Below are 72,089 nucleotides of genomic sequence, written 5' to 3' on the forward strand. Positions count from 1 at the left end.
ATCACCCCTCACTGCCCTCCTCTGCAGGCCTGATGGCTCTTAACTGCCCTCCCTTGCAGGCCTGGTCCCTCCCAAATACTTTCCCCTGTTGGCCATCTTGTGGCAGTTGCCTTGTGTCTACATAGGGGCAGCATCTTTGACCACATGGGGGCAGCTATCTTGTTTGTTGGAGTGATGGTCAATTTGCATGTTACTCTTTTATTAGATAGGATAGAGGCCTGAAGCATGGGTTGGGGCCAGCTGGTTTGCCCTGAAGGATGTCCCAGATCAGGCTAGGGGTTCCTTTGGGGTGTGGGGTGGCCTGGGCGAAGGACCTGTGTGGTTTGCAGGCCAACCATGCTCCCTGGTGACCCAAGCGGAGGCCCTGGTATCTGAGATTTATTTCTCTTCTATAATTGAAACTTTGTAGCCTTGAGTGGAGTCAACTCTCCTGCTTGCTCAGTGGTGGCATCCTTTTCTGTTGGGATTTATTTATCTTCCATAAATAAACTGAAACATTGTAGCCTTAGTGGAAGCCTGGGCTGGCCAGGGTGTGTGGGATGCTTGGTTTCCTCCATTGCTGGGGAAACCTAGGTCTCCCTCCTGTAGCCACAACCATCTTGGTTTGGTTAATTTGCATACTCATTCCTGATTGGCTGATGGGCATGGCTTGTGAGTTTAGCAGATGTATGGTCAATTTGCATATTGCTCTTTTATTAGATAGGATTTATGAGACTTCTTTGGCTGTACTTTATTTTTTCTCTTTGTTTTTGTTATGTTCCCCTCCACCCCCAGGTGATTTCTACTTTTGCACAGTTATATGAAGGTTATTCTTTTTTGGATGCTGGTAAGTAAAGGTAATGCTGTATTTCCTGCTGTTTTACAACTCCCATGAAAAAATGGTGTACCTTCAAAGCACTGTTTCCAGAGTATATAGTTCTTACTTTTTGAGGAAATAAATTTCTTTAGTGTCTGATCTGTTTTTTTTGTTTTGTTTTGTTTTTATCTTGTATCTTTGAAACTAAGATATTGTTAATTAGGCTTTACCTTATTTATAAAACCTCCAATAAAGTGGGGGATTTTCACATGCTCAGTATTGCAATATAATAAAATGATGAAATTATGCTTACATATGGTAAAAATACTATTTACTAAAGCAGTAAGTATTCTATTGTGACAATATATCTCCCAAATGCTCATTTTAATTATTTTATTTTTTATAATTTTCTGGCTATTTATTAACGAGATAGACTAAGTGTTTCAGAATCTTATTTTTCCTTTTCCCAAGTCTAACCTAGACTGTTCATTCCAATGCAATATTTACTTTTAAGTATTATAATTATGCCTATAAATCTATAAATATATTGGTATTTTCCCTCCATATCATATATTTGAAATCCTGGTTATAATAAAGAAAACGGGGTAATATAAATTTAAAATCCTCATTACTCTATTACCAGTTCTCTTAGACTTCCAAGGTTTCTTTCAGTCCCTTTTTTAAAAAATATATTTTATTAATTTTTTACAGAGAGGAAGGGAGAGAGCTAGAGAGCTAGAAACGTCGATGAGAGGGAAACATTGACCAGCTGCCTCTTGCACACCCCCTACCAGGGATGTGCCCGCAACCAACGTACATGCTCCTGACTGGAATCGAACCCGGGACCTTTCAGTCTGCAGACCGACGCTCTACCACTGAGCCAAACCGGTTTCGGCTCTTTCAGACTCTTTTTGCTTTCAAGTTCATATTTTCCATAACGGAATGTCTCCATACTATAGAAACTATAAACAATAATCTCTAATTTACCAAAAATTTCTTGTTGTTTATATTATGTGTGATATCTTTGGCAGTCAATTTTAATGGGCAGTTATTAACTTTCAGTGGTGGATTGCATATAATGACAGTGATGAAGAGTATTGCAACAGAATGTTCCTGAATTAATCTCCCAGTTTGACCCAGTAATTGACACGCATACTAAAACACTGATGTGATTTGAAAATAAAACAACTACACTTGACAGACATAATAGTTTAAGTGATTTCAAATTAACTACATCCCACTGACCATAGTGATGAATGTGTGCTTTCTTCTGCAATGAACCGTGTTGTGGGTCTCTTTATACAGAGTGGAGTAAGTTAATCCAAAGTAGAGTAATTGATACTGTGGAAGAGGGAGTGATAGCTACTTAATGATTCTCAAAGTTATGCATAAAATATCACAAGCACGTAACATGATATTTTCAATTTCTATATTTTGGAACATAATAAACATAAAACTGGATTTTGTAATAATGTTAAAACATGGCATAGCTCTTTAGATAAATTGATGATAACAAAGGAGTAATTAACAAATGCTATTCTACATTAAGTAATATCTAGACTTAAAATAATCACAACCTTGGTTCTCTTTTATTCCTCTAAGAATTTATGTCATAACTATTATCTGAATTGTTAAACCTTTCTTTTTTATATTAAAAGTGTAAACATCTTATTCCATGTATTTGTTTGTTTATGTATTTTTGTTTTAGGGCATTAAAATATAGTTGTTAAAGTATTTTATGAAAAAATTAAATATTTAACTATTTAAAAATTAAACCAGAATAAACTAAATTATTTCCAAAACAAAAATTGGCTATAAAACAATTTCCAAATAAAATCCATGCAGAGGAACATGTGTGTAGTTGAATTAACAAAGCCTTCAGCCTTTCATTTAATCTAATGTGAATATAGTTGGCAACAAAATTTCTATTTAGGGGATGAAGTTAGCAAAGCTATTTGATTTATTCAAATCAGGTAAAATTTCTCAGCAGTTTTGATTTACCACTCATTTCTATTATAAATGATAGTTATTTTTATTGACTGTGAAGGGATGGTTCAACAAAATTCTACTTAATGAACATGGAATTTAAAAGATACTAATATGTAATTTTTATTTGATGTAATCCCCCTTTTGAAATGACTTTTAGGAATTTAGGTACATGGCCAAATGTATCTATTCTCATCATGCCACTGAATCAGCATATGAATAACTATGATTGTTCTGTCCCTCTTTCACTCAATAGGCAGTAATTAGTTCTTAATATTTTCCAGTTAATCTTCTAAATGTTTGGTAAAAAGATATAGCAAAATATTTCCTTAGGTTAAGGAGAAAAATTCTACTCGTGTAAGAGTGAAAAGTAGTATAATAGGGAAATGCTCCCACAGGAGTTAGGAGTCCAGAGAATGACATGTAAGTGAATTAAAAAAAATCAGTTTTTGAAAGAGTTGAAGGATACAAAGAATAATCTATGAAAAGAGGGCATGTGGGGAATTCTAGAGAGGAGGTCTGGGATATGGAAAGGCACAGAGGTAGAAGGGAATATGATCCGTGGAAAACTATACGACACTATTGGGCTGTGTAGAGGTTATAAGCCAGAAGGAGAGGCAAGGTGAAGGAAATAAAGACACTTTTTTTTCTTAAGGTTTTTGCAAAGAAATTTTTAATGTGTATAGTCATTCATTCATATTTCAACTTATATCTATATGCCATGCATTGTTCCTGACACTGGAGGAGAATGAAAAAAAATATATAGGTATTTTCAGTTTATTATTTATAGGAGATGCAGATAACATATGTATTTGTGCAGGGAAATTATAGGGTATAATAGAATTACATGGTATAGGACCTCCATATGACTTAGGAAAATTATAGCAAATTTTCATAGAAACTCTCTCTATATAAAGCCTAATGGGCTAAGTGTCCGAGCAATCAGTCAACCGACTGCTTGACCAGTCACTATGACTTGCACTGACCACTGGTGGCAGATGCTACGACTGGTAGGTTAGCCTGCTGCTGGGTTCTGGCTGATCAGGACAGGGCCAGGTGGGCCAGACATGCCATGGAGACCTCCTGTGGTCCCTTCCTGGCCAGCCGGCCCTGATCGACCCCAATGGGGACTGGGAGAGATGGCCGTAATCTGCACCCATCAGGACTGAACAAGATGGGCGGGACATGCCCTGGAGCCAACCTCCCACGGTCCCTTCCCAGCCTCTAAAATATTTCTTCTAATTAATTTTCTTTGAGTGTGCATGAATTTGTGAAACCAGGCCTCTAATTAATATATAATGAGAGATGTGAAATCTACATGAGGATTAGCCTGATGAATAGGGATGAATAATGAGGAGAGTTTTCTAGAAAGAGGAAACAATACATGAGAAGGCTTGGAGGCAACTCCTCCCAGAGATGCCAATAGCAATCAAGGCTCAACTATAAAACTGTGCACACCGCCCACACAGGGATGCATCTAGAGTGCCCAGCTCAGGTGACTAGGGAGATTGAACCAGTGGGAAATAATGACAGAAAACTTCCCCTACCTGGTGAAAGAAATTGTCTTACAAGTCCAGGAAGCACAGAGTCCCAAACAAGAGGAACCCAAAGAGGCCCACACCAAGACACATCATAATTAAAATGCCAAGGGCTAAAGACAAAGAGAGAATCTTAAAAGTAGAAGATAAAGCAGTTAGTTACCTATAAGGGAACACCCATACGACCATCAGCTGACTTCTCAACAGAAACTTTGCAGGCCAGAAGGAAGTAGCAAGAAATCATAGTACATGATCAGGGAACTAAAAGAAGTTCAGTATGACTGATGCTTAAAAGATTTGTGGAAGAGACAAATGTGAGAAATAAACCTGAAACAACAATAAGCAGGGATTAGGCTATACAAGTTTTATTAATTTATGGAAACTCTTTGAGGTAGCATTACGTATTGAAAGGGCCACAGGAGGCTGAAATAGCAGTAGTTACTTAAATTAACATTATTTATTAGGAGGTGATAATAACTTTGATGAAAGGAATAATGATGGAGATGAAGAGAAATAAACAGAATTGTTATAAAATAAAGAAGTCATGGGAATGTAATATACAGCATGGTCACTGTAGTTAAGAAGATTGTATTTGAAAGTTGCTAAAAGTTCTTATAAGAAAAAACTAGTTATTTTTAAAATATATTTTTATTAAATTTTTATAGAGAGGAAGAGAGAGGGATAGAGAGTGAGAAACATCGATGAGGGAGAAACATTGATCAACTGCTTCTTGCAAACCCCCCACTGGGGATGTGCCCGCAACCAAGGTACATGCCCTTGACCGCAATCGAACCTGGGACCTTTCAGTTTTCAGGCCGATGCTCTATCCACTGAGCCAAACCAGTTTTGGCAAAACTGTAGTTACACGTAGTGAAGAATGTCAACTAGACATACAGGTTTGGGCAAAGTAGATTTACATTTGCTCATATGGAAAATAACACAATAATTAATAAATAATAGTACAAGAATAAACTGTTTCACATGTAACTGTAAACCTACTTTTGCCCCACCCTGTATTTTGTTGATCATTTTACAATATAGACATATATCAGGTTACTGTGTTGTAAACAGTTACTAATAATGTTACATATCTCAATTTAAAAAAAATGCCATCTCTCCATTTCCCCTTTGAGAAAACTCTAGGAAACCCATAGATTCCTAGTTCATTCTCACATCCAACTGAGAAATGGCTAAGCTAGGGCTTTGACAATTGACACTTTAATTTGAAATATCTGCAAATTTCCCACTAACTATGAGATTGTGGTATGCAGAATTCTAAAATGTCCCGCAAGATTGCTTTCCATGGTGTTTAGAGTCTGTAAAATCCTCAAGACTATGAATCTGAGAAAATATTACTGCTGTGATTAGTTTATGCTATATGCTTTAGGCCAGCGTTTTTCAACCGCTGTTCCGCGGCACATTGTTGCCTGGTGTGCTGTAGGTGCAGACAAGACAAGAATTTTATAATTTTTCACTATTTTGTTTACTTAATATTTCATAATAAAGTAATTATAAAATACTTTCTTTGTGTTTATTTGATTCCTATTCAAGAGAATAGGAATTACTAACATTCCTATTCAAGAGAATAGGAATTACTTTATACAATATATAGTCAATATAGGCACAGAGTTAAATTTTTTAACATTTTCTAATGGTGGTGTGCCTCGTGATTTTTTTCATGAAACAAGTGTGCCTTTGCCCAAAAAAGGTTGAAAAACACTGCTTTAGGCCATACTTGATTTTAAGAAAGGAAGAATGTCTTCAGTGGGTCTCATCTAATGAGGCGATACTAGAAAAAAGACAGGCTTTTCCTGGTGAAAGAAGTTTGAATTTTGAGAATGATTTGACAAGAGATTTTACTTTTGAAAATTTAGTGTCCAGGCAAATGGACTATGCATAGTCCCTAGAAGCTGAGCAGCCCCCAACTGAGAACCAGCATACAAATGGGACGTTGGTCCTACTATAAAAATAATCAAACTGACAACAAACTGAATAAGTTTGGAAACAGATTCTCCCCTGGAACTTATAGACAAGCATTTAGTTTGACTAACACCTTGATTTTAGCCTTGTAAGACTCTCATCAGTAAACCCTATCATGTGGTGCTCACACTTCTGACTTACAGAACTATGAACTAATTAATGATGTTGGTATAAGTCACTAGGTTGTAGTGATTTGTTATTTGGCAATTAAAAGCTACTATAAAGGTCTTTGTTAACTTACACAATCCTTCCATTTTTCTCATTATTAGAAAGAGAGTAATCATAGTATTATTATGCATTTGTTTTGAGGATTAAATAAAATATTGTAGAAATAACACATTTAGTTGAGTGTTTATTAAATGTTAGTAACCTCATTGGGTTGCTTTAAAGTTTCAATGAAATGATACCTAAAAAATTCTCAGCCTAGTGGCTAGTAAAAAGTAACAATGTTATCAATTTTATTATTTTTAGAGATTAAAAAAACACACATTAACATGGACTCTCCTTGGACCTTTTAGCATCTTTATATAGGCATACCTCAGAGATATTGTAGGTTCAGTTCTAGAACACTGCAAAAAGAAAATATCACAATAAAGGGTGTTACACAATGTTTTTGGTTTCCCAGTGCATTATGTTTACACTGTAATGTAATTTATTAAGTGTGTAATAGTATTATGTATTAAAAATAATGTATACAAAATTAAAAATACTTTTTTTCTAAAAGTAATTAAAATATATTATTGTTAAAAATTATGTCATCTGATCCTTCAGTGAATTATCTTTTTATGGTAGTGGATCTTGCTCCATGTTGATGGCTGCAGACTCATCAAGGTGGTGGTTGCTGAAGGTTGGAGTGGCTGTGGGAATTCTTAAAATAGGATAACAATGAAATTTGCCACATTCATTGACTCTTCTTTTCATAAACCATTCCTATGTAGCATGTGATGTTGTTTGACAGCATTTTACCCACAGTAAACCTTCTTTAAAAACTAGAGTCAATCTTTTAAACTCTGTCACTGCTTTACCAACCAAGTTTATGCAATCCTATCTAATAAAAGAGTAATATGCAAATTAACCATAACTCTGCAACAAAGATGGTGGCACCTTCAGCCAATAAGGAGACAATATGCAAATTCACACACATACCAGCTAGAGACACAGAGCCAGCTGGAGAGTGGGAGGGATGGTTTTGCATCCTGGGTTGCTGGGGCGATCCAGAATGCCAAACATGACTAGAAAGCAGAGTGGGAGAGCAGGCAGCTTGAGGAGCTTGTCAGAGCAGGAGAGCAGACTGAAAGCAGGTGGCTTGGAGGGTGTGGCAGACTGGGAGAGTGGATGGAGAGGGGGTGGCTTGGGGGGCTTGGCAGAGTGGAAGAATGTATGGAGAGTGGGCAGCTTGGGAGGCTTGACTCTTTCAGTTACCCCAGCTTCCTCATCACCTGCATGAAGGCTGACAGCAGAGAAGAGGAAGTCCCACTCCCAAAGAAACAGCCAAAATCAGCCATGGTCAGACAGGTCTCAGCGGCCTATCATCCAGGACTTTCATTCATCTGCATCCCAGACCCTGACAGCAGGGAGGTGGGACTATATATAAAGAACAACTGTTGATGCAATGTAGCTCTGCAGCCGAAAGATGCTGCCATTATCAACAGAAAATGTCTGAAGAGCAACATGCATCTGATCTTGAAAGAAGGCAACGCCTGCAACAGCATGTATCTGAAGAGCATCTGTTGGAAAAACATCTCTCTGGAGTTGAAAAAAGCTGGCATCATTGACAGAAAATGCCTTTGAAGTTGAAAGAAGGTGGTGGTGATGACATAATATGTCTAGAGCACAGTCATCAACAAGTACTACCAATACTGGTGGGAGCTGCCTCTCAGTGAAAAGAGGATGCAATTCCCAAACATAGTTGTGGTGGAATGACTGTTAGATGTGAATTTTGACTATCATGAAATTTCTCTGATAAGAACAAACAAACAAACAAACAAACAAAAAACAACATCTGATGGGAAATTTGCTTGATGTTGTAACAAAGGTAAAGTCTGTCCAAATGATATACATTTTCCAGAATACCTGGCATATTAAAAAGATTAATGAGAAACAAAGATTCTGACAGTAAAATTTCATAGAAAATATTTGTTCCATAAATAGTTCTTTTGCTTTTGCTTCCATGGGGGCAAATATTGCATCATCATTAGGATATGGGCCATACTGTTTTAGAATACACAGACAAGTTTATCACCATACTGGAATTTTACATCCTTCAGATGGTATTTCTTGGGAATTTGCTCAACTCTCTATTTTGGATACAGCCAAAGTAACAAGTATAAGATTAGCAATGCCAGAAAATCATGGCTGCTCAAAAAGACTCATGATCAACATCAACAACCTCATGCATGAAATTAATGAATTAAGAAAATAGTACAAGATGCTACATGAGGTAGAAAAAGAAGCCCAATCTAAAGCAACAGCAAAAGGTATTGCTCCCACGGAAGTAACAATGTTGATTAAATATGATAGTAGCAGTGACCCAGGTAGATATATAATTCTCCCCATGTAACCAAGGTTGTTGTAATATTCAGAAACAAAGATGGGGAACCTCTTTCTGAAAGGGACTTGCTCATACATTGTACACCAAATCCCAATAATTTGAATGCCACTAAAATGAAACAAATCAGTATTCTGTTTCCTACATTAGGTGCAATGACATATCCTATTTTTTTTCTACATGGTGAAAAAGGCTGAGAAATGTATATTGCATTAATACTCAGAGACAACAGTGTAACCAACAATAATACTAAATGAAATGTAAGGACCCAAGTTATCAAATGCAGTATTATGGATTTCATCTCTTTGTGAAGGATACGTTCAATCCTATTTTAAATGCAGAAAAATTAACTCAAGTTTTTTGTGGCTTCATATTTAAAAATGGAGGCCAATCAGATAAATGTCATTAAAACAAATCAATCTAAGTTGAGAATTGAAAAATATAATGGTTTGATGGATTATCTCACACCTAGATCTAAAAATAACAATGTGCTGATTGGTAAAATGATAATATTTCCATTATCTTTTGAGAGTAGTCCCAGAAACATGCAGCAGCGATATCAGGATGCTATGGAAATTTTAACAAAGTATGGCAAGCCTGATTTATTCATAACCATGACATGCAACCCCAAATGGGAAGATATTACAAACAATTTACAGTGCTGACAAAAAGTTGAAAACAGACCTGACTTGGTAGTCAGAATTTTTAATATTAAGCTGAATGCTCTTTTAAATGATATATGTAAATTATATTTATTTAGCAAAATAATAGCTAAGATTCATGTCACTGAATTTCAGAAATGTGGACTTCCTCATGCCCACATATTATTGATATTAGAAAGTGAATCCAAATTATGAACAGAAGACGACATTGATTGTACAGTCAAGGCAGAAATTCCAAGTGAAGACCAGTATCCTCAACTTTTTCAAATTGCAAAATCAAGTATGGTACATGAGCATATGGAATACAAAATCAAAATAATCCATGTATGTAAAATGAAAAGTGTTCAAAGAGATATCCAAAAGAATTACAAAATGTGACCATTGAAAATATTTATGGATATCCCAAATACAAACGAAGATCTGTTAGTACCATGTCTATTGAAAATAAAATTGTTGTTGATAACACTTGGATTGTCCCTTATAACCCATATTTGTGCCTTAAATATAACTCTCATATAAACGTTGAAGTCTGTGCAGCAAATAAACGTCTCAAATATTTATTTAAATACATCTATATTGTGCAAATATTCAAATTTCTGGTAAAAAAAGTTATCAATCATGAAGAAGAAGACTTCATTGACTCCAGGTATGTGAGAGATCCTGAGGCTTCTTTGGAGACTCTGTGCAATGCGTATGCATGACCAACCTCATGCAATCATAAGATTAGCTATTCATTTTGCAAATGAACAAAATTTTTATTTTCATACTGATGATTTTGCTGAAGTTTTAAATAGGACTAAAAGACATAACTCAACTTTGGTTATTATTAAATAGAAAAGATTCTGACACACATAGTTATTAATATTGGGAGATTCCACAGCATTATGTGTTTAATAATTCTTTGTGGACAAAACACCGAAAGGGCAGGAATAAAGTATTAGGTAGAGTGTTTACTGTGTGCTTTAGAGAACCAAAACAATATTACCTTAGACCTTTGCTTCTGCATGTAAAAGGTGCGATAAGTGTTGATGATCTACAAACTATAGGAGGTATAACTTATGACACATTTTGTGCTGCTAAATACTGAGGATTATTACTTGATGACACTATCTGGAAAGAAAAGATTGATGATGCAATCATACTTAATTTGCCCAAACAACTATGGTAACTTTTTGCATACATATGTGTGGTTTGATGTCCTTCTTCTACAGACAAATTATGTAATGAGTATAAATCTCATTTTATTGAAAATTTCTTTTGGAAATTACACCAAGGAGAAGGTGCCTATGTAAACTGAAATGCATATACTTTATGAATTTATGAAATTCAGGAGGTATTCACATTGCATGGAATGAAATGTTCACATTTCAAACATTCTGATTATCCTTTATTAATGAATGCAAATATATCTGATGAATCGTACCAGCAACAACAGGCAGAGGTTTTGATAAATTCTCTGAATGATGAACAGTTGGTAGCTTTTCAGACTATAACTTCAGCCACCGAATATCAAACTGTATATCCCAAATGCTTTTTCTTGGATGGTCCAGGTGGTAGTGGAAAAACATATCTGTATAAAGTTTTAATACATTATATTAGAGGTCATTGTGGTACTGTTTTACCCATAGCATCAACAGGAATTGCTGCAAATTTACTTCTTAGTGGAAGAACCTTTCATTCCCAATATAAATTACCAATTCCATTAAATGAAACTTCCAACTTCTAGACCCGATATAAACAGTGAAGTTGCTAAAACTATTAAAAAGGCCCAACTTCTTATTATAGATGAATGCACCATGGCATTCAGTCATGCTATAAATACCATAGACAGATTACTAGAGAAATTATGAATTTGAATGTTGCATTTTGTGGGAAAGTTCTCCTTCTTGGAGAGGATTTTCAACAATGTCTCAGTATTGTACAGGCTGCTATGTGATCAGCCATGGTACAAACAAGTTTAAAGTACTGTGATGTTTGGGGATGTTTCTTAAAGCAAATATGAGATCAAAGGATTCTGCTTATAGTGAATGGTTAATAAAACTTGGAGATTAAAAACTTGATAGGAGTTTTTATTTAGGAATGGATATATTGAAATCACCCATAAAATGATTTGTAACAGATCTATTATTGAAGCTACCTTTGGAAACAGTGTATCTATAGATGATATTAAAAATATATCTAGGAGGTTGAGGGAGAAAGACGGCGGCTGGCAGGATGGAGCTGAGTGAGAGGAAGTGATTGAGAGTAGGAAAGGAGTCTGTATGGACAGGTGTGGGGTGCATGTGAGTGAGTGAGGGAAAGTTAAATCACACAGGAGCAGCAGGATTTGGCAGAAGGCATCTCCTTGACAAGGAGAGACTAACACCGCTGCAGGCTCTCCAGGGCAGTGGAATGCCAGCACGGAACCCCGCCATCTTGAAGGGAAGAAGGGCCATTTTTTAAAAACTCAGCAACACCACCACAAGCTGCAGACTCCTGGACCTCCACATCCAAAGGTACTCTGATCACCGCAGCTGTAAGTGCACTCCCCTTCCCCAACCACAAAACCCTGTTTGCCCATCTGCCCCTCCCTACCCATTCGCGGCCCCCCACCCCCACCTTGCCTCTACTTGTGCCACATAACAAAATCCTGGATTGCCTGGCATTCCCAGATTTGCTCCTGAGCCAGACCCTGGTTAGCTTGTGCCTCTGTGAGCTCGCCCCTGCCCCCCTTTTAACCCCCTCGCCTCCGCTTGTGCCTGGATTCGCATGTCCCTGTTCGCCGCCCCTCACCCGCATTCCCGAGTTCGCCGCTCCCCCCCCGGGCTCCCCCCCCCCCCCCCCCCCCCCCCCGGATTCCCGTGTTCACAACCCCTCACCCGGATTCCCTGTTCGCTGCACCTCACTGGGATTCCCACCTTCGCACCCAGATTCATGCCCAGCAGGAAGATCCAGGTTCCCTTGAGACAGTGAGCATGTGCCTGCCCTTCCCTTTCATCCCCACCTCCCCTTGCCTCCGCTCATGCCCAGATTCGTGGATTCGTGACTAATTTGCCCATTCGTACCCCCACGTGTCTGCTCCCACCGGACAACAAAACCTTGGATTCACTCCTTAGCAGGCTTGCACAGGCTAAGACTAGCAAGAACACCCCAACTTAAGGTTGCACGCCTATCCTGGGGCACTCGTTACTTCAACCCCACAGACAATAGGACATCCCAATCCGGACTTGCATGACTGTCTTGGGGTGGTGCAATGGAGACACCAAGAACACCCAAGAGTGGATTCTGTACAGACAAGGGCTCGAGGCCCTGCAGTGAAAATTCTGAACGCCCCCTTCCTGGAGGTTAGCCCAACTGCTCAACTGAGTGCTAGCTGTACATAGAGGCTCAGAGCCCTGAGAGTGCGTATCCGCGGATATGCCACTGCAGAAGTGAGGTTCCAGCAGACCTCTGTAAGCCACTAGTGGGAGCCACAGTGAGCTTGCCCTGGATGTGATCTTGAACAAGCAGGAGGCGCACACTTATCCAGAAGTAGAATTCACTTTGCCTAGATTCTGACACACAGGCACCTCAACTGCACAACTACACTGCTAGGGCCCTTCAGAGTCATTTAGTGCACCTCACTGGCAATCTATCTTGGGTTTTCCAGTGAACCACCACTGGAAGTAAGCACCTACTCACCACAAGTGAAACAACAAAAGCTGGGCCCGCCCATCCCATGACTGCATATCTCTGGGCACCTTAGCCACACCTTTCCAATAGCAAGTCCCCTGAACCACAACACCCCAACAGATGGTTCCTGGGGACCACTGCAAGTCCCTTCAGGGTATGCATGATTACAATTAAGGATACAAGACAGCAAAAATTAAGAAACTCCCCTCCACATCAGCTGACTTGTAGACACCACAGTTGTACATCCCAAGTTTACAGATCTACATCAAGAGAACCCAAATAGCTTGAGAAGGGAGCTACACTAGATTAACAAGCCCAGGGGAACTGAGAAATTATACCAGTAGCTCTATCCCCAAAGGAACCTGGGAAGTAAGGCAATTGGACCTACAATTAAAATGCTACAGGAAAACATGGGAAGACAAAAAAGCAAATCAACAAAGGAAAGGGAAAGAGGAATCACCAGAAAGGGAGTTAATTGAATTCGAAGTTAGCAGTCTATCAGAGACAGAATTCAGAGTAATGGTTATAAAGATGTTTAAATGGCTAGAGGATAAACGCACAAAACTCAGTGACTATTACACACAACTCAATGAGAATTACAAGGAGCTGAATGAGAATGTCACCAACATGAAAAAATACCAAGAGGAGATGAAGAACGACATAGCTGCAATAAAAAGCACAGTGGAAGGCTTAAAAAGTAGGATAGAAGAGGCCGAGGACGGCATCAGTGAAGTAGAAGACAAGGTAGAAAAAAACACACATATGCAGCAGCAACTGGAAAGAAGACTTAAAAAGCAAGAGGAGAGCCTAAGGGAGCTATGGAACAACTCAAAATGAAACAACATTAGAATAATAGGGATACAAGAAGGAGAAGAAGAAGAAGAGCAAGAAAACCTCCTGGAAGAAATAATGACAGAAAACTTCCCTGATATTGGCAAGGAAAAAACTATCCAAGTCCAAGAGGTACAGAGAGTCCCAAACAAATTGAACCCCAAAAGACCTAGAACCCCAAGACTCATCATAATTAATTAAATTGACGAAAACCAATGACAAAGCAAGAATCTTAAAGGCTGCAAGAGAGAGACAGAAAGTTACATACAAGGGATCTTCTATTAGAATAGCAACTGATTTCTCAACAGAAACACACCAGGCCAGGAGGGAATGGAATGAAATATACAAAGTGATGAAAAACAAGGGACTGAATCCAAGAATACTATACCCAGCAAGGCTATCATTCAAAATTGATTGTGGGATCAGAAGCTTCACAGACAAAAACAAAAAAACAAAAAACAAACAAACAAACAAATAAACAAAACACTAAGAGAACACTAAGAGAATTCATCACTACCAAGCCAGCAATGCAAGAAATGCTAAAGGGACTGCTGTAAAAAGAAGAAAGAGAAAGGCAAGGAGAAACACAAGCACTAAGGGTAAATATGACAACAAACAGGTACTTATTAATTATAACATTAAACATAAATGGATTAAATACACCAGTAAAAAACATAGGGTAGCTGATTGGATAAGAAAACATGACCCATGTATCTGCTGTCTTCAAGAAACCCACCTTAGAGCAAAGGATTCACACAGACTGAGATTGAAGGGATGGAAAAACATTTTTCAGGCAACAAATGAGAAAAAAGCTGGGGTTGCAATACTTATATCAGATAAAATAGACCTCAAAGTAAAGGCTGTAACAAGAGATAAGGCAGGCCACTACATAATACTAAAGGGAGCAATTCAGCAAGAAGATATAACTCTGGTAAACATATATGCACCCAATGCAGGAGCACCAAAATACATAAAAAATCTTCGGGAAGATATCAAGGGAGAGATAGACATCAATATAATCATAGTAGGAAATTTTAATACAACACTGACATCAATGAATAAATCCTATGGACACAAAATCAGCAAAGAAACAGCAATCCTAAATGACACACTAGACCAGATGGACCTAATTGACATCTTCAGAGAATTTCACCCCAAAGCCAAGGAATATACGTTCTTCTCAAGTGCTCATGGAACATTCTCAAAAATCGATCACATATTGGGTAACAAGCGAAGTCTCCCCAAATTCAAAAAGATTGAAATCATATCAAGCATTTACTCAGATCACAATGGCATAATATTAGAAATAAACTACAATAAAAACATTCCAAAAAATTTAAACACCTGGAAGCTGAATAGCATGCAACTAAACAATGATTGGGTTATCAATGAGGTCAAAGAAGAAATTAAAAACATCCTGGAGACTAATGACAATAAAAACACAACACTGCAAATCCTATGGGACACAATGAAAGCAGTCCTAAGAGGGAAGTGTATAGCTCTACAGGCCTACCTCAAAAAACTACAAAAAAGGTTAATAAATAATCTAACTCAACAACTCAAAGAATTAGAAAGAGAGCAACAAGAAAATCCCACAGTGAGCAGAAGGAAAGAAATAATAAAGATCAGAGCAGAAATGAATGACATAGAGACCAATGAAACAATACAAAAGATCAATAAAACCAAGAGCTGGTTCTTTGAAAGAATAAATAAGATTGATTAACCTCTAGCCAGGCTCACCAAAAAGCAAAGAGAGAGGACCCCCTAAACAAAATCAGAAATGAAAGAGGTGAAATAACAACAGACCCCACAGAAATACAAAGGATTGTTACAAAATACTATGAACAACTCTATTCTAATAAACTAGACAACCTGGAGGAAATGGACACATTCCTAGAAAAATACAACATTCCAAAACTTAATCAAGAAGATACTAAAAATCTCAATAGGCAGATAACTATGGATGAAATTGAAGCAGTCATAAAAAAGCTTCTAGCAAACAAAACCCAGGACCAGATGGCTTCACAGGGGTGTTTAACCAAACATTCAAGGAAGAATTATACCTATCTTCCTCTGACTATTCCAGAAAATTCAAGAGGAAGAAACACTTCCAAATTCCCTCTATGTAGCCAGCATCACCCTAATACCAAAACCAGATAAAGACAACTCAATGAAAGAGAATTACAGGCCAATATCCCTCATGAACATAGATGCCAAAATCCTCAATAAAATTCTAGCAAATCGGATCCAGCAGTACATAAGAAAGATCATAAACCATGACCAAGTAGAATTTATCCCTGGGATGCAAGGATGGTACAATATTTGCATATCAATAAATGTCATACATCACATAAACAAATTGAGAGATAAAAATCAGATAGTCATATCAATTGATGCAGAAAAAGCATTTGACAAAATCCAACACCCTTTCTTGATAAAAACCCTCAGCAAGGTAGGAATAGAAGGACCATCCCTCAACATAATAAAAGCCATATATGACAAACCCACAACCAACATCATACTCAATGGGCAAAAACTAAAACCATTCCCTCTAAGAACAGGAGCAAGATAGGGATGCCCAATCACACCACTCCTATTCAATATAGTGCTGGAAGTACTAGCCATCGTGATCAGACAAGAAGAAGAAATAAAAGGCATCCAAATTGGAAAAGAAGAAGTAAAACTGTCTTTATTCGCAGATGACATGATACTGTGCATAGAAAACCCTAAAAACTCCATCAAAAAATTATTAGACTTAATAAATGAATTCGGCAAGGTAGCAGGATACAAAATTAACGCCAAGAAATCTATTGCATTTCTATACACCAATAGTGAACTTATAGAAACAGAGACTAAAAAAGCAATCTCATTTACCATCGCACCAAAAAAATTAAAATACCTGGAATAAACTTAACTAAGGAGGTAAAAGACCTATACGCAGAAAACTACATGACACTGAGAAAAGAGATAGAGGAAGATGTAAACAGATGAAAGAACATACCATGTTCATGGATTGGTAGAATCAACATCATTAAAATGTCCATACTACCCAAAGCAATCTATAGATTTAATGCACTCCCCATTAAAGTATCAACAGCATACTTCACAGACTTAGAAAGAGCACTCCAAAAATTCATCTGGAATAAAAAAAGACCCTGAATAGTAACAGCAATCCTGAGAAAGAAGAATAAAGTAGGAGGGATCTCAATACCAGATTTCAAGCTGTATTACAAAGCCACTGTTCTCAAAACAGCTTGGTACTGACACAAGAACAGACATACAGACCAATGGAATAGAATAGAGAACCCATATATCGACCCAAAACACTATGCTCAATTAATATTTGACAAAGGAGGCATGAACATACAATGGAGTCAAGACAGTCTATTCATCAAGTGGTGCTGGGAAAATTGGATAGATACATGTAAAAAAATGAAACTAGACCTCTAACTTACACCATACACAAAAATAAACTCAAAGTGGATACAGGACTTAAACATAAGATGGGAAACCATAAAAATACTGGAGGAATCCACAGGTAGGAAAATATCAAACACATGCTGAATGAACTTCTTCACTGATACTGCTCCTAGGGCAATGGAAGCTAAAAAGGAAATAAACAAATGGGACTACATTAAAATAAAAAGCTTTTCACAGCAAAGGAAACCATCAATAAAACAACAAGAAACCCCACTACATGGGAGATCATATTTGCCAATGATATGAATGATAAGGGTTTAATCTAAAAAATTTACAGAGAACTCATACACTCAACAAAAAAAAAAAAAAAAAAAAAGATTAACAACCCAATTAAAAAATGGGCAACTGAGCTAGACACTTTTCGAAAGAAGACAAAAGGAAGACAAAGAAACATATGAAAACATGCTCAAAGTCATTAATCATCAGAGAGATGCAAATCAAAACAACAATGTGGTACCATCTTACACCAGTCAGAATGGCTATCATAAAAAAATCAGCAAATGACAAGTGTGGGCAAGGATGCAGAGAAAAAGGAACTCTTTTACACTGCTGGTGGGAATGTAGACTGGTGCAGCCACTGTGGAGAACAGTATGGAGTTTCCTTAAAAAACTAAAAATGGAACCCCCATTTGACTCAATGATCCAACTTATAGGAATATATCACAAGAAACTAGAAACACAAATTAGAAAGGATGTATGCACCCCTATGTTCATAGAAACTCAATTTACCATAGCTAAAATTTGGAAACAGCTTAAATGCCCATCAGCAGATGAATGGATTAAAAAACTGTGGTACATCTACTCAATGGAATACTATGCTGCGGTATGAGTTCCAACCCTTTGCAGCAACATGGATGGAGATGGAGATCATTATGCTAAGTGAAATAAGCCAGGCAGAGAAAGATAAACATCACATGAGCTCACTCATTTATGGAATATAGTGAATGGCATAGATTGATGAACAAGAACAGACCCAGAGACTGAGTAACATTGATCAGAACCTCAAACCCCAGGGAAGGAGGGGATTGCTGGGAGTAAGGGGGAGGAATCAACCAAGAAACTTGTGGGCATACATATGAGCCTCATCAATGAACACAGATAAAATGGGGTGGAGTATGAGTGAAGGGTAGAAGATAAGGGGGGGATAAAAATATATAATATTATTATGAGAGAGAGAGAGAGAGAGAGAGAGAGAGAGAGAGAGAGAGAGAGAGAAGTGTGAGGTAACCAGAACCCCAAGAACATCTGAGAATGCCTTTACTGCCATGCTAACAGGCATCAGCTGTACGGTAATATAACCTAGGGCTATTGGGTAAGTATTTCTGGACTTAAACTCTTAATGCTTCACTGCTGGGAGCCCTTACCTGGGCTGATCCTCCTGCCCAAAGTAGTCACTGATGACACCAAACACCTTGGTCATCCAGGAGGACCACAGGTGGGACAAAAAAGTATAATTACATAGGGGTCACCACCCATCTCCCCTTCTGTATGACACAAAATTAAACCACTGTTCCTTTGTGTGTAAAATTAAACAGAGGGTTCTAGCTGGTGAGGACACCAAAGGAAGGGATCATCACTCCTTTCTCCTGGGAGAGATGTAGAAAATGAAACAAAGACCTTGTCTATACAAAAAGAAATTGATGGCCAGTTTAAAATGGAATTTCCATGCCCTAGAGCAAAGAATATCCTTATATGATATTATTCCACAAGGTAACTATAATTTTTCCCACATCTGGGTTATCCCCATTACCTATAATAGTATAATAGTACCTCGCACCATGGGGTATCAATAAAAAATCATTTACTTTATTTTATATATATATATTTGTTGCTGGTGCTTGGAGACAAAGGTGACACAGCTCTAATATTTTAGAATTACAACAGTACATTGTACAATTTTCCCAAACAAACATACAAACAAACCAATCCCTTGAATGTCTGGCAGAAATTTAAAAATTACGTGAAAGGACTTCATATCTTCCACTATCCAGAACCTCTTCTTGTGGTCCAGATGCTCACAATTGTTGCCTGACCTTTCAGTTCATGCCGAGGCTGAAGCACCATGGTGGCTGGTACCACGGATCTCTTGCCCGCCCAGTGTGGGGAGCTGGGCCCTCTCTGGAAAAGCAACATGGGTTCCCAAAAATATGAGATCAGCACCTGGGCCTCACCAGCAGGTGAGGGGTTCCCAAGGCAGGTGCTGGGTGTGGAGCCCATGGGGGCATAGATTACCAAGGAGACAGACCAAATATCACATCACCCTGCTTGGCCCCGGAGGATGGCTGGTTAGCCAGAAACTGGTAAGATTCCTCAGGGAAGGAACAACCTAAGACAGGCACACTCGCAGAGGGGCCATCAGGAGAGAACTTTGGGGTCAACAGTGGCGGGGCACAGACCCTTACCACCCCCCCGCCTGCAACTTGGCAGGCGCCTGAACCTTCTCCCATTCTGACAGAGGTCTCCTGCCCCCATGGCTGCTTAGTTTCCCAAGCACAGCTCAAATTGGGACACAGGTAACAGACAGAGACTTGGCTGACAGCAGCTGCCCTTTTACTGCAATAAGACTTGTTTTAGAGGTCTCATTCATATCCATGGTGTGGGCAAGTGGGTTTTTAATATCCAAGTCCAGCCTAGCAGCAGGAATGCTCAGGCCCTTCTCAAGAAGGGAAATAATCAACTCCACTAATACACACATGGTAAATGAGATTGATGCTAGAGTATTGAGTATGACAGATGAGTGGTAGCCAATTTATCAGAGGAAAGTAATGTGGCTAGTGGAAATAAATGAATATTCTAAAAAAAACAACTGATTGCACTGTTCAAAAAGCTGTTTCTAAAGGGTTAACAAAAATTCTTATTGGCAAAGCGTTCCACAGTAAAATTGCACAACATGTTATGAACCTAAAGTAGTCATAATGTAGCTCAAATAAGTTAAAATGTAAAAGCTATCAAGACTACAGTATAAAATTTCCAAAAGTTTCCTATTATTTAAAGTAAAAAAGGGGGTGACAGTGGAAGAATATCATGTAAGGGAAAATAATTTACATCTAAAAAAATTGTGCTTTAGAAAATTAACCTTCACTTGAAATGCTAATAGCAAGATACCCATGAAAATACACACATGGTCACAAAACAAGCCAGGGAAAAATCATTTGAGGGGGAGGGGAATGGAAAAGAATTCCAAATCAAATTTAAAGAAAATATCCCTTTATTAACTTTTAGTAGAGAATATGTTGTATATTTTCAGAAAACAACTCTGAGACCATCTGGAATCCTGTAACAGAGAGGAATAGACAGAAGTGCTCCAGCCATGAAGAAAGAAGAGACACAATTCAGAGATGGAAGATGCTGACGATGCCTCAGTATACCAGCAGACAGCAGCTGTGGGTTGTTGAAGGATGCCCAGGACCAAACCAGAGATGGGTGGACCTGCATTACCACCATTTGTCCACCAACCAGATCTGAAATATCATGGCTGGCATGTACACATAAGGAACTATCTGGCATTGAAATTGGGAGGCAAAAGAACTGTTGGCCCAGAAAGGAACTCACTACAGACTGATTCATCAGCATAACCATTATGGCTTGTTGCAGGTTAGGTTCTTACAAGGGTATTTCTTGGATCACATGATCTAACACATCTAGAGGAAATAATGAACAACATAAACAGACCCAGAGAAAGAGAACCAGCAATCAGACTCTCAAACCTGAGAGGGAAAGTAAGGGTGGATGGGGGTAAGGGGAAGAGATCAACCAAAGGACTTGTGTGTGTAAATATGGGCCTAGATAGTGGCCATGAACAATGGGGGTTGGAGGGGCATGTCTAGGGAGGGGTTTGGGATGGGAATGGGGGAATAATGACAATTTCGTGAGACCATAATAAATTATATATATGCGATTCTTTTTTTATATATATATTTTATTGATTTTTCACGAGAGGAAGGGAGAGAGATAGAGAGCTAGAAACATTGATGAGAGAGAAACATCGACCAACTGCCTTTCGCACACCCCCTACCAGGGATGTGCCTGCAACCAATGTACATGCCCTTGACTGGAATCGAACCTGGGACTTTTCAGTCCACAGACCGATGCTCTACTGCTGAGCCAAACCGGTTTTGGCTAAACGTGCGATTCTTTGTCCAAAATATGAACATGTTCAAAAATTAAATGAAGAAATTTTGGGTATACTCAATGGAGATTTTCACACATATTTGAGCGATGATTCCATTGACTCAATAGATGGTACTGAAAAGGAAATTTTTCCATCAAATTTCTTAATAGTATTACTCCTTTGGGAATGCCATGTTATAAATTAAAATTGAAAATTGGTGCAATCATCATGCTATTGAGAAATCTTAATAGAAAATGGGGTCTTTGTAATGGTACTAGATGTATTATCAAAATATTACAACCTAACATAATTGAAGCTGATATATTAATAGGATTTGCAGAGGGTGAGGTTGTTCTGATTCCAATAATTGATTTGTCTCATCTGACACTGGCCTCCCATTTAAATTAATTCAACAATAGTTTCTCATGTTGCCAACAAATGCAATGACTATTAATAAATCCCAAGGATATAAGTCTAGACAGAATAGGAATATTCCTACCCATTTTTGCACATGGTCAGTTATATGTTGGTTTCTCTTGAGTTTGCAGAGTTTATGACATTAAAGTTAAAGTTGTAAATACTTCATCTCAAGGGAAGTTAGTCAAGCACTCTGAAAGTGTTTTCACTTTTAGTGTGATATACATGGAGATATTAGAATAAGTATATTCACTTTATCAGTCATTGTTTGCATCAATACTCTTTTTATTGTTTTTTTTTTTTAATATATTTTATTGATTTTTTACAGAGAGGAAGGGAGAAACATAGAGAGTTAGAAACATCAATGAGAGAGAAACATCAATAAGCTGCCTCTTGCACGCCTCCTACTGGAGATGTGCCTGCAACCAAGGTACATGCACCTGACCTGAATCAAACCAGGGATCTTTCAGTCCACAGGCTGATGCTCTATCCACCACGTCAAACCCATTAGGGCATGTTTTTGTTTTTATATCATGTGTTTGCTGTTATATCATTTTGTTATTGTTTATTTATTAATAAAATTATGTATTATTTTCATATACATTTTACTCATTTCCTTTGATCTCTCACACTTCTATTACAGAAAAAGGGCAAATTACAATATTAAAATATTTTCTCTAATCCTTTTCAATGCGCATAAATTTTGTGCACCTGGCCACTAGTATATGTTTCTTATTGTCATTTCAACAATCTTCACCAGGAGCAGATTCCATCTCAAGAAACAAGTTTCTTTGCTAATCCATAAAAATCGACCCCTCAACTGGTCAATGAGATTTCAGCAATCAATTCATATTTTCAGGCACCATTTCTAATTCTAGTTATCTTGTTATTTCCACTGAATCTATCATTACTTCCTCTATGGAAATGTTGAATGCCTCAAAATAATTTATAAGTGTTAGAATCAACTTTTTTCAAATTACTGTTAATGTAGACCTTTTCCAAGAATCACAAGTGTTCTGAATCATATGTAGAATGGTGAATTCTTTTAATTGACTTTGCCCAAATCCATGAGAGGAATCTTTATAGCAGCCATAGCAATATGTATTTCTTAAATAATAAGAATTAAAAGTAAATATTACTCCTCAGTCTATGGGCTTCAGAATAGATGTTGTGTTATCATGCAAAAATAAAGACATCAATATCATTGTCTATCTCCATCATAGCTCGTGGGTGACTAGGTGCATTATAAATGAATAGTAATACCTTGAAATGAGTATTTTCTTGTTCAGTGCGTCTCAACAGTAGGCATAAAATATTCAGTAAACCATGTTATAAACAGATGTGCTGTCATCCAGACTTTGTTGTTCCATTTAGACAGCACAGGTGGAGTAGATTTAGCATAATTCTTAAGGGCTCTAGGACTTGCAGAGTGGTAAATGCATATTAATTTCAATTTAAAGTCACCATGGCCACTAACAAGAAGGTTGGCCTTACTTTGAATCTTTAACCAGGGCATTGACTCCTCTTCTCCAGCTATGAAAGTTTTAAATATATATTCTTCCAACATAAGGCTGGTTCATCACACTTAAAATTTGTTTTTCAGTGTAGCCACCTTCATAAATTATCTTAGCTAGATCTTCTGGATAATTTTTATTAATTCTCTTAGTTAGATTTATATAACTTGTAGCTTCTACATCAGTACTTACTGTTTCACCTGTACTTTTATACTATGAAGATATCTTTCCTTAAACTTTATGAACCAAAGTCTAGCTTCAACCTTTACTTCTGCAGCTTCCTCACCTTTCAGTATTTATAGAATTAAAGAGAGTTAGGACTTGGCTCTGGATTAGGCTTTGGCTGAAGGAAATGTGAGTGGTTTGATCTTCTCTCCAGATCATTACAACTTGTTTCATATCAGTAATAAAACTCTTTCTTTTATTCCTGTTGTCACTGAAGTAGCACCTTTAGTTTCCCTCAAGAACTTTTCCTCTGAATTCAGAATTTGGCTAACTGTAGGCATAAGAAGCTTAGTATCCAGGCTATCTTTGCTTTCAACATGCTTTCTTCACTAAGCTTAATCAGTTTTAGCTTTTGATTTAAAGTAAGAGATGTGTGATTCTTCCCTTCACTTGAACACTTAGAGGACATTATAGTGTTATTAACTGGCCTAATCTCAATATTGTTTGATCTCAAGGGAATAGGTTGAGAGAAATGAGAGAATAGCCAGTTGATGGAGCCCTTAGAACACACAGAAAGTTTATCAGTTAAGTTTGTTGTCTATATGGGTGTGATTTATGGTACCTAAAAAAATTGCAATAATAATATTAAATAACAATCATCATGACAAATCTACACTAATAAAAGAGAAAAATGCTAATTGACTGTACATTTGCTATGCCCACAGCTAGTAAGAGTGAGTATGCAGATTAACCCAACAAAGGTGGTTAATTTGCATATATGGAGGGTGGAAGAGTGAAGACTGAAGACAGCATAGAAAAAAGAGGGAGGAAAAGTGGAAAGCAAAGTGGCTGCTGGAGGGAAAGGGCTGGTAGCACTTGAAGGGCACGGCGGCAGCAGGTGCAGCAGGGGTGGTGGTGGAGTGTGTGGCAGCAGTGGTTGCAGCGGTCACAGAGGTGGCAGCCATGGCCACAGCAACCACAGTGATGGCTGCAGCCACGGTGGGGTGGCTGGGATGGGGGAGAGATGAGGGGGTGGGAGAAGTGGTGGTGGCGGGAGGGAAGCCCACTGGAAGTCTTGCAGAAATATTCCTTCAACAGGCCCCTAGTACATAATAATGAAAACACTTCAAACATTGCAAGATTATCAAAATGTGACAAAGACACACAATGAGCAAATAAATACTGTTAGAAAAATTGTGTTGATAGACTGGTAATTAAGTTACTAATGTCATTTATGTGATGGAGAGAGTTAGAACAACTGAGTAAAATTTATCTTAAATTAAAATTGTCACAAACCGCTGAAGCCGGTTTGGCTCAGTGGTAGAGCATCGGTCTGTGGACTGAAGGGTCCCAGGTTCGATTCCGGTCAAGGGCATGTACATTGGTTGCAGGCACATCCCCAGTGGGAGGTGTGCGGGAGGCGGCTGGTTGATGTTTCTCTCTTCGATATTTCTAGTTCTCTATCCCTCTCCCTTCCTCTCTGTAAAAAAATCAATAAAATATAAAATTGTCACAAACCATCAATTGTAAAAAATGCAGTATACCCAAAGGGCAGTAAAGCAAAAGGCAATACAATGATGTATGCTTGTATTTTTCTTTTTAAGATTTCTAAATTTTTACTGAAAGTCAATAGCCAGGTATAATGGCCTTAAAGTGAGCTTTGTTCTTTTTATAGGTACCAAAGAATGAATTACTAACATCCAACACTTAGGTCTATTGGCAGGGAACTCAGATCTTAGCAACTTTATTCTCCAAGAAAAAGGTTAGTACTGAAACGAGAATGTGTATCATTTATTTTAAGTGGGTTTCATTCATTCCTCATAAAAATGTTTGTAACCATATTCTGGCAAAAACCTCACCTCAAATCTTAGTTTTATTACCTTAACAGAGAGAGTAAAATTGTTCTATTATAAGCCCAAGGAATATAATTTAAGGACTTTTTACATCAACAGTATGTTTCATATTAATTGTTAAATCTCTTATGAAAGATAATAGTATGAATCAGAGAAATATTTATTTGTATCTAATTCAGAGAAAATTGTGTATGCCTTTTACTGGGTTATTATTCCAAAGAATTAAAATGTAACAGCTAAAAGGAAAACACCTGAACAGATTTGGTTTCAAGAGTTAAACAACTATTGCATTAATACTCATTATTGAGTTTACATTTTGTCTCTAAAACAAGTAAACATTTCATGCCACTGTTTGCCACCTTACAATAACAGAAAACATCTGAATAATGGCCTATAACATTAAATGGTGCATTACAATTAGAAATGTGCTGTAGTGGTGGATTGAGGGTTTATTTATGGTCCAAGAAACAAAATATTCTATAAGCTTCTCATGAAAATGTAACAGTTCAAGGGAATAAAGTAAGTATTTCAGTGCAATAATTACATTTTGTTTTATTTTTAAAAATACTTTATTGTTTAAAGTATTACATGAGTATCCCCCCCCCCATGACCTATCCCCCTCTACTCCTTCCCCCTAGCACAACCACTCACTCCCCCTAGTGTCTGTGTCCATTGGTTTTGCTTATATGCATGCATACAAGTCCTTTGGTTGAACCTTTATCCCCTCATCCCACCCCAGCCTTCCCTCATAAGTTGTACAGTCTGTTTGATGCTTATATGTCTCTGGTTCTATTTTTGTTCATCAGTTTATGTTGTTCATTACATTCCAAAAATGAGTGAAATCAGGTGATATTTTTCTCTGACTGGCTTATTTCGCTTAGCATAACACTCTCTAGTTGCATCCATGCTGTTGAAAATAGTAACAATCCATTTTTTACACCAGTATAGTATTCCAATTTGTAGATGTACCACGTTTTTACCCACTCATCTGCTGATGGGCACTTAGGCTGTTTCCAAATCTGAGCTATTGTAAATTGTGCTCCTATGAAATTGGGGTGCATATATCATTTCTGGTTGGTGTTTCTGGTTTTTGTTTTGTTTTGTTTTGTTTTTTTGTATACATTCCTAGAAGTGGGATTACTGGGTCAAATGGAAGTTCAATTTTTAATTTTTTGAGGAAACTACATACTGTTAACAAAATGGTTTAACCAGTTTTCATTCCCACCAGAAGTGTAAAAAGGTTCCTTTTTCCCAGCATCCTCACCAGCACTTGTCATTTGTTGATTTGTTGATGATAGCCATTCTGACAGGTGTGAGATGATATCTCATTGTTGTTTTGATTTTCATCTCTTGGATAATTAGTGACTTTGAGCATGTTTTCATATGTCTCTTGGCCTTCTGTTTGTCCTCTTTGGAAAACTGTCTATTTAGATCCTTTGCCCATTTTTTGTTTGGATTGTTTATTTTCATTTTGTTAAGTTGTGTGAATTCCTTGTAAAATTTGGAGATAAAAGAAAAATCAAAAACAAAAACAAACAAAAAAACTAAACAAAAACCCCACTGCATGGTAGAACACATTTAACAATTACATTTTAAATTGTATTATCACTAGAGAAACTAAGAACAGAAAAAAGTTGGAATGCGTATTAAAAGAAACTCATTACCAGATTGCTGGAAGTTGTCAGTATTGAACAAAGAATGGCAGAGAATTATTAAAACATATAATGCCGAGAGTGACAAAATGGTGGCGGAATAGATGGATGTGTCTGGAGCTTTGTCACAGAGCAAATAGAGTGAGTGGCTGAAACAGATAGAATTCAGCCAGAATTGTGAAGAAGACTCAGCTGGTGAGACAGTTTGCAGCCAGGAAGGGTGGAGGTCCCCTGGAGAAAGGATCTAGGCAGGAGAGTCTGCCAGACCTCTGTGCCCAGAGGATCAGGGGAAAACCGCATGGCACCAAGCTGCATCCCTGGGGACAGGCAAAGCATCTGAGTGTGAAAAAAGAGTCCAAGGGACTAAGGGAGGCAGGGGATTTTGGACTTCATAATTTTGATTTTGGACCTGAGCTCAGAGGTAGCTCTGACGGACTGGCTTGACGGCACGGTGCTGGCAAAAGGGGAGCTTGCAGAGATACAGTCCTTCCCTGCTCTGGGGCATGTGCTTTTCTTCACTGAACCTAGTTTATAGGACCTTTTAGATACAGACACTTACCCGTGGCTGAAGTACAGGAGAAGGTGTGGACTTGTGGAATCTTGGAAGAGGAGGTAGTCCAGGAGAGTCTGGTACTGAGTATACCTGAGCCTGGATCCTGGGCGGCCATTTTTCCCTGAGAGATAGCCCCTCCCTCCAGTCTCCAGGCAACCAATACAGCCACTACCAGATTCCACCCTGAATGATACAAAGGAATCTGAATAGTCTCTGAGAGTCCACAGGGACTGGCCTAAAGAGAAACTTTCAGCCCCAGCAACGGGAAACTGAGAAACAGTACAGTATAGACAACTGGGATCATAAGCCAGCCAAAGAAATGATACTTCACCTTTTTCACTTCTATATACTTTTTTTATTATTTTGTTTTCCCTTTTTTCCTCCCCCCCCGTTTTTGTTTGTTGCTTTCTTTTCTATTTTTCACATTATTTTTCCATCACTATATTTTATTTTATTTTTATTTGCTATTTTTAATTTTTATACCATTTTTGAAATCAATTTTTTGTAAAATTATTCTTATTATTTTTTCTCATTCTCTTTCTTCTTTTTCCCCCATTTTTTAAATTCATTTATTATCTGTGAATTCCCTTTCTACTTCCTCAATACTGAACTGAGGTCCTCCCTATATTCCAATTCTTAATATTATTTTCAATATATAAGCTCAGACTCTACAGATTCTATCCCAACCCTCTTTGATGGATATTTGGTGATTGTATTTTCTTTCTTTCTTTCTTTCTTTTTTTTCCTTTTGGTATCTATTAGTGGTAATCTTACATATATATATATATATATATATATATATATATATATATTTGTTTTTCTCCTTTTTCTTCCTTTTTTATCTCATATTTCTCTCTCTCTTTGATATCATTTGTGCTCTCTTTTATCTCCCTTAATTCTTTTTCTCAGGTGGTCACTTATATTGGGGTTATTGGTGTTATGAGTAAATTTTTGCTTAGTTCCCTTTGTGTTGTGTTTTGTCAAGGTGAGAACAAGCCACATAACCAGACACCTGGAGAGGAAACTTCATAAAAGATGGGTCAATAACACTCCAGACCCAACTATAGAGGCAGGAAGAATGTGGCAGTGAGTGAGTGAGTGAGTGAAAGAGCAAAGGAGGAGTGTGTGATCAGGTGTGTGTGTGTGTGTGTGTGTGTGTGTGTGAGAGAGAGAGAGAGAGAGAGAGAGAGAGAGAGAGTGAGAGAGAGAGAGAGAGAGAGAGAGAGAGGCACAGTTAGATCCCACAGGACCTTCAGGGACAGGCAAATCAGGCTCGCCAAAAGAGGCAGCTTCTGCTACCATTGCAGAGTACTGAGAGACTGGCTCGTTCTCAGAAGCCTAGTCTTTTTGAAACATAGAGCTTCTATAACTGGGTGCCCAGATTCAACTCCACCCAGAGTGTCCTCAGATAACACCTGGGACTCTACAGCCACCACTGCCAGGGACCTGCTACCTAGGCTTTGATCCCATGGTCAACAAGGCTCCAACCATCCTGGGAACAGGCTCCTGTGAATTCTGAAGTGCACTCCCTTCTGATTGGCCCAACACTTTAGCCCAGGGCACTGCAACCACGTGAACAGCAAACATGTGACAGCCCACTCTTATCTAAAGAACAGCAGCCCCATAAGCAACCGACATGGCCTGCCCCTGTCCAAGAAGCAGCAGCTGTGTGAGCAGCCTGTTTCCCCATCTGAGGAGCAGCAACCATGTGAGCAGATCACCCTGTCCAAGTAGCAACAGCCACATGAGCAGCCCACCCACAACTGAGGAGTGGCAGTCCCACCCAGCCAAACCCCATCTGAGGAGCAGCAGCTGTGTTCAGCCTGCACTCTGCACCTTTCTGAAGATCAGCAGTTGTGCAAGGAACCTTCCCCTATCCAAGGAGCAGCAGCTGCATGAGCAGCCATCCCTCTTTCAAGGAGCATCAGCTGTGTGAACATCCCACCCTCATCCAAGGAGAAGCAGCCACACAAGCAGACTGCCCATGTCCAAGGAGCAGCAGCCTTGTCCAGTCCACATGCATCCTGCACCTGTCTGACTAGAAGAAGCTGAGTGAGCAGCCCACCTTCGTCTGAGAAGCAGCAGCTGCATGAGCAGACCACCACCCATCTGAGGAGAAGCAGCTGTGTGAGCAACCCGCACCATATGAGGAGCAGCAGCCTTGCAAGAAACCTTTCCCTGTCCAAGGAGGAGTGGCATCAAGAGCAGCACACCCCATCTGAGGAACAGCATCAGCATGCAGCCAGCCCCCATCTAAAGAGCAGCAACCACATGAACAGTCTGCACCTTTCTGAGGAGCAGCAGCCATGTGAGCAGCCAGCCCCTGTCAAGGAACAGTGGCCACATACAAGCAGTCCCCATCCAAGGAGCAGCAGCCTCATAATCAGCCCACTCCCATCCAATGAACAGCAGCTGTGTGAGCAGCATCCCCCACCAGCCAGAGGAGACACCACTGCTGCAAACAGATCCCACCAGAGGAGCCGCTGTCAACTGAAAAGCAGCTGCTACTATGACTGCCCAAGAAACAACCACAGCCCAAGGAGCCAATGCAACCCAAGGGGCAGCCCCTGAACAACTCAACATCTAGATCAGTTGGTGAGAACAAAAATGGGTAGACAAAGAAACCCCCAAAGGAAAGAAAAGAAGGCATTGCCAGAAAAAGCAACTAAGTTAAACAGAGGCATGTAATATGTCAGAAAAAGAATTCAGACTAAGGGTCATAGAGTTCATAAATCAGATGGAAGAAAAAATCAGCACCTTATGTAAGAATCAAGAAGAAATGGATGAAAAAAATCAACAACTTAGGTAGTAAACAAGAAGAAATGAAAAGTGATATAGCTACAAAAAAAAAAAAAAAAAAGGAAAATTTCAACAGTAGGCTAAGAGAAGCAGAGAACCAAAGTAGAGAATTACAAGGCAGGGAAGCAAAACACAGCCAAACTGAATTGCAATTGGAGGGAAAAAACAACAACAACAACAAAATACAGTAAATACAGTAAGAGAGCCTAAGGGAGCTATGGCATAACATGAAATGAAGCAACATATGAATAATGGGAGTGCCAAAACAATAGGAAGAAGAAAAAGGGTTAGAAAACCTATTTGAAGAAATAATGTCAGAAAACTTCCCTGATGTAGTGAAGAAAAAAGACACAGAAGCACAAAAAGCCCCTAACTGGATGAACCAAAAAAGACCCACACCAAGACACATCATAATTACAATGACAAATATTCAGGACAAAGAGAGAATCTTAAAGGCTATAAGAGAGAGACAGAAAGTTACATACAAGAGATCTCCCATTAGTTTATCAAGTGATTTCTCAACAGAAACACATCAGGCCAGAAAATAATAGAAGAAATTTTACAAAGTGAAGCAAATAAAGGGACTGAATCCAATAATACTATACCCAGCAAGCCTATCATTCAAAATTTAAGGGGAAATAAGCAGCTGCACAGATAAATAAATAAATAAATAAAGCTAAGGGAGTTTATCACTACCAAACTAGCAATGCAAGATGTCCTAAAAGGACTGGTGGAAAAAGAAGAAATCAAAAGGTAAGAAGGAACACAGGCGAAAACAATAAAAATGGTTACAAAAAAGTAACCTACAATAATAACTTTAAACATAAATGAACTAAATGCTCTGATCAAAAGACATCAAGTGGCTGAATGGATAAAAAAAAAAAGAACACGAACATATATATGCTGTCTAAAAGATATCCACCTCAGAAAAAGGAACTCACAGACTGAAAGTTAAGGGAAACGGAAAATTTTTAAAGAGCTCGGGTAGTAGTACTTATATCTGACAAAATAGACCTCAAAGTATAGGCCTTAAAAGAGATAAGTAAAGCTGCTTCATAATAATAAAGGGATTGATACAACAAGTGGGTATAACCCTGGTAAACATATATGCACCCAATGCAGAAGCATCTAAATACATAAAAAAACAAAAACAACAACAAAAGGTAAACAACTCCTGGAAGATATCACAGGAAATATTGACAAAAATAGAATCATAGTAAGGGACTTTAATACACCACTGATGTCACTGAATAAATCCTCTAGACAAAAAATCAGCTAAGAAACAGCAATTATAAGTGACTCACTAGATCAAATGGACCTAATTGACATCTTCAAAGAATTTTACCCCAAAGACACAAAAATATATGATCTTCTCAAGTACATCTGGGATATTTTCAAAAATAGACCACATATTGGGTCACAAGCAAAGTCTCCTCAAATTCAAGAAGATTGAAATCATATCAAGGATTTTATCAGACCACAATGGCATAATAATAAAATAAACTACAATGAACACATTCTAAAAGAAGCCAAACACTTGGAAGCTGAATAGCATGCTTTTAAACAGTGATTGGGTTACCAATGAAATCAAAGAAGAATTGAAAACATCCTGGAGACTAATGGCAATAAATACACAACAATGCAAATGTTATGGGACACAATAAAAGCAGTCATGAGAGGGATACTTAGAGCTCTACAGGCCTATCTCAAAAAAAAAAAAAATGTAATAAAATATCAAACTCTATAACTCAAAGAATTAGAAAGAGAGCAACAAAAAGCCCATAGTGAGCAGAAGGAAGGAAATAATAAAGATCAGAGCAGAAATGAATGACATAGAGACAAAAAAAAAACAAACAAAAAAAAACAAAAAAACACACAAAAGATTAATGAAACCAAAAGCTGACACTTTGAAAGGATAAACAAGAATGATGAACCTCTAGCAAGGCTTACCAGGAAGCAAAGAGAGAGGACCCAAACAAACAAAATTAGAAATAAAAGAGGCGAAGTAACAACAGACACCAGAGAAATACAAAAATTGTTAAAAAAAAAAAATACTATGAACAATTCTATTCTAACAAACTAGACAACCTGGAGAAAATAAACATAATACTAGAAAAATACAATCTACCAAAAAAGTCAATAAGGAATATTCTAAAAATCTCAATAGACTGATAAATATGGAAGAAATTGAAACAGCCATCAAAAAGCTTCCAGCAAACAAAAGCCCAGGGCCAGACCACTTCGCAGGAGAGTTTAACCAACCATTCAAGAAAGAACTATAACTTATCCTCCTCAGACTATTCCAAAAAATTCCAGAGGAATGAACAATTCCAAGATCCTTCTATGAATCCAGCATCACCCTAACACCAAAACCAGATAAAGACAACAATGAGAATAACAGGCCAATATCCCTCATGAACATATATGCCAAAATCCTCAACAAAATTCTAGTAAATCAGATCCAACAGAACATCAAAAAGATCATACACCATGAACCAGTAAGAATTTATCCTGGGGATTCAAGAATGGTAAAATATTCTCAAATCAATAAATGTGATACATCACATAACAAGTTGAGAGATAAAAATCTCATAGTCATATAAATTGATGCAGAAAAAAGCATTTGACAAAATCCAACACTGTTTCTGGATTTAAAAAAAAAACAAAAAACTCTCAGCAAGGTGAGAATAGAAGGATAATACCTCAACATAATAAAAGCCATATATGACAAATACACAGTCAACATCATACTCAATTGGCAAAAACAAAAACAATTTTACCTAAGAACAGGAACAAGACAGGGAGGCCCACTCTCATCAATCTTGTTTGACATAGTGCTAGAAGTACTAGCATTTGTGATCAGACAACAAGAAGAAATAAAAGGCATTCAAATTGGAAATGAAGAAGTAAAACTCTCTTTATCTGCAGATGACATGATACTGTACATAGAAAACCCAAAAGACTTTATTTAAAACAAACAAACAAACCTACTAGAATAGACAAATGAATTTGGCAATGTATCATAGTAAGATACAAAATAACGCCAAGAAATCTATGGCATTTCTGTACACCAATAGTGAACTTACAGAAAGAGAGACTAAAAAAAAGGCCATTTACCATTGCACCAAAAAATTAACATATCTAGGAATAAACTTAATTAAGGAGGTAAAGACCTATATGTGGAAAACTACAGGACACTGAAAAAAGTGATAGAGAAGACATAATGAAATGGAAGAACGTATTGTGCTCATGGATTGGTAGAATCAATGTTATCAAAATGTCCATACTACCCAAAGCAATCTATAAATTCACTGCACTCCCCATTAAAATAACAATGGCATATTTCACAGATCTAGGACAAACTTTCTAAAAATTCATCTGGAATAAAAAAAAAGACCCTGAATAGCTGCAGCAATCCCGAGAAAGAAGAACAAATTAGGTGGGATCTCAATACCAGATATCAAGCTATATTACAAAGACACTGTTCTCAAAACAGTCTGGTACTGGCACAAGAACAGACATATAGATCAATGGAATAGAATAGAGAACCCAGAAATAGACCCAAACCACTATGCTCAATTAATATTTGACAAAGGAGGCATGAACATACAATGGAGTCAAGACAGTCTCTTCAATAAATGGTGTTGGGAAAACTGGACAGATACATGGAAAAAAAAATGAAACTAGACCACTAACTTACACCATACACTAAAATAAACTCAAAATGAATCAAGAACTTAAACATAAGACAAGAAACCATAAAAAATACTATAGGAATCCAGAGGCAGTGAAAACTCAGACACATGCTGAAGGAATTTCTTCACTGATACTGCCCCTAGGGCCATGGAAGCTAAAGAGAAAATAAACAAATGGGACTACATAAAATAAGGCCTTTTTTATAGCAAAGGAAACCATCAACAAAACAACTTGAAAGTCCACTCCTTGGGAGAACATATTTGTGAATGATATCACCGATAAGGGTTTAATCTCCAACATTTACAAAACCTCACTCAACTTAACAAAAGGAAGATAAAGAACCAAATAAAAAAATGGGTAATGGATCTAAATAGATACTTTTTGAAAGAAGATGTAAGGAAGGCCAAGAGACATATGAAAACATGCTCTAATTTACTAATCATCTGAGAAATGCACATCAAAACAATAATGTGGTACCATCTCACACCTGACAGACTGGCTATCATCCACAAATCAACAAATGACAAGTGCTGGTGAGGATTGGAAGAAAAAGGAACTTTTGTGCATTGCTGGTTGGAATGCAAACTGGTGCAGCCACTGTGGAGTTTCCTTAAAATCTAAAAATGGAACTCCCATTTGACCCAGTGATCCCATTTCTAGGAATATATCCCGAAAACTAGAAACATGAATCAAAAAGGATATATGCCACCCCTATGTTCATAGCAGCACAATCCACCATATCTCATTTTGGAAACAGCCTAAGTGCCCATCAGAAGATGAGTGGATTAAAAAACTGTGATACATTTATATACAATGGAATACTATGCTCGGGTAAAAAAGGAGTTCTTACCATTTGCAACAACATGCATGGAGTGGGAGAGCATTATGCTAAGTTAAATAAGCCAGGAAGTGAAAGATAAATATTACATGATCTCATTTATGGAAAATAACGAACAACATAAACTTATGAACAAAAACAGATCCAGAGACAGAGAAACATCGATCAAGACTTTAAACTTAAGGCAAGTTAGTGGAGGATGGGGGTAAAGGAGAGAGATCAACCAAAGTACTTGTATGCATGCATATAAGTCTAACCAATGGACACAGACAACAGGGGAGTAAGGGCATGAATTGGGGGGGGGATGATGGGAGGGTAATGGGGAATAAGGACACATGTATTGATAATAGCTTAATTAATAAATTAAAAATAATAATAAAAATAAAAAACACATAATGACTTCTAGGTTAGCATAATTTTTACAATTGAATAAAACTTATCTTACTTATTCTTAAAATCAAGTTTCTCAATGTTATAGTGACAACAAACAGATTTCAAAACCTTAAATTATTTTAAAGAAGAACAGAAAAATATATTTTGCCATGTTTCCATAAAATCTGGCAAGTTTGTTTAGGAGCAATTCAAAAATGTTTCTCTAAAAGGAGTCATCAAATTTATCCCACAAAAAAATATCACACTGTGAGAGCAAATAATTATAGTTCATGAACACCATGTACTTCATTTACAGATTACAGGTAATTCTATAAACATTTACAGTTGTTTATTTTGCATGTATAATCTCATATTCACAAAGATAATTTAATCATTTGTAGCTTATGTGTAGGGAAAAAATAGTATCTAATCATGCATCCAGATTTATTAAGGGTTTAATTTGCTATGGGAAAAATCAATGTCATACCAGACAAAATGCTCTTATTTAGCTTTCAGAAATATTGAAAACAAAGAAAAAAATGTTCAATGACAATTTTACTTTATATGGTGTCCATATTGATTATAGGAAAATGTAGCAGATTTTATTACATTTGAGTACTTTTCCATGAATTTTATGGTACCCATAGAAGTCTGTTCCACTTAGTCCTAAAGATTAGATTTATGAACGTGATCTATAGTTCCTCTATTTTTCATTTCATTAAGCCGTCAAAATTTGGTGGCATTTTAAGATGGCTGTGGAGTAGCCAGAAGCTCCATCTGTTCATACCCACCTCTGGACTGGACTTTCAGCTAAAGCACAGAACAATCAACTTGAAGGAACACTTGAAGTGTTTCTGATCTGAAATGTTATAAACAGGAGCACAGAGCAAAACAGGAGGAAACATAGAGAGGGTGAGAACCCTTGTGCAGGTGTGGTGGCCTGGAAAAATTCCCAGTGGCTGGAAATTTGTGTCCAGCCTGCTTGGTTTGACAGTGTGTGGGAACTGGGCATTTGACAAGTATGGAATCTGTTTGTAGCGGCGAGTTTCAGCCCTGCCCTGACATGGCTGACCTTGTAGACAGATTGGAGAGCCAAGTAGAGGTGCCAGGGAGGCATGCAGAGCGTTGTTTTCTTTTGTTTTTTTTTTTTGTTTTTTTTTGTTTTTGTTTTTTTGTGATTGTGTCTCTTTGGAAGGCTTTTGTCCAAGAGTCAGATATGTGTATGCTGGCTCTAGGGCTCCATTACAGGGATGCTCCAGGCTCACCAGCAAGTCAGCCTATGTAGCCCAAAGAAAGAAAGAAAGTGACTGCCCCCATGCTATAGTTTACAGTCATAATCCCTAAAAGGAGACTATTTTAATCACCATCACCAAGTTCCAGTTACCCACTCTGAGTTTAATTCTGCGGCAGGGGGTGGGTGGGCGGTGTGAAAAGAACATCTCAGAGTGGGACATTCTAAGTGAAAGAGTCAAGTCAGACCCAACTTCTGGGCTCCAGAGGCTGCGCAACCTGGACTACTAAGAGCTCCACAATGCCTAGCAAACTTTGAACAGGTTGCTGAGGAACAGGTGGGAAAGGCATCTGACATTGACTTGCACCAGAGAACCTCCTAGGAGGCCTGGGATCAGCACATCAAGTTGTCAGCTTCAGAAAAATTGGAGCAGTATCTAACAAGCTTCACAAACAGTATATCTAAAGAGTGATTGCAACAGGCACAAAAATCTGTTGAGGCAAATCCCCCTCCCCCATTTTTTTATTTCATTTTTCTTCTCTTTTTTCATATCTCTTATTTTCCCCTTTCTTTTTTAATCCTATTTTCCTCTAGTCTTTACTTATTTTTTCATGTTTTTCTTTTCCTATTATACTTTTATTTTTACTTTAACTTCTTCTTTTTTCTCTTCCTTCATTCATCTATTTTTCATTTTCTAATTCCCTAGTTCTTTTTTTAATTCTTCATTGTCTGAAGTAGTACATATAATATTACACATGTCTCCTTTATTCCCCACTGACATCTCCATGGCCACTCTCACCTCCCAGCACATGCTCTCACCATCATAGTGTCTATGTCCATTGATTATGCTTATATGCATGCATACAAGTCCTTTGGTTGATCTCTTACCTCTCCCCGATGGCTTCACTCTGAAGTTTGTCAATCTGATTGATGTTTTTCTGAGTCTGGATTTTTTTTGTTCATCAGTTTATGATGTACATTATATCAGCGTTTTTCAACCACTGTTCCGCGGCACGAGATGTTGCCTGGTGTGCCGTAGGTGCAGACAAGACAAGAATTTTATAATTTTTCACTATTTTGTTTACTTAATATTTCATAATAAAGTAATTATAAAATACTTTCTTTGTGTTTATTTGATTCCTATTCAAGAGAATTACTTTATATATAGTCAATATAGGCACAGAGTTAAATTTTTTAACATTTTCTAATGGTGGTGTGCCTCGTGATTTTTTTCATGAAACAAGTGTGCCTTTGCCCAAAAAAGGTTGAAAAACACTGCATTATATTACACAAATGAGAGAGATTGTGTGATATTTATCTTTCTCCAATTGGCTTATTTCACTTAACATAATACTCTCCAGGTCCATCCATGCTGTTGCAAATTTTAATAGTTCTTTCTTTTTTATAGCAGCAGAGCATTCCATTGTAAATGTACCACAGTTTTATTTTTATTTTTTGTATTTTCTTTTTTCTCCATTTTTTATTAAGGTATTATATGTGTACAAATCTTACTATTGCCCTTCCACTTCACTCCAATACATGCCCTCACCACCCAGAGTTTTGTGTCCATTGGTTATGCTTATATGCATGCATACAAGTCCATCGGTTGATCTCTTATCTCCCCCACCTCTCCCTTACCTTCCCACTGTAATTTGCATTCTGTTTGATGCTTTATTATCTCTATATCTATCTTTTTTAAAATTTTATTTTATTGTTTGAAGTATTTCATATAGTAGTACATATATCTCCATTTCCCTATTTACTTTCCCCTAGACTCCCCTACCCCCTGTCACATGCCCTCATCCCCTGCCCCCTCCTCACCAGTGTCTTGTGTCCATTGGTTGTGCTTATATGCATGCATGCAAGTCCTTTGGTTGATCTTTCTCCCCCTCTACCCAACACTCCCCAGCCTTCATGCTGTAATTTGACAGTATGTTTGATGCTTTATTGCCTCTGTACCTATCTTTTTGTTCATCAGGTTATAATGTTCTTTATTTTCCATAAATGAGTGAGAACATGTGATATTTATCTTTCTCTGGGATTTTCTATAAACACTATCATTTCATGTGCGAATAAGGACAGTTTTACTTCTTTATCAATCTTTTGTATTTCTGTGGTATCCATTGTCATATTGTCTCCTACATTTATGATTTTATTTATTTGGGAACTCTCTGTTTCTTGATGAGTCTGGCTAAGGGTACATCAATCTTATTTATTTATTTATTTATTTAATTCTATTTTTTTGTCCTAAATTGTTTATTAGGTAAGAATTTTACAAACATTACTTATATTAGCGGTAACGGTGGAGCTGGAGAGTATTGCACCTTCTCCAAGCTGTGCAGGGAGAACCACCAATAGTGTGATGGAACTTGTGGCCCTTCCCAAGGCCACAGCTCTTGTGGCCTGCAGATGTCAGCCCTCGCATCTCCCTGTGCTTGTGGACTGGTTTGCTGATCCATTGGGTGTCAGGATTTCTTCTGATAGCTTTATGAAATGGATCAATGAGGATAACCTCAAAGAATTTGTAAGTGGAATCTTCACCAACCCAGTAAGAATTCAGGACTCTCAGACCCCCACAGTGGCTTCCAGCTCTCTCTTCGGCAACAGACTGAAGACTTCGAGCAGACTTCAGCTGGTTAACACTGTGATGGATAGGCTTGTCATAAGTCGCACCCTTAGGAACTGGGCGTTTGCGGCCACCAAGGCTCACAGGAATCCGATATATGACGTAACCTTACTTGGCCTTGTAACCCAGCCTGCTCACTTTGTCGGGCCAGGTGGGGCGGGCTGGGGGGGAGGGGGCTGTGGAGAGAGCTGGCTGTACTGCCAGCAGTGCACCCTGAGAAGGAAGCGCATTACATCCGACTGCTTCTTCCTCCATAGCTCCTGGATTTACTTGTAAGCGCCCATCTTGACCTACCTGATGGCTGCGGCTAGACGGAAAGAAAAGTTATTTATTTTTTTTAAAGAACCAGCTCTTAGATTCATTGACCTTTTGTGCTGTCTTTTGTTTGTTTGTTTGTCTGTCTGCTTGTTTTGTGGGTGTACTTTTTTTTTTATTTTTTGTCTCTATGTCATTTATTGCCAATCTAACCTTTATTATCTTCTTCTTTGTACTTCCTTGGGCTTTTCTTGTTGTTCCCTTCCCAATTTGTTTATTTCTTGAGTTAGATAATTCATTAGTATATTTTCTTCTTTCTTGAAGTAGGTCTGTAATGCAATGAACTTCCCTCTCAGGACTGCTTGTACTCTGTCCCATCGCTTTTGAGTGGTTCTGTGTTCATTTTCATTTATTGCCAGAAAGGTTTTCATTTCTTCCTTGATCTCATTGGCAATACATTGTTTAATAGCATGCTATTTAGTATCCATTTTTGTGTTTTTCTTATAGTTAATTTCTAACTTCATGCTGTTGTGATCAGAGAAGATGCTTGGTATGATATGTATCTTCTTTAATTTGTATAAATTTGTTTTGTGTTCTAACTTGTGGTCTATCTTTGAAAATGTTCCATGTGCACTTGAGAATAATTTTTATTTTGTTGCTTTGTGTGAAATGTTGTGTAAATATCAGATAGATCTATCTAATATCTGTGTCATTTAGCTTCCATTTGTTTGCCTATTTATTTATTTATTTATTTACTTATTTATTTTTTCTGGAAGATCTATCCAGTGATGTCAGTGGGCTGTTAAAGTCCCCTACTATTACTTCCATCAACCTCTCCCTTAACGAATTTTAAGATATATATATATATATATATATATATATATATATATATATATATATATTTAGGTGCTTTTATATTAGTTGCATATATGTTTAGAATTGTTATATTGCTGAATAATTCTCTTTAGTAATATTTAGTGTTCTTCCTTTTTTCTTGATATGGCCTTTATTTCTAAGTCTATTTTGTCTGATATGAGTGTTGCTATCTGAGCTCTCTTTCCCCTTTCCATTTGCCTGGAATATTTTTTTCCGTTCTTTTACTTTCATTCTGTGTGTACCTTTTGTTCTAAGATGGGTCTCTTGTAGACTAAATATATTTGGATCACATTTTCTTATCCATTCAGTCACCCTATATCTTTTGTTTGGAGAATTTAATCCATTTATCTTTGAGGTTATTATTAATAGGTATTTATTTATTGACATTTTTATTTACTTTATGACTGTGATCCTCTCTCTCTCCTTTTCTTCTTCTTAAATCAGTCTCTTTAATGTTTCTTGCATTGCTTTTTAGGTGGTAATGTACTTCTTTAACTTTTTTTTTTTTTTTGGTCTGGAAAGATTTTTATTTCACTTCCATTTTAAATAATATCTTTGCTAGATACAATAGTCTGGATTCAGCTCTTTGCTTTTCATTACTTTGAATACTTCATGCCTCTCCTTTCTGGCCTGAATTATTTTTATTGAGAAGTCATGGAAATGGAAACTCTTTTGTAGATAATTTTCTGTATCTCTCTTGCTGCCTTTAAATTTATTTCTTTGTCTTTAACATTTGCCATTTTAATTATGATGTGTCTTGGTTTGGGTCTCGTTGGGTTCCTCTTATTTGGGACTCTTCTTCCAATGCCTCAGCTCTGCCTGGCTTGTTAGCACCTCCTTGTTGCACCTGAATGGGCACATATTTTCAGCCCATGCTGTCCCCCATTGCCTTAGGTGTCTGCAGGTTAGGTAAGATACAGCTGTTTTGCCAGAGGGAAAGAGGGTACTTCCCTGAAATTCACGTGGGCAGGCCTGATCCTTCTTCCTATTCCTACTTACCAGTCCTCTTTCTGCTCACCAGCATGTGTTCCTACAAGAAATAAAGAATTCCCCAGATTCAATGCTGGGTGTTTCCTGATCTTTTCTGTGAGACCCTTTCCACTAATAAGTAGGTGCTTTCTAGGCTACATGATGGTGGGATGATAGTGCTACTCTATCTATGTACTTCAGCCCCAGCCTTCCACATCTGTACCCATTCAAAAGTCTCCACAGCCTGTGCCCTCTGCAGCACCTCTCTGTCCCAGGCACTTCTGTCTCACCTACAGAACTGCAACATCTTCAGTCTCCTCTATTTCTCAGTTATAGTTAGTCCAGAGTAGGAGAGAGTACACCCACCTTCCTGGCCTTTAGCACAGTTCCTTCCCCCAAGCCTTGGTGGTGGAGCAGAGCAGCTGAGCATGAGGGTGGTAGTGGCAGCACAGTGGGGGTGTCCTCACAGTAGTGGTAGTGGTGGTAAGTCCAAAGTAGAAACAAGAGTCCTGTTGGGTCAGTGCAGTCATGAGGGTCCAGATGGTGTCCACTGCAGGCACACAGGGTTCCACTTATGTTCGTGTCAGGTGCTCAGGGTTCTGGTTGGGATGGGTGTGAGTTTGGGCCTTGGCTGTAGCAAGTCCAGGTGGTGCCAAGGTTGGATGCCTTGCTGCTGCTGATCCCTGAAGCCTCCTCCCAAATAGGACATGATTTCCAAGCTGGAGCTGCACCTGGGGAGTGGTTGTGGAAGTAGTAGTGGCTCCTGGGCCAGGAGAGCCTAACCACTCACCTTTCCAGAACTCGTGCATGATATCTGGCTCACACACAGACACACACACACACACACACACACACACACTCACACACTCACACACTCACCCTCTCACTCCAGTTCTGCCAACCCCCAATGGCATAAAAGTACAAACCAAAAACCATAACCATAGAAAGACTTTAAACAGTGTGGGGACATATTAACAAAACCCACACTGGCCAGTGTGGCTCAGTGTTGAAGTCTATTACTCTGCTGGGTCTTTGAGAGAGTGACTGTTCTTTCATCATACATGTGTGGAGCTATTGCTCCTCTGGGTCCTATTTCAGGTTTATCTAGCAGTGGAAGTAGTTGCAGAGGTAATCTTCCTATGGATAATCCTGAGTTCCCTGGATTCAGGGCATTAAAATGATTCAGCTTCTCATTTTCCTTTTATTCCTGTGTCTTGCTTTCATGGAGGGTTTGGAAAGCCAATTTCCTTCTCTGAATCATTAGTTTGTTTCCTTTCCTTGCCAAATCCTTATTTGTAAAGAAACAAATGTCTGGGCATAGAGATTTTGTCCCATTTCCCTGACTGTTGTTAAAACAATTCCAACTGTATGATGGTGCAGTAATTTGGAAAACTGTTTAGGGGCCACTTCCCCAACCAAGTCTAAAGTATACATAGGCCAACAAAGCAATGTTACAATAGGAAACCAAATCCTTCTTTATAGTTGTTGGATCATAATTATATATGGACCAAACTTCTAAAATTTGGACCAGTGAGCTAATTTCAGGAATCAAAACAGAACAACCCCCAATGGCACAAAAGTACAAACCCAAAACCATAACCATAGAAAGTCTCCAGACAGTGAGGGAACAGATTAACAAAACCTAGACCCACCCTGGCCAGTGTGGCTCAGTTGATTGGTGCATCATACCATACACGGAGGGGTGGCATATTTGATTTCTGGTCAGAGTACATTCCAAAATTGTAGGGCAAGTACAGGAAGCAATAATATATGTTTCTCTCATGTTGATGCTTCTCTCTTTCTCCCTCTCTCTCTAAAAAAAAAAAAAATACAGTAAAAAACATATCCTCAGACAAACAAAGATTAAAAAAATAACAACTGAGATCCATAATTCCATTAATCCAAATAAGTGATCACAAGCAAGTTCTGGTGTTTCAGGAATGCCAGCTGAATGCAGTCCTGACCAGATCAAATTGGCATGAAACTCAAGTGGCATGAAGTTCAAATAGCACGAAGCCCAAGTAGCATGTAACACAAGCAGGAAGGATAGCCTGCTAACCAGTACTATAAATGGTCTTAACCAGACAAAAATGGCACAGAGACCAAGTGGCACAAAGATCAAGAAGCAAGGATAGAGGGCCCCTATTGTGCACACCGGTTTGGCTTATCCTGTTTTGGAGTCTGTCTGCACCACAGAGACCCATTTCTTTTCACCAGCCAAGTATTTCAGGCTGGTGAAGTCTTGAAAGGATTACAGAAAAATTTCCTAAGAAAAGTTATTTGCAACTTCTGGGAAGTTCTTATAGTCCCACTTTCAGGATGGATCTGCCATAGGCAGCTGGGACCCCAGTCCAGGCACTCCAAGACCTACTGAGCTCTACACTGTTCCATATGGGTATCCCCAAAACGGTAATAAAATATACATATTTAGCTGCCTGATACAAAGAAAGCCAAACTTGTGAGGCAGTGTTGGCATAAAAGGAAAGAGGTTTTATTAAGATGTCATGAAACCTGGAAAAATGGTGGATTCCTGACTCAAAGACTATCTCCCCTTTCTGCTCAAACCATTGATTCTTATAGGAACAGAAAGTGGAGGTCTTATTTTCTATCCAATTACCTTGCTTACTTTTGGTGTGCTTAGGTTCTGTACACTCATCTTTCTAGCTTTCCACCTTCTGGGGTCTAATCTATTTATATTTTTTAGCTTTTGCATGCTCATTGTAAGAATATTCCCCAGCACCATCTTGGCCAATGAGGGAGAATCCCCAGTGCACCAATTCACTGTCTATGACAGTGGTCAGCAAACTCGTTAGTCAACATAGCCAAATATAAACAGTACAATAATTAAAATTTCTTTTGAGAGCCAAATTTTTAACACTTAAACTTCTTCTAACGCCACTTCTTCAAAATAGACTCGCCCAGGCCATTGTATTTTGTGGAAGAGCCACACTAAAGAGGCCAAAGAGCTGAATGCGGCTCACAAGCCACAGTTTACCAACCATTATGATAACAGTTGCATCTCTATCTCATGATACTTGCTGCTGAACAGTAGTGACACATCTACCTTTTTTTCCCTTCCAACTCAGGAGGCAGTGGCTTCCAGCTGTTGTTAATCCCCAGGATAACTTGCTGTCACTTGTTTGATTTCTCAGGTTCTTTCCTCAAGTATAAAATCATTTATCAGTATTAATTTCCTTTTATTTTAAATATTCAGATTTATTTGTTTTTCTAATTGGAAACTGAGTAAGTCCACTCTATAATACTATAACACAGAACATTTTCTTATAACTTTGGTAAAAGCTATTATTCTTATAGTGAGGACAATATTCTGTGTAAAAGTACAAGTTCTGCTCTGTAGGCTCATTGTCTTTACTGATTTTTTTGGGGGGGTTACTTTAAAATATTATTTGTATTAGTTATACTTTTGTGTTTATAAAATAAATAGTATATACATGTGATATATATTTCAATTAGGTCAAATAGATATGTGGTTAAAAAATATAGCAAAACCTTTCTCCCAAATTTCCAACTTATCTATTCCTCCTCCAGTAGTGTTGTACATTGTCCTCAGTTACTTGAATTTTCTTCTAGAGAATAAACACACACACACACACACACACACACACACACACACACACTGATTTATAATGCACACTCCTTTGTACCTTCTTTTATTTTTATTTCACATTATATCAGAACATTTTTCTTTATCATTGCATTAAAAGCTGCATCATTTTTTCATATATAGTGCTATATTATATTATACTAGATGATCAGTGCACAAAATTCGTACATAGTGGGTGTTCCTCAGCCCAGTCTGCACCCTCTCCAATCTGGGATCCCTCTCACAATTCAGGACTGCTGGCTTCCAACTGCTCGCCTGCCTGCCTTCATGATTGCCCCTAATTGTATCTGCCTACCAGGCTGATCATCCCCTAACCACTCCCCTGCCAGCCCGATTTATGCCTAACTGCTCCTCTGCCAGCCTGTTTGCCCCTCATTAGCCTTCCCTGCAGGCCTGGTCTCCCCCAACTGCTCTCCCATGCAGGCCTGGGTCCCCTAACTTCCCTCCTCTGCCGACTTGGTCACCAAGGGTACAAGGTACAATTTTAGGTAATGGTGGTAACACAAATCTGGGAAAGGCAGAGTGATGGTTAATTTGCATATTACCCTTTTATTAGATAGGATTTTACTTTTACAATAAATGGTGGACATTTAGGTTGTTTTCAGTATTTTGCCACTGCTTACAATGCTGCAGGTAATATTCTTCATTATTAAACAAGTTGCACCATTGGATGAAAAGAGACAATATCTCTGAATTATCACTTGGAAAAGTGCTCTCACCCTAAACTTTCCAAAACTCCTTTCACAATTAAGGATTCAATTGTGACATGAGTGAGAAGTAAACTTTTATTTTTTCTTTAATCTTTATTGCTAAGAGTATTATAATGTTTTCCTTCCTCCCACCCATACTCACCTCCACAGGGTTCCTATCGCCTCCCTGCCAGGCCTTTACCACCTTATTGTCTGTGTCCATGGGTAATTTGTAAATGCATATAAGATTTTTGGTTTCTCTCTTTCCACTCCCCCCCTTTCCTCTAAAATTCATAATTGCGTGCTTCTGGTTCTATTTTATTCATCAGTTCATTGTATTCATTAGATTCCTTCTTCACTTTAATTTTTAGATTCAATTATTGATATATATGTATTTATTACCATTCTATTGTTCATATTTCTTCTCCTCTCTTCCTCTTCCTCCTCTTCCTCACCTTTTTTCTCCTCCTTCCTCTTTAAATATACTCTTTAACATTTCATATAATACTGTTTTTTGTGTCTGATTAATTCCTTTAGCTTTTCTTGTCTGTGAAGCTTTTTATCTGACCTTCAATTCTAAATGAAAGCTTTTCTGGGTAGAGTAATCTTTGTTATAGGTCTTTGTATTCATCATTTTGAATATTTCTTGCTACTCCATCTGGCCTGCAAAGTTTCTGTTGAGAAACCAGCTGATAGTCATTGAGTACTCCTTGGTAGGTAACTAACTGCTTTTCTCTAGTTGCTTTTAAAATTTCCTCTTTGTCTTTACTCCTTGTCATTTTAATTAGGATGTGTCCTCGTGTAGGCCTCTTTGGATTACTCTTATTTGGCATTCTCAGCACTTCCCAAACTTGTAAGTCTATTTCTTTCACAATTAAGGGGAAGTTTTCTGTCATTATTTCTTGAAATAGGTTTTCAATATCTTGCTTTCTCTTCTCTTTCTGACTTTCCCATAATGTGAGTGTTTGTACCCTTGCAGTTGTCCCAGACGCTCCTTACACTATCCTCATATTTCTGGATTATTTCTTTCTTTTTCTCTCTTGATTAGTTGTTTTATTTTGCTTCCTCCTATTCCAACTCATTTATTTGATTCTTGGAATTCTCTACTGTTGAACCACTGTACATTATTCTTTATTTCAGTTATTGTATTCTTAATTTCTGACTGTCGTTTTTCATATCTTTGAAATTCTCACTAAGATAATTGAAAGTCTTACTAAGGCTATTGAAGCTCTCATTAAATCCATTTGAAGCTCCCATTTAGATCCTTGAGTAACTTTGTAACCATTATTTTGAGCTATGTATGCAGTAGTTTGCCTACTCCCATTTCATTTCGTTATTTTCTGGGATTTCTTCTGTTCTTTTATTTGTGACATGTTTCTTGGTTTCCACATTTTTTTCACTGCTTCCCTTTGTGTGTTTCTATGTATTAGTTATGCCTGCTATGTCTCTCAGAATTGACAAAGTGGCATTGGATAGTAGGTATTGTGTAGAACCCAGTCACTCAGCCTCCCCAGTCACCTGGGCTTAGTACTCCAGGTATGCCCCTGTGTGATGTGTGCACAGTCTTTATGTAGTTGAGCCTTGGTTGCTACTGGTATCACTGGGAGGAATTGACCTCCAGGCCAATTGTTTGTAAGGACCAGCTCCCACGTGAAGAGCTGCTATGCAAAAAAACAACAACACTCTTATGAAGCAGGGCTTGCTTTAATGGGGCTTTGGTCATCACTGAGCCTCCCCCTTGAGTGTGTCACTTATAGATATGCAGAGTTGTAATCTGGTGTGGTCTGAAGCTGTCCACCATGTGCATTGGCTCTGGGGTCTCCCAGAAGTGCAAATATATCCCCTGCCTGGGGTTAGCCTGGAGGAGCTACAGAGTGATCTTCAGATTACTGATACTTTTATTGGACTTGGAAATATGCAGGTGATAGAAAGCTGTGAATCAAGGAAGACTGGTGCTAGTGCTGAGTCTTAGGCCTCTTTATGATAAGTATGGGACACACTGACACCAACTTCTACCTGTTTGAGAAATTTAGGAAAGTCTGAAGCCTAAGCTAGAACAAGCTATTCATATGGAAAACTTGTTTCAAACAGTTTGGGTGAGGCTTCAAATTGGATGGGGCATAGTCTAATGATATCACTAAGAGGGAGTGAACAGCGTGAGTCAAACTGATGGAAACTCAGATATGGCTGCCACTCAGCTCTGTGACTGGGAAGTCCCACTACAGAGAAATGATCTGTACAAGTACCCCATCTCAGAGAAAGCTGTCCCTCAATTCCTGCCCTGATACCATACAATGTAGTTCCTCCTCATATATTCCTGGATCCTTCAATTACCCTCCCCAGCACTAGAATTCAGAGGGAGTGGGACCATGCAAGTTTGTGTACTGGCCCTTTAAGAGGAACTTCCTGGGACTACAATAGCCTTCATGTAACTCAACCACAATTCCCACTGTTTTTTATAGTATGAAGTTAGGGGGACATCTCGTCCCACCCCCACCAAAGAATCCTGGACTAGGGGTCTGGTGTAGGGCTGAAACCCCTTGCTTCTCATGGGAGGTCTCTGCAGCCTAAATATCCCTGCCAATTAAACACACACACACACACACACACACACACACACACCATATGTGGGTGATGGACCAGCCCGTTCCGTGCTTCTGCCCTTGCTACCAATCTCATACTTCTTTTTTTACTTCTCTAGTTGTAGGAATTCCATTCAGTCAGATTTCTAGCAGTTCTGAAAGATGGTTGTTCTGTATTTTACTTATAATTTTGATGTGATTTTTGAAGTCTGCAAGTACTAGCATTTACTTATACCCACTATCTTGGTTCTCCTTCAAGAAGTAAAGTTTTCTTAATCCACTATATTTCCTGGGATAGTATGCAACTATAAGCAATTACCCCAACTGATATGTCAAGTGAAAGCAGTGAATATATCCTAATGCAAGTTTGGTAAGGAACTGTGATCCTCAGAGATAGAGAAGGTTCAGTTCACAAAAGGAATAGAAAGAGCACTTGAGAAAAAGTTGAACTAGAAAAGAGATAATGTATTATGACCATGGTCTTTGAATATTGAAGATCAAGGTTGAGTAGCATTTCTAGCATTTACCAACTGTGTGACCATGGGCAAGTTACTTTAACTCTATAGACCTCAATTTTTCCATCTCGAATTTTAACATAAAACCTACAAAGTGAAATTTTTTAAGAATGAAATTCATCTTCATAAACAATAGATATAATCTGTAGGAAAATAATAATTAGTGTCTTTAGATGTTATGGATGATAGCCTGAGGAAAAAATTAGACAGTATAGTAGAAAATTAGACAGTATGGCAGATAAATAATATCAATTAGGGCCACTAGTTCCATTGGGGGGGTTGGAGAAATAAGTTGGGAAGAACTGGTTTGATAAATGGGAACACTGAAAAGGCAACAACTTTACAAATGAGTGTAAGAACAATACACAGAGTCCAGATTATATTTCAAATATTGGTTTGGCAGTGTGGGACACTGTAGAATCTTCTCATGCTGGAAAGCTTGGGGATAAGGCCAGGGAAAGAGAAGTTGAGATGTTGATTAATACTTTAAAAAGAAGTTTGTGTTTATATTGCATAGGCCGTTATCTTTATTATAACCAAAGACCAACCAGCCAGCCAAAAAACTAAAAACACACACAAAATAACAATAACAAAACATTCAAAGGCAGAGTATCTATTAGAAAAAAATGAGAATTTTGGTCACTTGAATCTTGTGAATAGATCATTGATTCTGCATATATAATATTTAGAAATAGAGACATTTGTATTAGTATTTGGAAACATTGTAGAGGTAATGTTATATTTTGGGTTAAAATATAAAATTTTATCCTTTCCACTCCACTTTCTCCAACAATGTCAAATTTTAATCACATTAATTAAATTAATTAGGTATTTTAATGTTCTATTCTTTTGAAAATTCCATGTGCTCTTAGAAGAAGTAAGAAGGCCATCACAGAGGTGAGTAGAAATACTCTAAGTTGAAGTTATTTCCCTTCCTCCCTCACCTTACTTTTCTCAGCATGTCTCTCAGTTTCCCTTCCTTTGATTGCTGAAGCAGTTGTTTTCCCCATTCTGTGTTCTTTTTTGGTATGAAAACATAAATGCTGAATTATGCCAACTTAGGTAACCCTGAGGATAATTTTTTAAGCAGCAGGAAACGGGGCTATCTGGCTGCGCAGATAATGATATCAGCTGCTTTCTTCTAAAACAACAGGTGTTTTGGCATAAAAATGTACATCATCATACTGAGATGGTGACATCAGTTCATACTTCAGCTTAATTATGAACTACCTCCATTAATCCTCAAATAATTAAACATTTTTAGTGTGCCTCAAGGTGAAATGTGAAGTTAAAGGTGCCTGGCTATTTATTACCGGGGTTTGAAAATGTATTTTCTCCACAGTGCCTTTCTTTGCACACCAACAGAATAAAATTTAAAGGGTATTTAAAAAATCATATTTTGCTTCTATCAGAGAAACATAAAGGTTAAGATAATTAATAAACTACAATATTTATCTGCTTTTTATTTTATTATTTTTTAGACATGAAGGGGAGAGAGAGAGAGAGAGAGAGAGAGAGAGAGAGAGAGAGAGAGAGAGAGAGAGAGAGAGAAACCTCCTTTACATGCCTTTATGGGGATTGGGGGATTGCACCACAACCTGAGTATGTGTCCTGAGAGGGTATCAAACATGCCACCTTTTGGTGCACATGATGACACTCCAACCAATTGTGCCACACTGGCCAGGACTTTTCTGTTTTTATAAGCTTAAATCACCACAAGAAATGTTAATAGTTATGTAGGATATGTGTGTGTGTATATATATATATATGTATATATATATATATATATATATATGATTAAGATTTAATAGCAACAGGATTTTAATTAAAAATATTAAACATTTGAAGGCCTCTCATTAATATTTAAATTTTGTATTTACAGTCCTAACCGGTTTGGTTCAGTGGATAGAATATCAGCCTGTGGACTGAAAGGTCCCAGGTTCGATTCTGGTCAAGACCATGTACCTTGTTTGCAGGTACATCCCCAACAGGAGGTGTGCAGGAGGCACCTGAAGGATGTTTCTCTCCCATCAATGTTTCTAACTCTTTATCCCTTTCCCTTTCTCTCTGTAAAAAAAATCAATAAAATATATTTTTAAATTATTAAATTTTGTATTTCCAATAGTATATCCTAAATACTTGCATTGATATTTCATTAAAAATGGATATTCAACTTAGTAGACTGTGATATGTATTAATAACACGTAGGTTTATCAATACTTTTGCTAAAAATAAAACATTTTATGAAAGATATTTGATTTATTGCCTAAATTTTCAATATTTAGACTTTTCATTGAAAAATTTTAATCATATTATTTATATCATCAAACACAAATAAGAATTACAAATTTTAATGCCTTTCTTGGTTCAATACTGAAATATAACAAGATTACTGTGCCCTTCCTTTAACTTTAAAATAGAGCTGACCTCTTTAAAACTGTTGCTACTTTTATGAGACAGATGTGTTTTCTAAGCAAATTAATTATATAAAATATATCCAAGGGCATAGCCATTTAAGACTCAATAAATTTTGCATTTGTCATTTGCTATTGGGTAACATTTAAGCTGACATCTTTGACATGCATACAAGTGCTCTAAAACTTAGAATTACATTAGCAATTTAGCAGAGGTGATTGGTTCAATGAGAGAACAGTGGTTTATAAAATTATTATCATACAAGTCAATATTCACACAGACTTTAGTTATTCATTATACCTTATTAAAAAGTCCACTATTCCTAGGTTGCATTACAATTGTTATAAAAATTATGTGAGATCCCAGCAGTGTACCATTATCACCATTATTTGTTTATCATGAAGATTTACAAAGTTCTTTGGGGATTATTTTTTCCATTTAAAAATTGTAGCCAGTTAACAAGATTTATTCTATTGGTAGACACATAATGATATATCCATACAAGAAGAAAGAATTCTTCTTTACGAGTACAATTCAGGCTTGAAATATTCAGTGGCTTTAGCTGGAACATTTGGGTGACCATATGGAGCTCTCTGTGGCACCACAGGACCATGCAGCAATGGAATCTGATCACTGTCTCCCCAGTGACAGCTGGGCCTTTACACCATCAGAAAATTTTTAGACTTCTAATTTGTCATAACTATCTCCTTTGGAAAGAAAATATGTTATGTAGCCAAATACAAAAATTCTTAGTACCCAGGACTATAAACTGTTAATTTCTTAACTTCACTTTGTGATTCACTGATACAACTCTTACATCAAAAACAAATGGAGTCTTGTTTAGTTAGAATCAGCCAATTGCTCCACCCATTCAAAAAGCCATTTTCAGGAAACTATATCCAGAGAAAGATTTTGTCATGGAGCTTAGCATTTTAAATACATTTTACTTCCAATTGCTCAAAAAGTCAGTGATGCAGCTAAGAAGTTTCATCTGAGTTCTATTGGCCCTTTTTGGTCTATTTAAGTCAAATGATTATTCATTTTAATACTTGAATATTATGCTATGGTTCCCAGTCCTTGTTTATTTCTACATAGTGAGGCTGAAACTTTTTCTGATGTGATTATTTTACCTATCAACAACTCTTAGGCTTATTAAATATCCCTTCAGCCACCCAAGGATAGAGAGCTGTTTTGCTACTCTTCCTTTCTGATTCATTACTTAGAATTTCTGCTTGGGAATCCCTTCATAACCATTCCCATCATAGAGAAAGCCTTTAGGAAGTAATTTGTATTTTTCCTGAACCCTATTGTCATTGAAGACGCAACTTTAAGAAGTGACTTCAACTTTCACTACTACTGGTTAAATATTTTTGTTTGGTAGCTTTTGGATCCCATTATTCATTAAAAAAAATTACTTGCCCAAGCCAGTTAGATTCAGTGGCGAGAGAGTCGGCCTGTGGACCAAATGGTGCCAGGTTTGATTCTGGTCAAGAGCACACACCTCAATTGCAAGCTCCTCCCTGGCCCAGGCCCTCGTCAGGACTTGTGCAGGAGGCAACCAACCAATATGTTTCTCTCACATTGAGATTTCTTTCTGTCTTTTCACCTCTCTTCCACTTTCCATAAAAATCAATGGAAAAATATCCTTGAGTGAGGATTAACCAAAAAAATAAAAATTAATAAGTAAAGAATTACTTGCTGTATTTAATTTTCTAAATTGATTCCCTAACACAGTATTTAAATTAATGTAATGAAAAAAAGTCTTTGTGGTGGTTTTCATTCATCCTCTTATTTATCTGTCTTCACATTAGCTATACAATAATTATTACTGTACTTTAAATTCATCACCAGGTGCTCTATTTCCTTTGTAACCCAAAAGTACAAAATTAATTCAAGATAATTTCAAAGTATAGTTTATACAACAATAATAGCTAACATCTACTCAGCACTTACAATTTGTCTGACATCAGTCTAAAAAATAGATCCAGACACATAGAATCATTGAACACACTGTCAAACCTCAGAGGGAAGTTATAGGAGGGTGGGTTGGGGGGGTAGGAGATCAACTAAATAACTCATATACATATAAGCATAAACAATGGTCACAGACAATGGGGGGCGGGGGGGCAGTGTGGGACAGGGAGGAAAGGGAATGTATGTAATACTTTTAACAACAAAGAATTTATTAAAAAAATAAACAAATACTTAAAATAATGGACTCATTTATACTCTACAACATTCCTCTGATATTGACACAATTTTTATTCTTACTTTAGATGTGAGAAAGCCAAGGTAATATTTTATTAAGGTCATACAACTTAGAAGTATTAGATTTAGGATTTCTATCCAGGTTGTCTAGTCTTAGAACCAATGCTATTAACCACTACACCATTCTCCCTCTCAATCTAGGAATGTGGAGAATTAGCTTGGCATAGAAATTAACAGTAAACAAAAAAACTTTACTTTGAATTCTATCTATTAGTTTTGCCACCTTGAACTAGCTCTGTGACATTGACAATGATATTTGCTTGGGCCTCTGTTACCTCCTTTTTAAGGTAATAATTGCAGCAATAAAATTATAAGGTATAGGAGCTCCAGTAGCACAATCAGTTAGCCCATGGTACTTATAAAATTATAAGGTATAGGTTCTTTAAAAACTAGAGGCCCTTTGCATGAGATTCGTGCAATAGGCCTTCCTTCTCCTGGGTTCCAGCACTGGTTTTTCTCTGGCAGCTGGGTCCCATTCCTTCACTTTTGCCACAGTGGAGAAGCCAAGCATCTTCAGTCTTCACTCAGCAATAATCTACAGTCTTTGCTCTGGGCCAATGTATGCAAATTAACCCACCATTAATTGTTGGGGTAATTTGCATACTCACTCCTGATTGGCTGGTAGCTGTTGTGGTGGTATGGCCAATTTGCATATTTCTTTTATTAGTGTAGATGATGATGGTTCACAGCTATTCATGTACATACAGGCTATTTTATAGACACTACTTATTATGATATTATTTTTTAAATTTTTTCACATTGCTGGTACTACTGTCCATATACAACTTTTTAAAAATACATCCAGCACAGCATTTTCTATTATTTATTCTTCAGTACTCTTCTATCATCTACATAAAAATCAATGCCAAGCAAAATATTGCTTTTAATGTCACGCATCTAATATTCTCACATCCCAAACCAATTATTCTAATTTTTCAATGTCAATCTTATTTCTCTGACCTTATCCAATTTTTTCTTCATGCCAATTATTACAGCCTATTGCATACATTAGCCATTCTCTACTTCCCTTCCTCAAGTGAATATTACATTCTGTCCATGGAGTAAATCAGGGTTGAAGGAGGGATCTCCTCTCACTTTCCAACTTTGCTTTTAAGTTGTACTCTAGACATTCTATGTAGTTTTTCCACTTACACAAAATGCCCAGCTTTTCCCCTTTACTTAATTCTTCCAGAATGTCCACTATTAACTGACTATGGATTTTAAGCATGTCTACAAAATGCCTATACCTTAATACCTAGGGTAGTATTTGACAAAATAACAAGTAGGGACAATAGGTTAACCACGTAGACATGTGGAAAATGCCATCACATTTTATCCTTTGCAAACCTCATGACGTGTTTCCTTGAAACGTATCTCCTTAAGTCTTAGATAATATCCAAATAAAGACAATAACAAAGTTATATTTATAATGGACATGATGTATTGTAATTATCTTGAGTACATCCAAAAATAAACTAACCCTTTCCTTAGAAGGGAATGAAAAAATTTTGGGTGATGTCCACTTACTTCATTGGATATCCTGAAGCTTAAATACTGTGGGGTAAATTGAACTGTTGTTAATGCATTCTACATCCTATCTAATAATAGAGTAATATTCAAATTAACAATCACTGTGCAACAAAAATGGTGGCCCCCATAGACACAAAATGGTAGTGCCCAGTCATCTCAGGCCTGCCAGAGACACTTAGTCCCGAGGGAAGGCTGCCGATGAGAGCCAGCAGAGTGGCCCAGACTGAAGGCCTGGGAGATGACTGTGCCCTGGCTGATCTGCTACTAGCCTCGGCCTGTGCACCCCTGGCACATTCTGCTCCCAGCTGCAGCCCTGACCATCTGCCTTGAGGCTCCCACGACCCATCCCCATGTGATCCACTTCCAGCCCCAGCCCAGACTCTGGGCCTGCAAGGTGCCCTCACCTCCAGAAGATCCACTTCCAGCCCCGACCCCAGGCCATGAGCCTGCAAGGCAGCCACACCCTCAGGCGGTGCGATTCACTCCCAGCAATGACTTGGGTGGTAGGCCTATTGGCTGGGAGGTGTCCGTGCCCCTCTCCATGTGTTTTGTTTACAGCTGAGGCCAGGACTGTGGATCTGGGAGGCAGCCACAGCCCTCTCCGCATGCTCTGCTTTCAGCTGCCACCAGGGCTGAGGCCTTTCAGCTATGAGGTGACCATGAACCTCTGGGCTTGTCCAAGGCTGTAGACCTGGGAGGCATTTGCACCGAGCCCCCTTCCCTTCCACAGATCAGCTCCCAGCTGCAGTTGGGGGTGTAGGCCTGGGAGGGAGCCACACTCCCCAGAGTGATCCTCTCCCAGTAGAAGTCTGGGGTGTCAGCCTCCAAAGGGTCTGCTCCCCCATGGAGTGATCCTCCCCACAACTATAGCCTCAGAACTTCCCTTGCCCACAGCCAAGTGATTGGAGATGGGGGGGGGGGATATCTGGGTGATGTTGCCCAGCAAACCTCTCCCATTGGGTAGAAACTTCTGACCAGATTAGGGAGGTAAATGGGTTTTGTTTAAAATCTTTAGAAACTACAAATGAAATGTCTGAGGTAGGGTTTCACATCAGAAGTAACTTATAACTAATTTGTGAAGGCAAAAGGGGACATTGCAGTTACATTACTGGAGAGTACCCAAAGGTCTGGAGGTTAGCTCTGCAATGGCAGTGGCGGGTGCTCCACACCTTAGGCAGGGCTTGAACCACCCTGGAAGGCCTTATCCCCTACAGTTTTCACCAAGGCAGGGAGATTTTTTTAGACATGAATAAGAAGCACCCATGCACAAGTCCTGAAGTTGCTGGGGCCTGCAGAAATGACAAACAAACTGGGAAAAGAGCAAAACCAGAAACACCACTGATCCCAAGAAGATCATATTTTTCTTCAGATGATGGTGTGCTTCCCTATTCTTTGTTTCCTGGAAGCATGACAGATTCACGTACTGATGATTCTACCACAGGAAAAGTTAAGAAAAAGAGAAGACAGAAAAGGAATAAAAGGAGAAAAGAAAGAAAGGACAAAAGATGAAACATCAAGAAAAAGAAAGAGAAGGAAGAAACAACCACAAGATATCACCTTTCCAAGGTCTCATGAAATTCCTGTTTAAGGAGTTTATTTTACGAATCTTTTAGTTTGGGTTTACAGTTTTACTGGTTTGTCAAGACCATGGTAGGTACACTGCCCAATGTGTTAAAGAAAAAAAAAACCCTATGTAATAAAGAGGGAATATGCAGGGGAGGACATTTGGGGGTGACTGGGCTGTCAGGGGAGGGCAGTTGGGGATGATCAGGCAGGCAGGGGAACAATTAGGCAGGCTGGAAGCAAAGTGGTTAGGGGCAATCAGGCAGTCAGGCAAGCAGTTGGGAGCCAGCAGTCCCAGATTATGAAAGGTATGTCCCACAGGGATTGGGCCTAAACAGGCAATAGGACATCTTCCAAGGGGCCCCAGATTGCAAAGGGTGCAGGTTGGGTTGAGGAACACACACCCCCATGCAAGAATTTTGTGCACTGGACCTCTAGTATCTTTATAATCTAACTAGAGGCCCGGTGCACAAAATTCTTGCACCGAGGGGGTGTCCCTCAGCCCAGTCTGCATCTTCTCCAATCTGGGACTCTTCAAGGGATGTCTGACTGCCCATTTAGGCCCGATACCTGTAGGATCAAACATCCCTCTCACAGTGCAGGACAGCAGGCTCCCAACTGCTTGCCTACTTACCTTCCTGATTGTCTCTAACTGCTTCTGTCTGGCAGCCTGATCATCCCTAACAACTCCCCTGCCAGCTTGATTGATGCCTAACTGCTCCCCTACCAGCCTGATTGCCTCTAACTGCCCTCCCCTGCAGGCCATATTGTGGTGGCCATCTTGTGTCCACATGGGGACAGCCATCTTGTATTTTGGAGTGATTGTCAATTTGCATATTACTCTTTTATTAGATAGGATAGAGGTCTAGTGCAATGGTGGGGGCCAGCTGGTTTTCCCTGAAGGGTGTTCTGGATCAGGGTGGGCATGGGGTAGCCTGAGCAAGGGGCCTGTGGTGGTTTTCAGACCGGCCACTCCCTCCACCCAGGTGACCCAAGCAGAGGCCCTAGAGTATATGGGGTTTATTTACCTTCTATAATTGAAACTTTGTAGCCTTGAGTATAGGCCTGGGCTGGCCAGGGCAGCAGAGAAGCTTGGCTTCCTCCATTGCTGGGGAAACCCATGCCTTTTGCTTGCTGCAGCCATCTTGATTGGGTTAATTTGCATACTCACTCCTGATTGGCTGGGGAGGTGTAGTAGAGTTATGGTCAATTTGCATATTACTATTTTATTAGGATAATAGAAGAAAGGAAACAAAAATTTTTGGTTGATCTACAGGGAGGGGCTAAAATAAGTTTATAGTTGTATGGGAAATAATACAACAATAAATAGTAATGACAAGAATGAATTCTGTTTTGTATACACACAATTGTAAGCCTATATATACAGCCCAGTATTCATAAACAAATAAGAAAGAAATGTTTATGATGATTATAATCTTTGTTTCTACAGTGGTCATGTGACCACACCTGGTATTTGTAATTGCCTTCTGCCACTACTCATTCCATATTTCCTTTGCCCTTAGCTGGTCATCATTTTTCACTTAGTGGCATGATTCAAAACTTTCTGAAGGGTTTTCACCATTAGCAGTCCTGCCTGAATTGGGTTGTTACAGTTTTTAATTTACTATAATCACAGGATTTGATAATACAAAGAGATGTCTTTAGTGATCTCCTGAAATCCAAACATACTCTTCCTTAATACCATTGTGTAGTAGCAAACCAAGTTACCCTGCACCATAGCCAAAACAGTAACCCACTACCTTGCCTATTGATTCATATACATGAGGAGCCCAAAGTGGTTTTTTCACAGCCTCAATTTTCAATTCATTGGAATCACTCTTATGCCTACTGATAGAAGCAGTTTTTATTTTAAAACCAAGACCTCTAGACCAGCAGAGTATAAGATTGTGAAGAAAATAAACAAACATTTTACCCTTGGATCACTATAGCTAGTAGTAAGTGATGCCACTACCATTTCTACTCTTTGATCTTGCTCCTCTATATCCTGATTATGAGAGAAAGATCATTATACTTTGAATGCTAATCAAGAGTATACAAAGCATTCTGGAGCTTGTCCAAGTCTGCAAGATATTGTCACCTATCTGGCATTGTAATTGAGTCTTCAAAAACCTATTCCACTACTCTGGATAGCCAGCTGTTTCAGGATAATAGGGAACATAGTAAGTCTAGAGAACTCCATTAGCATGGGCATATTACTGTGCTACTTAATTTTCTGTGAAGAAAGTTTCATAATCAGAAGCGAAGGCATGTGAAATAAGATGATAATGGATAAAGCATTCTGTAAGTCCATGAATAATTTTTGGCAGAAGACTCATGCTCATAGAAGGAAAATTAATATTAAGAGTAATTGTGTATTTGAATAAGAACAAAGTGCTACCTCTTCCATGATGGGTGTGGTGTAATGTAATCAACCTATCATTAGGTAGCTGACTAATCTCTCCAGCGAATGATGTCATATCATGGACTCAGTGTTGGTCTCTGATGCTGGCTGAGTGAGCATGCAGTGGGTATAGCCAGGTCATCTTTGGTGAGTGGAATTTTATATTGCTGAGACTATGGATAATCTCCATCTCTGCAACCATGGCCACTTTGTTCACGAGCCCATTGGGCAATTAGAAGAGAAGTTGTGGAAAGACACATTAATATTCACAGAGTATGTCATTTTATATAATTGATTATTATAATCCTCTTCTGCTGTCACCCTTTGTTAGGCATTAACATAGATGCAAGTATATTCATTCTTTGACCATTCCAAGAAATCTGTTGACATATCTCTCTCCTAAATATTTTTGCTGCCAAATTTCAAATTGGTTTCCTTCTCAAGTCCCTTATTATTCCTGCAAAATATTGGCTAAATGCCATAAACCATATTGACTCTTACCACACTTAAACAATAAAATTTTATTATCTTTCAGTTCTGTAGGTCAAAAGTCTGACACTGTTTCTATAGGCTAAAATAAAGATTTTAAATCAAGATTGTAATCTTTTGGTAGGATATGCTTCCTTGCCTTTTCCAGGTTCTAGAAGTTTATCATGCTTTGAAATTTGTAGATCCCTTCTTCTATATTCAAAGCTAACAGAGGTGAATTAAATCCTTCTCATAACCCCCACCTGACATCATTCTGATCTCTTCCATAGTCAAATATCCATCTGTCACTCTTTTCTTTCTTTTTCCTTATTTTAATGACCCTTGTGACAATTCAAGATAATCTCTTCATCTCAAAAGTTCTTAATGTAATCACATTTGCAAAGTCCCCTTTGCTATATAAGGTACCATATTCACAGCTTCCAGAGATTATGATGTGAACATCTTTGGATAACTATTATTTTGATTATCATAGCTAATATTTGACTATCACAGAATCTTTGTACTCCAAAGATCCAAATCCATCCTGTGTACAAAATATATCCACCCTATTCAAAAGTCCACAATATCTCAACCCATTATAACATCCACTCAATTTTCAAAATATCATCTGTCATCAGCATAAAATATCCAAAACCAATCATCATTGAAATTATATTAATTAGGTAAAAAGTATAATGAATGCATCCTGGTGCTAAATTTCTCTCTATTTGTCGACCAGTGGGACTAGAAAATAAGTCATCAGCTCCCCAAATACAATAGTGAGAGCCATTCTTTCTTTAAAAAAATGGACAAAATAAACAACAACAAAAAAGAATCACTAGTCCCAAACAATTTCAAGATTCAGCCAGGCAGACAATGAATACCTTTTAAGGTCTGGGAATATCAGTTCCAGCAACTGGACTCTTTACTCTGTAGTCTGAGATTCACCTTGTGAGTCAATTTTTTTTTTTTACAGCAACTCAGTTTATTACATGCAGATTCTTCTGCATTGTTGCTAACAGTTCACTGGTCCAAAATTACTAAAATACTTAAAAAACTATACATTATGTAAACAAAACATAAATAAGACAGCATAGTTCTTTGTACATATAGTTTAGTACAGGTTGTTAGGAATTTAGGAATATGTACAATTTTACACCATGGGCTGCATTTTCACAATGCATAAATTTATAGTGAGTCAATTTTTTAAAATAAATGTAACATATGTTTGCTTCTGAGTAGTTTTACCAGCCTATTTCCTTCTTGAAGAATTTTGGGGATCAGAGAGCCTTCATTCTGTTTTCCCTTTGTTCCTTTCAGTCCAAGTTGGCAGTGTATCTTTTGGCATAATATTCTCAAACATCTTGTGGCTCTCTTGTGTATGTCATGGAATTTCATTCCAGTAGAAAAGGGTCTCTTTCTCAGATCTTTCCTAAATAATCTAATCTCTATTTTTGTTTCTGCCTAATTGGATAGGGGAGCTATGAGTCACATAATAAACATTAGTTATTGAATAACTTCACATATTTATCTTCCTTAGGTATTAGCTAAAGGTTGTATAACCCCACCCTTCACTTTTTATCTCTAGAGCCTACTTTTTATCTATTAATGTTAGGTTCTTTGTCAATTTGAATAGGCTGAGAATTCCCCAAACCATCAGGTACTGGTTCCTATGTGTTTAACCATTCTTTTCTCATTTTTCCTCTATGCATTTCACTACAAGCAACAAGACAAAATAATGCCTCAGTTCACCAATTTGTTTGGAAATATCATCAGTTAAACACCAAATTTCATTACTTCTGTATTCTTCTTTCCACATAACTTTAGGTGACAATTCTGCCACTATGTAGCAAAAATCTCTCTCTCTCTCTCTCTCTCTCTCTCTCTCTCTCTCTCTCTCTCTCTCTCTCTCTCTCTCTCTCTCTCTCTCTGTCTCTCTCTCTCTCTCAGTTTCTAATGTGGTTCTCATTTCCTTCTGACTCCTCACCAGCAGTATGTTTAACATCCATATATCTACTAAGAGTGTGTTCATCACAATGTAGGTATTTGTTTGTTAAAGTAAAAGTTTCCTCTTTTATGGTCCTAATTTTCTTCCAAGTCCTTGTTAGTAGTATCAACAACCATATTTCTACTAATAGTATGTTCAAGCAATCTGTGTTTGTGTTTGTAGGTTTAAAAAACAATTATGTTTCTCAAATTCTGCCAGCCTCTTCTCATTGCCATTTTCAAAGGCACTTTTATATTTTTAGGTATCTGTTAGAGCAGTCCTGTACTTTCAGGTACCAATCAGAATTAAACCAGAGAATTAGAACCTGTCAGAGATACATATTAAGAGGTTTATTACAAGGAATTGGTTTATGACTCTTAGGCATGTGCTAAAGTTGTCTACATGTTAAATTTCTTCTTCAGAGAAGACTTAGCTCTGAGTTTAAAACATTTCAATGAACTGAATAAAACTTACCTATATTACCAAATATAATCTTAAAGTTAACTCTCTATGGAATTTAATCATATTTATAAAATATCTTCACTGCAACAGATAGATTAATGTTTTATTGAATAACTATGGACTATAGTTTTGCCATATGGACACATTGAAAAGACCACTATAGTATATTAAGTGTTAATGTAACATTCCTAGTTTGAATTCTTGATCATGCACTTCTAACTAAGCCACCAACTAACTTAAAAAATCTAGCCACAACTATCAAACATTTAAAAAGGAATAGTAACGTGTACTTGATATAGTAGAGGGATTAACACTGTAAATTTTTGACCATAGTACCAGCTCTATAGTAAATGTTTAATAAATATTATACTTTTAAATCAGGTTTTTGCATCTCAAAAGTGGAAAATAGGGACTTGAAACTTTTTATTTATAACTCCCAGAAAAATTAAAAATTGGTTATAGACATTTAATTAGGATCTATAATATCATGCTGCAATTAGTTTACTTCTCTTTCTCTTTCTCATCAGTTTGCAAAGTTGTAGAGTTCCTAAGCCATTTTCCATCTTTGTCCCTCCAATTTCTAGTCTACATTCAGTAAATATTCACACTAACTAGGAACTATGTCTCTTTTATTTCCTTTGAAGTTTTGCTATTAAGGCATAAATTTCATAGTAATAATAGTACAGTATTTTTCATGATAACTGTGTTGATGATGATGGCTTGTTATAGACTGACAAGTAGGGTTGAGCACACCATATCTGCCAGACACTCTGGATACAAATAAATGGCAAATGACCACAAATGAATCATAGTCTAAGGATGAGACAAATATTAACAAATTGACTAATATGTGATTAATTATAAGAGTAGCAAAAGCAAATAGCTCTTGAGTATGTATTATGTTCCAGTACAATTTTACATACTTCATAAAATTTATTTATTTGGAAGATATAATTGTCTTTTTTTTCTTTTTATGTGCCCTTGACAAGTATCCACCCCAGGACCCTTTGATTCACAGGCTGATGCTCTATCCACTTAGCCAAAAAAGCTAGGAAATGTACTTGGGTACTAAGGATTAAAATCAAGAGACAAATGATCTGCATTTAAAAAACAAACAAAAAAAGTGTGCATCATAAAGTAAACTGAAATCTCACTATAAAAGCTTTTATTTTATCTGTCTATTGTTTTGTTACACACTTTTTAAGTACACTTTTATAAAAACACTTACAAATTCTAACTAAATTGTGAGAAAAATTGTTAAAATATTTGGGTATGGGAACACATGATAATTTGAAAATTTTTTATTTGAAGTAATTACAACCAAAGAGGTTTTGAAAATAAGTGATCATCTTGCAAATCCATTTTAGATATAGTTGGCATTCAATAGATTTTTTTTATCACATCAAAACTATATTCTCAGTGATGGATATCTAACTGGTAGCTGTGTAAAGGGATACAGTTGGGACTGTTTCTAACATGACGTAGTATGCTTTTTGAGAGGGGTCCCTAAAAATCTAATTTGTATGAGCTTTCCCCCATCTCTAATTTTTATTTTAAAATTCTGTTAAAACTGAAACAGTTGTAGTATTCTATTACTATAGTTTCTAAAAATTAAACAAAGTTTAACCTACTCAACCTTATTATTGAACCCCATGAAATCAACAAAAGACAAAGAAAAATAAATTAAAAAAGAAAAAATACTTATAGAAAAATATATACTGGCAACGTAACCAAAGTTCAACCTTAGCCCTTTTGCTGAGCATGGCAACTGAGTGCAATCTTGCTGACATGTTGGAGTTTGGTATAATATGGGATAAATCAAGCAAACCCTATATGCAGTGATTAAAATGAGATACATTTACTGATCTGTGTTTCCTGGCTTCTGCCACTGCCAGGATAATTGCCACTGCCAAGACTTTATGTTCAAGGAACTCAATCAGCTAGTCCAAAAAGTCATGTGTTGATGCTGCCTGGTGCCAAGCAGGGGGAAGAGTTGCTGGGAAGCTTGGGATGGGGGAAAGCTCATACAAATGAGCCTTTTGGCAAAATATAATTCCCTTTGGAAGTACCCCTACCCCCTACCTTTAAAAGAGCAAATACTATTTTGCTAGAAACAAGTCCCAACTGTGTTCCTTTACAGAGAACCCAATTAGGTTTACCATAATTGATAATATAGTTTTGATGGTGGCAAAAATCCACTTAGTTCCTATTATCTCTAACATAAATTTGCAAGATGATAATTTATTTTCAAAATATATTTTGTTGTAATTTCTTTCTTCAAATAAAAAGTTTTCAAATTCTCATGTCTTGCCATACCTAAATATTCCCATAATTTTTCTTTCACTTCATAGAATATATGAGTGTAAAAAAAAAAGTATATAAAATGTGTGTAATACAAAACAATGGGCAGATAAAATTAAGGATGTTTGTAGTGGGATTTCAGTTTTTTAAGATGTACATTTTTGTGTCTTTTAAATGAAGATTATTTGTTCTCTTGATTTTAATCCAAGATATCTAGGGGTATTTTATTTACCTACCTTGTAACTTTCTATAAAACTGAACACAAGAGTCTCTTTTCTTCTTAGTTCAATTTTCCAGACTAGATATAATTCATTACATCAAGTTTTCATTACTTTATTACTCTGGCATGTTATGTTTTGTTATACTTGCTTTCTTGAGAGCATGAGAGCATAGTTGCTACAGACAGTGCTAAATAAGTCTTTCATTTTTTCAGCTGGTAGAATATAGAAAGTAAGAGTTGAAATTGAGCAAAGTAGACTTTGTAATGACAAAACTGCTTATAGTTTACCAGAGGCCCAGTGCACGAAATTTGTACCCTGGGCAGGTCCCTCAGACCAGCCTACACCCTCTTGCAGTCCTGGACCCCTTGCTCCTTACCACCCGCCTGCCTTTGAGGCAGGAGAGGCTCCCATCACCTCTGCTGTGCTCACCAGCCATGAGCCTGGCTTCAACTGAGTAGAGCTCCCCCTGTGGAAGCTCAGTGACCACCACAGGATAGCTCCAGCATTGAACATCTGCCCCCTGGTGGTCAGTGAGCATCATAGTGATTGGTCTATTTGCATATTAGGGTTTCATTATAGAGGATTCTTGGAAAATGCTGAGGTTTTAACCTTTGTATGACTTTTATAAATATTTGTATTTTAATTTATTTGTTTTGCCAAAATGCTTTACTTAAAATTATTAATAAGAATGAAAAGGTCAAATGTTCAAAAATACAAATTACCTCCAAAATTATATTTTTTTAGATTTTTATCACTCAAAGAACTGGTGTTATTAAGCTCATATAAATTTATATTAAGCTCATATAAATATAACTTAAAATCTGTGCAATAGATCTTTCTAGATTCAGGGATACAAAGGAAGCCTAGAACTATTGTGTGTGCACATGTGTATGCTGTTAATTTCCTTTTTATATTGTTTACTAGAGGTCTGGTGCACAAAATTCATGCATGGGAGGGTTTCCCTTATCCCAGCCTGCACCCTCTCCAATCTGAGATCACTCTCACATTCCAGGACTGCTGGCTCCAACCGCTTGCCTGCCTGCCTGCCTAACTGCTTCTGTCTGCCAGGCTGATCACCCCTTAACCAATCCCCTGCCAGCCTGATCAATGCCTAACTGCTCCCCTGCTGGCCCGATTGCCCCTAACTGCCCTCCCCTGCAGCCCTGGTTCGCCCCCCCCCCCCCCAACTACTTTTTCCTAAAGGCCTGGTTGCCCCCAACTCCCCTCCCCTTCAGGCCTGGTTTTCCCCAACTTTCCTCCCCAGCAGGCCTGGTCCCGCCTAACTACCCTCCCTTGCAGGCCATCTTGTAGTGGCCATCTTTTGTCTACATATGTGCAGCCATCTTTGACCACATGGGGTCAGCCATTTTGTGCGTTGGAGTGATGGTCAATTTGCATATTATCTCTTTATTATATAGGATTTTTTTTTGTTTGGAGAAATTATGTTTAAACATGTAAAAATAAGACAAAGTCTATAGATACTATGATTGTGTAAAAATCCATCTCTAGTAAAACTAACAATTCTTAACGTTTTACACTACTGCAAGGAAAACTAATACAAATTTATAAACCACTTAATTAATAATATCATTTCCTAAGAAAAAATAAATGTAATTCTTTTTATTTTCTTATTTTTTATACCCTTCACTCTTATCTTTTTTATTACCATCATCTCAGTCAAGACTTTACCAATAAAAGGCAAGGCTTTCTGGGGTCTATAAAGCTTTAATGAAAATGTCCCTGAACTAATAAGTATTAGCAGTTTTTAAAGTCAAAGAAAAGTGGCTCAATCTAATAAAAGGTTTATTAATTTTATTGTACCATTAATAAAGACCCAAGTGAGATTCACATCAGTTTTTAAAGCAATTTCCTTCTTTAATTTTAGAGTCAAGAAACAATTGAATATACAATGGAGATTTTCTTTCCCTGACTTTCTCTTCTCCACCCCACCCACAGTGGTCTATGCCCACACCATGTTGAAATTGTTAATCTCGCCCCCCCCCTTTTTTTTTATGTAAACCATTATTTAAGAGATCTTGAAACAATTATTCTAATATAGAAAAATACTTTAGATTGTTGAAATTCCTGGATCATTCTCTCTATTATTGTTAGGGTTGGCCATTGCCAGTAACCATGTTTGTATTGTTTTTATTGATTATTTCTTGAAATTGGTTTGAATATGTGAGCAGATTAGGAACAAATAATCAAACGATTTTCAAACTTCATTACTTTATATCTTGAAAATTAAATATTTTTCTTCCCTTCACTTATGTAAACTTTTATCTGTTTTTACTAATCAGATTCTCTTGTCTTCCCTAAGATGATGCATCACTGCTGAAACAATTTTTAACCATAACTTGTCAAGACTTTCATGTAATTAGAATGCTCACAATTTCCCTTTGTTTTATTCTTTGAAAACATAAAATTATAGCCTTTATTATCATTTGCCTGGAATTAGGTAGAGAAATACAAAAAGTATGTATATAATTGCTCTTCTTTTTAAAAAAATATATTTTATTGATTCTTTACAGAGAGGAAGGGAGAGAGATAGAGAGCTAGAAACGTCGATGAGAGAGAAACATCGACCAGCTGCCTCTTGCACACCCCCTACTGGGGATTTGCCCGCAACCAACGTACATGCCCATGACCAGAATTGAACCCGGGACCTTTCAGTTCGCAGACCTACGCTCTACCACTGAGCCAAACCAGTTTTGGCTAATTGCTCTTCTTAAAAGAAGTTATTACACAAGGATCTCTGAAGTCTTGAGGAATGTCAGCTCCTACAATTAACTGGTCAACAAGTCTTATTAGCTCTCCCTCTAGGATTCACTCCTTCAATTTCCTTTACTGTCCTCAATATAAACCTCTATCATTGGTCACATGGTCTCCAAATTACCCTTACCTTCTATGCTTTAGTTCCTTTACAATAAATACATTCTGCACACGTAGATAGACAAGTTACATCATGTCATACCTGAGCACAGAATCCATCAGTAGCTTTATCAGATCTTGAATTTTAGACCTAAAATCTTTTTGAAATGTGACCTTCCAGCTTCTCCTATTTAATTTCATACCAAGATCTCCTGGGCTCTCTGCAGTCACTGGCCACCTGCTTATCCCTAGGACATGCGCTAAGCATGGAGTTGTCCCAGGGACAACTATGATCTTTCATGATCTTTTCATGATCTTTCCTTTGCCTGACCCTATCTTAGACAGATCAATCTATGACTTCCTGTCCTCTTCAACTATAAATGATCTCATTTCTGCATCCCAGAGTGGTATTTCAAATGATCCAATCTAAAGTAGTTCTCCTCCCCTCTAATTTAATCACTCTTTAGGCTGAGCAGCATTACTCACTTTTTAGCCATCTTAACTCATATCACCAGACCTTTCTTTATCCATTCATTTATTTGCTTATGTTCTCCTTTGAAATATGAATTCCATGTGATATTCCATGTGAGTACAGGTTACAGTTTCACTGCTCTATCCCCACTTTAGGCACATAGTAGATGCATCTATAATAATCCTATATAATAAAAGCCTAATATGCTAAGTGTCCAGTGGTCCAATCATCTGTTCAACCAATCAAAGCATAATATGCTAATGATATGCTTAGGCTACTCAAGCATTTGCTATGATGTGCACTGACCACCAGGAAACAGATAGTCAATCAGTTGGCCAGTCACTATTATGTGCTCTGAACACCAGGGGTCAGATGCTCTGACCAGTAAGTTATATTTCTACTGGGCTCTGGCCAATCAGAATGGGCAAGATGGGGCTGAACAGACCCTGGAGCCCTCCTGCAGTCCCTCCCTAGCCACCCACCCTGATTGACCCTGATAGAGACTGGGAGAAATGGCCCTGATCAGCCTAGATCACCGGCCAGGCAAAGACCTCACCTTCATGCACCAGCCTCTAGTAAAACCATAATATGCTAATTAGATCAGGCATGCTTCCAAACAAAGCCAGGGAAGCCCCAGTCCTGGGTGCCTGCCAGTGACCAGAGGGAAAGCCAGGTCCCATGTGCTGGAGGGAAGCTGGTGCTGGGAGCCAATATATTATGTGAAAGAAATTATAGTAAAAAGCTATATTTTATTATTATGACTTTTTTTCTAAGGCAGTGCTAATAAAATTCAGTCTGTAATTAACATTTTAAAAATCCACAATATATGATGTTTAGCACTGTATATATATATATATATATATATATATATATATATGAATTTTAATGAGACCTATAAATCTGAAATAGCTAATAAATGACTATATCTTATAATGCCCCTTTTTAGTCCCCTTAGAATTGATGGAACCCACTGGAGGGGGTAGATAGAGGACAGGTGAGAGTCCTGCTGAGTGTAAAGCTGGATAGGAGTTTATCTTATGCATGGGACAGAGTGAGAAAAAGCCTTCCCTTAAAAGTTGCTCACTGCCTGGAGATTAGTTTGTCTTATCCACATTCATCTAGGGTGTGACAATTAATTCCTTTTGTTTTAAAAAGAAATTACAAACCTGGTATAGGATTTAATGTTTTGTTCCTAAATCTTCCATTTTTAGTCTTGTTGAATGTTGATTTTTCAATCCACTCAGAAAACATATGCTTACTTAAAAACTTTATTTTCTAAGATGCATTTAAGGACATATAATTCTATCCAGAACTCTGGCTCATTTTCCCAGGGTTTGGGTAGGGAACTATGGTAATATTGTATTATGTAACAGAAGTATCTTTACTCCATGGAATTCTGGAGAGTGGTAGTTTAGTGATTCTTTCCCAATAGGCAACTAAATATAGAGTTTATGGTAGACTTTCTATTTGTGATAGGTTGCTATAAACACCTTCAGTGAGATTCAGATCATTAAATGCATCTAGCAAAATCCGTTATCAACAGGAGAGCTGGGGAATGCAGTTCACCTGAAATTCACATAAAGTCTGAATAAAAAAACATAGTGGTAGTATAAATGATAAGCCAGATTAATTTATACTTGAATCTGAAAGAATGGCCTCAAATCTGTATATTACACTATGATATTTATGGATGAAAGTTATTCTATATAATAAAAGCCTAATATGCAAATTGACTGAAAGACAGAACTATTGGTGGAATGACTGGTCACTATGATGCACACTGACCACCAGGGGACAGATGCTCAATGCAGGAGCTTCCCCCAGCCTGCAGGCCACAGGCCAGCCAAGGCAGTTGCCAGTTGAGGACCCCTGAATAACCTGCAATTGCTCCACAGATTGGCCCTTATCACTGGCCAGGCCTAGGGAAAATACCCCTCCACGAATATCATGCACTCAGGCCTCTAGTAGAACATATTTGTTTTCAAGTTTAGTTAACATCTACTATGTCTTCAGACTGTGTAAGCTTTGTTCCAAACCCTTCTTTTACATTTTATTACTACTATAAAAAGTATCATTTCTAGTGCCAGCTGAGGATACATTAAATATGAAGAATACACAGTTGCACCTAGAGGTTACCTAGAGAATTAGGGTTAATTCTGAAGCAAGCTTGTCATGATGAACATTACTCAAAGTACAAGTCATTTTGTATAAAATGGCTTTTATGATTTGTTTTTTATTGTTGCATATGTCCCATTTTAATGGCCTAGATGATGAAACAGGTGCCCAAAGCCTTCTAAGTAAACCTAGAAAAAATAAGACTTCTAAACACTCACTATGTTTGGAGACCCTTCACTCTCAAAGTCCCTTGAATGGGAAGAACAAAGTTCCCATTCAAGACACATTAATTTTCATTCTTCAAGATGTTTCTGAGAGTTAAGTCCTGATACATTTGAATAATTAATTCATTGGGCAAGATGGCTAGAACTATCTTGCATAACCATGACTTTTATATAATAAATTCATTTTGAACATTATTTTTAATAAGTTTAACAATGAAGATGTCATCCTCTGGTATTTGTTACACTGTTTGGAATATCTGAAAAACTGAAAATAATTTACAATAAAAATCACCCTTAATAAAAACATTTTCTTATTTAAGCATCTAAAAGTTGGAAAATCACTGCCTGAAATTAAATGTCATCTAATTCTTTAACCAGTTAAAAAATGCCCTTCTATCAAGCTGAATGTATTTAAAATGTTTGTATTTCCTGGGACATTGATATGTTTTATTATTTTTTCACACTCAATCTCTTATCCCTTTCCCCCTTTCTGTGAGTGTGTGTTTATTTCTGTGGGAAATTTTCAAGAATTTTACAGCTTTTAGAAGAGAAAGAGAAAATAAATGCTCTTCTTCATGTATCCATTATTATAGCAGTTAAAAATATATATAGGTAGCCAAAATCGGTTTGGCTCAGTGGTAGAGCATCAGTCTGGGAATTGAAAGGTCCTGGGTTCTATTCCAGTCAGGGGCATGTACATTGGTTGTGGGCACATCCCCAGTGGGGGGTGTGCAGGAGGCAGCTGGTCGATGTTTCTCTCTCATCGACATTTCTAGCTCTCTATCTCTCTCCCTTCCCCTCGGTAAAAAATCAATAAAATATATTAAAGATATATATATATATATATATATATATATATATATATATGTATATGTATATGTATGTATATGTATATGTATATGTATATGTATATGTATGTGTATATGTATATATATATGTAAAAGCAGGGCAAATAAAGGGAAATAGAATGGCATTTAGTTTTCAGGTCTCTTTCTATCTCTCCTTATTTTGCTGCAACATTTACCTCTTAGTTTCATATAATTCTGGTAAATGCATGGGATTATCAGATTGTTCTATCATCGATTGATCACTAAAATAATTATTTTCTTTTTAAAAAACTATATGTTATTGATTTTTAGAGAGAAAGGGAGAGGGAGAAACATCAATGATGAGAGAGAATCATTGATCACTGAACACCCTCTATTGGGGTGGAGCTTGCAACCCAGGCATGTGCCCTTGGTCAGAATCAAACCTGGGACACTTTGGTCCACAGGCTGACACTCTATCCATTGAGCCAAACCAGTTAGGACTAAAATAATGATTTTCTAAACAAACAAAATTTTGGAGATACATACATAAAACTTATTCTCTATTAACATTGATGTTTCCTGAAAAAACAAGACTCCCCATTCTTCTCAAGCTACAAATACTTCCCATTACTTATACCTTTCCTTGTTTCATGATTGTGATTATTACTTAAATTGTAAATGGTTGGGTGGTTGGTTTATTAATAGGTGATTTTTGAAGCTGGCATAATTTTACTAAAATATTGAGTGGTTTCAAAATCATCATTGCTAAATAATTATTTATTTAGTAATTACTTTTAAATATTACCTTGGAAATAAAAGTATATTGGTCACCGACTCTGAAACTTCTAAGACCTTTTGGCTTGGCCTTAGAAGTTTCAGAGTCAGTGACCAATACACTTTTATTTGTTGACTACTTTTTCTTTCATGCTTAATAAAGACACCTATTGTAGCAATCATTATACTAAATATAATGGTTCATTTTCATGTTTGTGTTCCCCATAAATCTGAGCTCTGAATGATGGGGATCTTGCTTTTTAATATATGTACCTATCTGAGTAATGCCTACCATATACTATGCATTAACAAATGTTGATTAAAGTAAGTATTTTAATTTACTTAATTCCACTTTTCTGATTATAAAATAATAAAACTTATTGTAGAATATTTGAAAC

At 37.5% G+C, this 72,089-nt stretch overlaps 1 pseudogene; it reads right to left on the bottom strand.

Moving 5' to 3' along the window:
* Nucleotides 1-38,910: 38,910 nt before the first annotated feature.
* LOC118724362 lies at nucleotides 38,911-39,583 on the bottom strand (annotated as a pseudogene).
* Nucleotides 39,584-72,089: the final 32,506 nt, after the last annotated feature.

The sequence above is a fragment of the Pipistrellus kuhlii genome, unplaced genomic scaffold, assembly GCF_014108245.1.
Source record: "Pipistrellus kuhlii isolate mPipKuh1 unplaced genomic scaffold, mPipKuh1.p scaffold_m20_p_2, whole genome shotgun sequence".
Classification (NCBI taxonomy): domain Eukaryota; kingdom Metazoa; phylum Chordata; class Mammalia; order Chiroptera; family Vespertilionidae; genus Pipistrellus; species Pipistrellus kuhlii.